This window comes from Bos taurus, chromosome 1, assembly GCF_002263795.3.
Source record: "Bos taurus isolate L1 Dominette 01449 registration number 42190680 breed Hereford chromosome 1, ARS-UCD2.0, whole genome shotgun sequence".
NCBI classification, from domain to species: Eukaryota; Metazoa; Chordata; class Mammalia; order Artiodactyla; family Bovidae; genus Bos; species Bos taurus.
Window position 1 is genome coordinate 122161918 of NC_037328.1, and position 72089 is coordinate 122234006.

The 72089-nt window shown below is 38.9% G+C and overlaps 1 pseudogene; it reads left to right on the forward strand.

Annotated features, from left to right (window-relative positions):
• The first annotated feature begins 4886 nt into the window (after nt 1–4886).
• Nucleotides 4887–20834, forward strand: LOC132346273 (phospholipid scramblase 4-like; annotated as a pseudogene).
• The last annotated feature ends 51255 nt before the right edge of the window (nt 20835–72089 follow it).

The window sequence follows — 72089 nt, forward strand, 5'->3', positions numbered from 1 at the left end:
GTTAGGTCCATGAATCAAGGCAAATTGGAAGTGGTCAAACAAGAGATGGCAAGAGTTAACATTGACATTCCAGCAATCAGCAAACTAAAATGGACTGGCTGGGTAATTTAACTGAGATGACCATTATATCTACTACTGCGGGCAGGAATCCCTTAGAAGAAATGGAGTAGCCATCATGGTCAACAAAAGAGTCCAAAATGCAGTACTTGGATGCCGTCTCAAAAATGATAGAATGATCTCTGTTCATTTCCAAGGCAAACCATTCAATATCACAGTAATCCAAGTCTATGTCCCAACCAGTAACACTGAAGAAGCTGAAGTTGAACGGTTCTATGAAGACCTACAAGACCTTTTAGAACTAACACCCAAAAAAGATGTCCTTTTCATTATAGGGGACTGGAATGCAAAAGTAGGAAGTCAAGAAACACCTGGGGTAACAGGCAAATTTGGTCTTGGAGTGAAGGCAAGGCAAAGACTAATAGAGTTTTGCCAAGAGAACACACTGGTCATAACAAACACCCTCTTCCAGCAACACAAGAGAAGACTCTACACATGGACATCACCAGATGCTCAACACCGAAATCAGATTGATTATATTCTTTGCAGCCAAAGATGGAGAAGCTGTATACAGTCAGCAAAAACAAGACCGGGAGCTGACTGTGGCTCAGATCATGAACTCCTTATTGCCAAATTCAGACTTAAATTGAAGAAAGTAGGGAAAACTAGACCATTCAGGTATTACCTAAATCAAATCCCTTATGATTATACAGTGGAAGTGAGAATTAGATTTAAGGGACTAGATCTGATAGAGTGCTTGATGAACTATGGACGGAGGTTCGTGACATTGTACAGGAGACAGGGATCAAGACCATCCCCATGGGAAAAAAAAATGCAAAAAAGCAAAATGGTTGTCTGGGGAGGCCTTACAAATAGCTGTGAAAAGAAGAGAAGTGAAAAGCAAAGGAGAAAAGGAAAGATATAAGCATCTGAATGCAGAGTTCCAAAGAATAGCAAGAAGAGATAAGAAAGCCTTCCTCATCAATCAATGCAAAGAAATAGAGGAAAACAAGAGAATGGGAAAGACTAGAGATCTCTTTAAGAAAATCAGAGATACCAAGGGAATATTTCATGCAAAGATGGGCTTGATAAAGGACAGAAATGGTATGGCCTTAACAGAAGCAGGAGGTATTAAGAAGAGGTGGCAAGAATACACAGAAAAACTGTACATAAAAGATCTTCATGACCCAGATAATCACGATAGTGTGATCATTGACCTAGAGCCAGACATCCTGGAATGTGAAGTCAAGTGGGCCTTAGAAAGCATCACTACAAACAAAACTAGTGGAGGTGATGGAATTCCAGTTGAGCTCTTTCAAATCCTGAAAGATGATGCTGTGAAAGTGCTGTACTCAATATGCCAGCAAATTTGGAAAACTCGGCAGTGGCCACAGGACTGGAAAAGGTCAGTTTTCATTCCAATCCAAAAGAAAGGCAATGCCAAATAATGCTCAATCTACCACACAATTGCACTCATCTCAAACGCTAGTAAAATAATGCTCAAAATTCTCCACAGCATATGTGAACTGTGAAATTCCAGATGTTCAAGCTCGTTTTGGAAAAGGCAGAGGAACAAGAGATCAAATTGCCAACATCTGTTGGATCATCAAAAAAGCAAGAGAGTTCCATAAAAACATCTATATCTGCTTCATTGACTATGCCAAAGCCTTTTACTGTGTGGATCACAATAAACTGTGGAAAATTCTTAAAGAGATGGGAGTACCAGACCACCTGACCTGCCTCTTGAGAAACCTATATGCAGGTCAGGAAGCAACAGTTCGAACTGGACATGGAACAACAGACTGGTTCCAAATAGGAAAAGGAGCAAGTCAAGGCTGTATGTTGTCACCCTGCTTATTTAACTTGTATGCAGAGTACATCATGAGAAACGCTGGGCTAGAAGAAGCACAAGCTGGAATCAAGATTGCCAGGAGAAATATCAATAACCTCAGATATGTAGATGACACCACCCTTATGGCAGAAAGTGAAGAGGAACTAAAAAGCCTCTTGATGAAAGTGAAAGAGGAGAGTGAAAAAGTTGGCCTAAAGCTCAACATTCGGAAATCTAAGATCATGGCATCTGGTCCCATCACTTCATGGGAAATAGATGGGGAAAGAGTGGAAACAGTGTCAGACTTTATTTTTGGGGGCTCCAAAATCACTGCAGATGGTGACTGCAGCCATGAAATTAAAAGACGCTTACTCCTTGGAAAGAAAGTTATGACCAACCTAGATAGCATATTCAAAAGCAGAGACATTACTTTGCCAACAAAGGTCCACCTAGTCAAGGCTATGGTTTTTCCAGTAGTCATGTATGGATGTGAGAGTCGGACTGTGGAGAAACCTGAGCGCTGAAGAATTGATGCTTTTGAACTGTGGTGTCAGAGAAGACTCTTGAGAGTCCCTTGATCTGCAAGGAGATCCAGTCAGTCCATTCTAAATGAGATCAGTCCTGGGTGTTCTTTGGAAGGAATGATGCTAAAGCTGAAACTCCAGTACTTTGGCCACCTCATGCAAAGAGTTGACTCATTGGAAAAGACTCTGATGCTGGGAGGGATTGGGGGCAGGAGGAGAAGAGGATGACAGAAGATGAGATGGCTGGATGGCATTACCGACTTGATGGACATGAGTTTGAGTGAACTCCGGGAGTTGGTGATGGACAGGGAGGCCTGGATCGCTGCAGGTCTTGGGGTCGCAAAGATTCGGACACGACTGAGTGACTGAACTGAACTGAACTAAATAGATATGGAGAAGGAAACGGTAACCCACTCCAGTATTCTTGCCTGGAGAATCCCATGGACGGAGGAGCCTGGCAGGCTACAGTTCATGGGGTCACAAAGAGTCAGACATGACTGAGCAACTACCAAATAGGTCTAGGTGAAGTAAATATATATGTACTAAGTTCATTTCTCACCTCCATAAAGTATTTTAAATCAGTATTTTAAACTGCATGTCTCTCTGATAGAAATATACACATAATCTTCTGTTCTGACATCATGTTTAAGGTGAAACACTACTATCTTCTCCATCAAATTTGAAAAGAATGTTCACCATCACACATATTGTGAATTTTACAGCCAGGGAAATTAGGTAGAACAAGTTAACATTCTGATTGGAAAAAAGAAGATGCAAAGAACTGCCTTTACACATAATATGGCTTCATTCCTTGCATGTCCAAATATAACAACTGAAAAGCTCTTTGAAAAAGTAAAATTTAGTAAGTAAACTGAATAATCTTTATCTACAGAAAAACTTTGCATTTCATGTATATTAACACCTAGGGGGAAAAAAAACTTTTCGGGTTATGAACAAGCAACACAAAATATATAGGACCTATTTTTAAAAAATATAAAACTATAAGGGAAAATGCATATATACAGATGTATCTATGATAGCACATATTTTTTTTCCTCCTAAAGAAATGTATAAATTAAATACAGTCTTAGAATTTTTTTGGTTTGTTTTTCTAATTCCATTGTTTAGTTCATGTGGAAAAGACAAAACACCTGAGAATAGATTTTCAGAAAGGAAGCTGTAAATATCATTTAAAAGCTATAGTGATTAAAAGACAATAGCATACACCTAGAACCAGATAGGTTAACAAAACTGATGATCTAAAACTTGTTTTTGTTTCAACTTGCTGGTTTGTTTCTACTGATTATCTTTTCTTAGTACAGCAATACCTTGAGTTCATTTCCTTTTGAAATTGATTTTATGCTTTAACATTTGAATACTGTTTCTATTCATTTACAAATATGAACATTACTATCTTCCTGTATTTGACACAGAAAGAGTCATAGGGAATTTATATTGGTCACATCTAAAGAAAGATACTTAAAACCCATGAGGAAAACAAGGTAAAGAAAAATAAGAATAGGAAAGAGCTGATAGTAATGAAAGGCTTACCTTGATACAGGAGGTCTGAAAAGTGGGCCCTGAGTGTTCTAGCAACAGATATAAGGAGAGAAACACATTTATGGGACATTTATTGTCTGAGATAAGTCAACCAGTTCTTTCAGAAACGCTGAACTATTCCTGATACTGAGGGCTTCCCTGATGGCTCAGCTGGTAAATAACCCACCTGCCAATTCAGGAGACACAGAGGGTTGGGAAGACCCCTTGGAGAAGGAAGTGGGAACCCACTCCAGTATTCTTGTCTGGAAAATTCCATGGACAGAGGAGCCCAGCGGGCTACATTCCATGGGGTCGCAAAGAGTTGAATACAACGAGTTCATGTGCCCACACACATTCCTGATACTGAGGCCAGGAGAATGTGTCTCCAGTCACAGTAAAAGGAAAGGGTATAACATGAAATGTGACATCAACACCTATTTTCAGTAATTATAGTGACATCAGTTTTAGGAAAAATAAAATAGAGTCACCAGCAAAGTGAACTAAATCACCTCTAAATGAATCATGTTTGCATACTGCCTTTTAAAGCATTAAGTATTTATGTTGCTTTGTTTTGAACTTACTTTGACACAGCCACTTTCCAAAAAAGATATGGGGGGAAAAATCAGATTCATGTTATGTATGCCAAATTCTTCCTAATGCATTAGAGGATAAAGAATTTTGACTATCTTGGAAGGAATTTGGATATACAAATAAGAGCAACATCAGGTCATATGAACCACCAGCCTGAGAACTCAGTGTGTAAATCACAAGTACGGTATAATTGCTCAGCTTTACTTTTTTCATTTATGTTCAGCCTAAGAATTACTGTGTATATAGATTAATGTCTAATATACAATATATTTTACATGTTTTATAGTAAATATAGTGGTATATATTGTAGTGATTACATACACTGATGATTTAGCATACTAAAAATTTAATATCTTCAGTCATCAAATTATTTTATTTCTCCCTTGTAGTCTACCTCTCTCTAAGGCCTATTACCACAAGCCTTGATCAACCTGTCAGTGAAATGGAAAATAAAGCAGAGCTCCTGGATCTAATGCCTGGTGTTCCTCCTGCCTATAACTGCCATTTAAATTCATCAGATCCAAATTCTGATGCCCCTCCAGAATACAATTCCCATTTTGTACCTGGTAAGTTAAATATTCTCTTAGACAGAAAATGACACTAAGAATTAAGGTTGCTCTTTTAATTAACTGGTTAGTTGCTTAATTCAACAAATAAATATTGCATGCCTGCTGGATTCCAAGTAGTTTACTGGCTGTCAAGTGGAACAGATTCCTGCCTTCAAAGAATTTATAGCCTCCTGGGGTTGGAAGTTGTGAAAACATTGATGGCATTCTCCACATTATTAGGGAAATATGAAGCGAGTATTATAGAGGCCCAGAAGACAGAGTAACTGATTCTTCCAGAGATGAAAGTGAAATGAAAGTGTTAGTCTCTCAGTCATGTCTGACTCTTTCCAATCCATGGACTGTAGCACCCTCAGACTCCTCTGTCCATGGATTTCCCAAACAATAACACTAGAGCAGATCACCATTACCTTTTCTGCAGGAGATCTTCCAAATCTGAGGATCAAACCCAGGTTTCCCACATTGCCAGCAGATTCTTTACCATCTGAGCCACCAGGGAAGCACAGAAGACAGAGTAGCTGATTCTGCCGGGGATGAGGGAAATCCTAACTAAGGAAGTAAAGTTTTGTTGTCATGATAAGGATTTTCTCAACCCCCCAAAAAAGTGGGAAGGGACCAAGCCTGGGAGAAAGAAAAACCTGTTCAGAAGCACAAGGTCATGAAGACCTGGTGGTTTCTTGGGAACATGATAAAGGCTATTTGGGACAAATAGCAAAGTGCAGAGAAATGATGGTGAAAGGGCTGAAGTGCAGATAAGGAGTTTGCATCTTATCCAAGAGACCATGGGGGATCTGCAGATGCTGTTTAACAGGCCATCGAGACTATAAAGTAGATACTCGAGTTTGTTTTTCCATCACCTTCCCAGCTTCTGGCACAGGGTCCATTGCATAACGAGTGCTCAGTGAATATCCTGTGAGCAGCTAGTTGACATCTAATAAGACAGCTCTAAGGATCAGTGTGAAGGAATTACTGGAACAAAAATAAAGTAAGAAAAAAGGGAGAAGTCAACAATAGTCCCAACTGGATGAGACTTAGTAACAGTATCAAGAAGAGGGGCAAAAACTTACAGTTTCAAAAATAACCATCTGTGAGATGATGCAGAGATACTGGGTCTTTCTAGAAATAAGATTCTGTAGCTCAGGCAGCCTTTGCTCCTGTACTGTTTTTGAAATGGCAGGGCTCTTTTCCCCTCTGCCTCATGTTTATGCATGTTGTCTGGATCTGGTCCAGTGTAATCCCCGATTCTTGGGTCAACCCCTTCTAAACCCAGATATTAACAATCCAACATAATACAGTCAGTACCATTTCTCAATATTTAGTGCCTTTCAACATGATTTATCTTAATTTATTTTTTAATGGAGATAAATTCATATATATAAAATTCACCACTTTAAAAGTATGCAAGCCAGTGGTTTTTAGTATGTTCATAAGGTTATACAACCATCACTAGTTTAAATTTAAATCCAGAACATTTTCATTTTATTTATCACCTTCCATTAACAATCACGCCACATTTTATCCTTCTCCTGGAAACCACTGATTTACTTATATCTGTATAGTCTTGCCTAATCTGGATATTTTGTATAGATGGAATCATAACACAGATGGCCTTTTATGCCTACTTTTTTCAGCATATAGTTGTCAGGGTTTATCCATGTTGAAGCATGTGTCTGAACATTATCCCTTTTTATGCTGAATCATATTCTGTTTCATAAACATCTTAATTATCCCTTGATCACTTCATGAACATTTGGACTCTTTCCACTTTTGAGCTACTATAAATAATGTTGCTATGAACATTCAATTTTAATGGCAGGTTATGTATTTCAGGGAAAAAAAATCTAATCATTTCTTAAAGTGTAGTTTAATATATGCTAAGTGTATCAAAACAGTAGGATTTCTTTTAATAAAATAAAAATGATAGATTTCTGGCCACCTATTGAATCAAGATTGCTGGGAGAAATATCAATAACCTCAGATATGCAGATGACACCACCCTTATGGCAGAAAGTGAAGAGGAACTCAAAAGCCTCTTGATGAAAGTGAAAGTGGAGAGTGAAAAAGTTGGCTTAAAGCTCAACATTCAGAAAACAAAGATCATGGCATCTGGTCCCATCACTTCATGGGAAATAGATGGGGAAACAGTGGAAACAGTGTCAGACTTTATTTATCTGGGCTCCAAAATCACTACAGATGGTGACTGCAGCCATTAAATTAAAAGACGCTTACTCCTTGGAATGAAAGTTATGACCAACCTAGATAGCATATTCAAAAGCAGAGACATTACTTTGCCAACAAAGTTCGTCTAGTCAAGGCTATGGTTTTTCCTGTGGTCATGTATGGATGTGAGAGTTGGACTGTGAAGAAGGCTGAGCACCGAAGAATTGATGCTTTTGAACTGTGGTATTGGAGAAGACTCTTGAGAGTCCCTTGGACTGCAAGGAGATCTAACCAGTCCATTCTGAAGGAGATCAGCCCTGGGATTTCTTTGGAAGGAATGATGCTAAAGCTAAAACTCCAGTACTTTGGCCACCTCATGCGAAGAGTTGACTCATTGGAAAAGACTCTGATGCTGGGAGGGATTGGGGGCAGGAGGAGAAGGGGACGACAGAGGATGAGATGGCTGGATGGCACCACTGACTCGATGGATGTGAGTCTGAGTGAACTCCGGGAGTTGGTGAGGGACAGGGAGGCCTGGCGTGCTGCGATTCATGAGGTCGCAAAGAGTCGGACACGGCTGAGCGACTGATCTGATCTGATTGAATCAGGATCTCTAACAAAAATCTTGAAAGACATCCTATCTTGTTGATTTTTATCAACAGCTAAATTGTTTAAATTTATTTTTAATTGGAGGACAATTACTTTACAATGTTGTTTTGGTCTCTGCCATACATCAACATGAATCAGCCATAGGTATACATATGGTCCCTCCCTCTTAAACCTCCCTCCCACCCTGACCCCACTCTACCTCTCTAGGTTGTCACAGAGCACCGGGTTGAGCTCCCTGTGGTATACAGCAACTTTCCACTAGCTAGCTATTTTACATACGGTCATGTATATGTTTCAGTGCTATTCTCTCAATTTGTCCCATCCACTTCTTCCCCTGCTGTGTCCCCAAGTCCATTTGCTACATCTGTGTCTCTATTTTGGCCCTGCAAATAGGTTCATCAGTACTATTTTTAATATGCATTAATATATAATACTTGTTTTTCTCTCTCTGACTTCACTTTGTATAACAGGCCATAGGTTCATTCACCTCACTAGAACTGGCTCAAATTCATTCCTTTTTACGTCTAAGTAATATTCCACTGTATATATATACCCCAACTTCTTTATCCATTCATCTATCAATGGACATCTAGGTTGCTTCCATGTCCTGTCTATTACAAATAGTGCTGCAATGAACATTGGTGTACGGGTGTCTTTTTGAATTATGTCAACAGCTAAATTTGAGAATTACTGTTCTAAAATTGTTTCCCAACCTATACATCCATGAGTAGACTGTGAAATTAAGTTAGTAATTTTCAGTCAATAAATTCTTGACAAAAAAAGGTGAGAATATTCAAAATAAATAAAACCCCACAAATGTCATCAAGGCTTCAGTCAGTTTTATAGGTCAGGTCTCAGCTATAATCTCCTAATTTGGAATTAGTTGTATTTTAGCTAAAATAGATCTGTAATAAAACATGAGAATAAAATATTCAACCTGGTTTCTTCTATTTTGTTTTTAACTACAGTAGTTTTTAAAAACCATCTCTTTTGGCTGGGATTAAGAGGAAAGCACCTTTTGTCTTGTGGATCTGACCATTTATTACATTTTGTTCTGGCTTTTCCTCAAAGGTCAGAGAAAGAGAGTTGTGGTTCTCCCTCTCACAGGGCTTCAGGTAAGGCTCTCCAAAGTTAGGAATAACATAGTTTATTAGATACCCCTTAGTAGTAGACCAAAGCCCAATTACTTACATAAATAAACCAATTAATTAGTTTAAATCTAAGAAAGTAAAATGAAACAAATTTGGAGATAAAAGTACTTAGATCTTATTTTTTTCGAGAACTACAGATACTTCCCAGCAGAATAGATAGTCTTATGTCTAAATGCTGCTAATTCTTCATATTTTAAGCAGTCATTGTGAAATGTTTGTGAAAAGTTACCCATGCTTCTTCATTAAATGTCAGGGGATCCTGCTTACTTACAGGGAGCCTTCCTTTTGCATAGGTGGAGGTGAAGTGCTCCTTGTTACTGCTGACAGGAGTTCAAGCTCCCTATTAGGCCTGCACTGATACCATCCTGGCTGGAGAAGGGAGAGATAAAAGGAGATGATATCCCTGCTGCTTTTAAGAGACATTTAGTAAAAGAAAAACAAAATCTAAAGTCACCCTTTAGTTATACTCTCTTATTAATTCATGATTTTGAGTGCTTGCCTTCTTAAACATCGTGTCTCTTTAAGGAAATCTGGTTTCCTTGATGGTGATTGTTTTTATATTGACAGAGTTAAAATTTAACTGATCCTTGGTTGGAGGAAAGCTTGTGAGAACCAGATGATGAGGGTATAAACAGGTGACTGAGCCACAGACAATGCAGCAGTCTAAATCATCACTTTGACACTAGCACATGACTTCAAATCTCAGTGTTACCACTTACGTGAACTTGAACAATAATGGTAAAGAATATAAAAGTAGAAATTTGCATCATGGTAATTTTATGCCAACCATAGACATAGACAGGGTAACAAATTACTTAATCTCAACCTTAATTTTTGCACTTGTGCACTGGGCATAACTATCTCACAGATATAAGAAGATTAAATGAGTTAATAATCTGGAAATCCTCCCACTACATTTTTGGTACATGCCCCTTCCCTTAGAAAATGGAACTTCTTGTCATTGTTAAGAACTCATCATGTGACTCATGTAATCTCCGTATAAAAATTCATGCTAAGTCTCAAAATATTAGTTTTCACTATATACAATTGTCTCATTTGTTTTTGAATGCAGGCTCGCTGGACCAGCTGTTCTTTCACCTGCATACACCCCAGGAGACTTGCCTGTGGGATACTACAGCCCATAGCAACTCAGGACCCTCCCTTCATACATTCCAACTGGTGGCACCCATCCTATACAGTACCAATATGGCTGGTACCCTTCACCAAGTAAGTCTGCTACAGCAACTTGGATGCCAGAGCCAGTTCCTATGCTGAACTGTCCTCCTGGTCTGGAATACTTAGGTCAGGTACTTCACACAAATCCAAATTGTTTTCTTATGAAATATGATCTGGGAGATCCAACAAGAAGAAATGAAAAGTTGAAGAGGGTGGGTAAAGGTTAGTGATGACAGGTATCTACTTTGTGAGACTTTAAAAGTGGTGGTACTAATTTAAGAAACGTAGAGGATGGGGATTCTTTTAGTGGGAAGAGTGTGGTTTTCATAAACAGAGTAGGTTGAACTGTAAAATACTCAAGGTGGCCTCTTGTAGAGAATTAGAAAAACAGAAGTAGGAATAGAAAAATGCTATGGTAGATGCAAGCTGGGGTGTCATTTACTAGGAGCTAAGAGTGAACATGAAGAAAGGTGATATGAAAGAAACAGACACTTAATGACCAAATCATCAAGTGGCTTAACCCCTTGCTTTCCCTCACCACTCATAATTCATTAGCCACTCCAGCCCCCACAAAAACCTAATACGTTAGTAAAAAAAAAATAAGGTGATTACCAAGCATATATGGGCTTCCCTGGTAACTCAGTTGTAAAGAGTCCACCTGCCAAGGCAGGAGATGGAGGTTCAATCATTGGATAGGGGAGATCCCCTGGAGAAAGAAATGGCAACCCACTCCAGTATTCTTGTCTGGAGAATCCCATGGATGAAGGAGCCTGGGGAGCTACAGTCCATGGGGTCACAAAGAATTGGACGTGACTGAGAGGCTAAACAACAGCAACCAAGCACACATAGCTTCAAGTCAAGTCCATAAGACTTCCCCTCCCACAAAATGGTGATTTCCTCAATCCCTTCTACATAAAAATTGTAGAACCACCCTGAAACCCTGATCAGAAATTTGGGGATAGACAGGTTTGGTGAACAAAATGGTTTACACTCAAAAATTGTACCCTAAGATAAATCTATTGGTGGAAAACCTTCTGTAATCTTGGCCCATTTGGTTTTGGATGCCAGGGGTTTCTAAAGTTCATTGTGAGCAAAAGACTATAATTCAATACTTGTCTCCCAATATAGTCAATAAAATATTCCTTGAGGTTGCCCAGTTCCTTTTGGCAATTCTATATATTGTTAATCTTGTGCATTGCAAACTATTGATACAATGCTATAGAAACAATGTGTGAAATTCAATACAGTTGTATTAGGAAACTGAAATTTAACACAAAAATTTTATTAAATTTTCTCTTTGTAAAACAACTATAAATACACATAAAAGCCATTAAACTGCTAGAGTAACCCCTTTTATAGAATGTTTATAGGTAATACATTTTGGAAAATCATTTTTCTACTCACACACTAATAGAGGAATTTGTCTTTGCAAGCCTAGGGTCTCCTAGACCATTTCCATTTCTTTTAAAATTGTACAGATTCATGTCAGTATATGGCAAAAATCACCACAATATTGTAAAGTAATTAGCCTCCAATTAAAATAAATAAATTTAAAAAAAAGAAAAAATAAAATTATAATGCATAATTTAAAAAATAAAATTGTACAACTTTAAAATTACCCAAGTTCAAAAAAGTTGTTCAACTTATTCTGTTACCTTGACAGATACTATCGATTCACTTTTCCCTTTCAGAAATGGTTTCAGTTAAAAAACAAAACCAGAAATAAACAAAAATAAAACAGGCTTTGGAGCCAGACAATATGGTTTTTAATTCTGACTTTATCTCCTACAAGCTCTGCAACCTTTAACACACTTCTTAACTTGTTGGTGTTTTAATTCCTTCATTTATAAAACAGTACTATCTATCCCTGCCCTACTGAGAATTATGAGAATTATTGACATGTAATATAATTCATGGCACACAGGAAGTACAGAGTAAATGAGAACTATATTGATGCTGTTTAGTTAAAGTTCCTCCTTGGCTGTGAGTGGAAGGCACACACCCAATCGTTGTCCTGTATCTTCCCTAGATCTTTGAGATGTCATGTGGAAGATATGTAGATCCTTTTAGGACCTGTTAGTGGAATTCTGTCTAGTATAGCAGGATTATTTGGTCTCTGAGACTTAAGTTTGCCAGAGACTCCAATAAATCCTCAAATAACTACTCCTAAATAACCGCAGTTTGTTATGGGGTAAATTTCTCCCACAATGAAGGGCTTCATTTCTTTAGGATATTTTGCCCAGCAGTGGACATTTTACCAAGTAGTGAATATGTTTTATCTTTTAATCCTAGATTTAAGATGCTAGAATATTTTAAAGGGATGGTAAACCATTTTAATGGCCACTTTTGAAATATCACAAGACATTTTCAGACTCCCCCTGCCACCTTTTTGTGTTTTCACAGGAGAAATACTACTGAATTAAACATGGATTGTGTTATCTCTGTCTGCATGTAATCACTCACATGACTAAACACTCATTATTTCAATTCATTTCAAAATGTATTCATTAAACTTATTCAACAAATTCATTAACTTAATCAACAAATCTTTAAGAAATATGGCATTTCAGTCAATGTTCTATGTTCACAGATTAGGAATGATGTAAAACTGTATAAAGTATTATCAGTCTGTCCTCAAGGAGATTTCCTCTCTTAGAAGGAATCAAATATAATAGGTAATGGAACTGTCAAATGTCTATCTTGGGAGTAATTCTGAAATAAAGTGAAGATAAAAATTTACCTAATGGTATTCCCAACCTCCCTTTCCTTTGCCCTAATCCTAGTCACATGTCGCCTGCCCTCTCCAAACTTTTCCTAATTAAAGTATGTGCTGCGGAAAGATCTTGGTGTTTAGTAGTGTACGTGAATGGCAGTCACTATGTTATTTTCTCAGAAGTACCCGTGAAATGATATAAAATTGGACATTCCTGAGTAAAGTCCACTGGCTAATTCACTCTCCATATGCCACTGAGAAAATTGGCTTCTCTGTGGCTGGTCCATATTAAATTATCATGAACTTCGTGACAAGTCCAGTCTGTGGGAGACATGTCAGATGTCAGCGAGTGGAGGGGACTAAGGTGGGAGCAGTCCATGTCAACACAGCTTCTTCTCAATTCAGTCACTGTAGCAGGAAGGTGATTTTCTAATATTTTAGATAAATGTTTCGATCTTTTACGGTAGAACTGGAGGAAACTGTTTTCCTATCTGGTCGTCTCTGCTAATAACCATCTGATCAGGTACAAATAGGATAATTTCACTTGATAAAATATATTTTTAATTAATTCTATTCCTATTAAGTGAAGTGAAGTGAAGTCACTCAGTCGTGTCAGACTCTTTGCAACCCCATGGACTGTAGCCTACCAGGCACCTCAGTCCATGGAATTTTCCGTGCAAGAGTACTGGAGTGGATTGCCATTTCCTTCTCCAGGTGATCTTCCCAACACTGGGATAGAACCTGGGTCTCCTGCATTGCAGGCAGATGCTTTACTGTCTGAGCCACCAGGGAAGCCCTGATGCTATTATTAAAGACAATTTAAAAATCAGTTAATATGTTATATGATCAATTTCTTTTCTAATGCTGACTTAATTCTTTTATTTCTCTCCTAATTGCTTTTTATCTCTCCCAACAGTTGGACTACATACATGTTCTTCAGCATTTTGAGCCTCTGGAAAGTAGGTATAATTCAACAATATTCAACAGTATTTGAATAAGATGGAAGTTTGAATCAGCAACATTATCCAGTAATGAGCAGAATTATCCAGTAGCCACTTTCTTTTTTAGATTAATCCATTTTAGTGATTCAAAGAGGAAAGATTTCTTTTAGAAACTAAGAGAATTATCTTTGTATAATTGTATTTATTTATAAATCATCTAATCATCAAATCTTATATATTATCTGGCTCTTCACTTAGTCCTTGTCTCCACTCCTATCATTAACTTGTATAGATAAGGTGGGGGAAAGAGCAGAAAAATGAAATGACTTAGCAAATGACAAGCAGAATCTTGATTTGCTGAATTCCAGTCTAGGGCCCTTGCTTTGGAAATAGAAAAAATGAGAACAGTCAACATGGAGACTGTCCTTCATCACTAAAACATTCCCGACCCTTAAAGCAACAGCTCTACACATTTGTTTGACTATAGCATAAAGTTTTTAACTCTTGGTCCTTTTCCTATTTGCAAGTTGCAATTACAGTAATCATCTTCCACAAGCTGACTAATTCATGAAGCAACATACAATCTCATCAAAATATTTTTAAAAGTCAAATTTTCTGGATATAGGTATTATATAAGACATGATCAGTCTTCTTCAATATGGTTTCAATCTTTACTCTTATGTGAAAAAATTTTTTAATCATTTTACCTTGAGATTAAAATAAATGTTTTAAATTCTAAAACATCTAAATACTTATAAGATTATAAAATATTTTGATGTTTGAATCAGTTGCATTTGTTTCACATGAAATTTTTAAAAAGTTGTTTTTCTTTACATCTGTAACAAATGTTGCACAAATAACTTCTTGAGGACTATTTTCACTACTTCTAATTTAAGATGGCTCTCTCATTTTGTGTTGTAATGATGGCAGGTTTTGAAACTAATTGGAGAAGGAAATGGCAACCCACTCCAGTATTCTTGCCTGGAGTATTCCATGGACAGAGGAACCTACTGGGCTACAGTCCATGGGGTCACAAAGAGCGGACAGGACTGAGTGACTAACACACTTTGAAACTAATTATAGATACAATGCTGAAAACAACCTGGACCAGATGGTTTACATTGTAACTGAAGATGGAGCCGACTTTATGCAGAATGCTACTGAGACACTGAGGCCCTCAGTGCTCAGGGTCACTGACTCTGTGGGCCAAGAAGTCACGGCAATGCAGAGACCTTTCAAATGCACCTGTTTCTGTTGTCCCTCCTCTGGGCAAGAGGTCATAGAAAGAAAGTCTAATCCACTGTTTCTTCCTGATCCAACTCTTCACCACATGGCTGTGCTCTTTCCAAAACCATGGAGATGGGGATTGTCACTGGCTCTCACAAGTCAGTATGGAAGAAGATTTAGGGGAGACGGAAATTTAATTAATCAATTAATTCACCTGAGGAAAATCACCAAGGGATTTTCTTTTTTTTTTTTCCAAGGGATTTTCTTATGAGTTCTTGCTTTTCAGTGATAATTGGTAGGCCAAGAACAAATTAGAATTGTTCAGTCAGTGTCCACAGTTCTATCAATTGTGTGTACTGAATTAGAAATGTACCTGTCATGGAGAACAGTAGTCACACACTTACCTAAAGGTACCTTTGGATCCCTAGATAAGGTGTTGGTAAACATACACTTAGGCTTTTAGTATTAGAAGAGATTTTAGGTAATTTTACACAATCCATCACACCCACGTCTTGCTACAGACAAAGAAACAGTGGTTCAAAAGAGTTAAGTGCCTGATGATGGTGTTATGTTTGGCAGGTGGCAGTGCCAGAACTAGAAAGCAGATATTCTGAATTATGGTTTGGTTGTGCATGTGTTTCTGTCACTTCAGTCATGTCTGACTCTGTGACCCTATGGATGGTAGCCCACCAGGCTCCTCTGTCCATAGCATTTCCCAGGCAAGCATACTGGAATGGGTTACCACGCCCCTCTCCAGGGGATCTCCCCAACCCAGGGATCGAACCCGCATCTCCTTCAATGGTAGGCAGAATCTTTGCCACTAGCGCCACCTGGAAAGCCAACTCTTCTCCAAACTGTTTGTTTGCTACAAGGAAAAGAAAAGCAGTTTTAAAAAGAGGCCAAACAGAATTTTGAATTCCAGATATGTCACCCACTTAAATGTCTACAGTTTATTTAACGTCTTTGGGACCCAGTGTTCTTGTACTTAAAAATAGGCACAATAATATCCACAGGATTTTTTAAAAGACATGTTTATTAGCATTTACTAGATGTTAATTTATTTACATTAATAATTTAGTAAATGCTGATACTTAATGATTATGTGATTCAGTTTTCTATATAATAGAGAAAATAATAGTACCCATCACTTGGATCTTTTTGAGGATTAAATAATAATAAATGTTAACTTCTCTGACAGCACCTGGCACATAGTACACTGGTGGCAGAATGTTATTAATATTTATTTCCAGGTATCATACTTTATCACTACTGCTTTTGTAATAACAGTCTTATATTTGAAATTGAACTTTGTTTCTAATCCTTTATTATTTTGGATATATTAGGAATTTTTCTTCATATTCATGGTTTGCGTTTTCTTCCAAGATTAAAGTAAGCCATGATGTAGTGTGGCTCCATGGTAAACAGTCAATCTACCAATGCAGGAGACACAAGTTTGATCCCTGGGTTAGGAAGATACCTTGGAGAAGGAAATGGCAACCCACTCCAGTATTCTTGCCTGGGAAATCCCATGGACAGAGGAGCCTGAAGGGCTTTAGTCCATGGGGTCATCAAGAGTTGGACACAACTGACTACACACACACACGCATGCTTTAGTAAAGCTAATCAAAATTATAGACTTACTCAATTTATGGAACATTTATCCCGATAGGTTTTTTTTTCTGATTTTTCCACTTAACATTTGTGTTATGTGTGTATGCATGTTTAGTTCTATGAAATTTTATCACCTGTGTGGATTCCTGTATTCACCACAATACAGATACCGAAAAGTTCCATCACCACAAATATCCCCTTTTATAACCACATCCACCATAGAATTAGAAAGGGAGCTGCCTGTTTTATAGCAAGCAGTAGTCAAGCCTCCTCTGTGTCCTGAAGGAAAACATAACCCCATCCTTTAAAGTTTCTTTCTGCAAAGATATCCTTGAAGCATTAGAGTGAAATACCAGAGAACCATGAAGGGCTATCTCTCCCAAAAATAGTCTCCCTAGTCCTTGAATAAGTTAAAAACATATGTAGTGGTGTGTGTGTATGTGTGTGTGTGTGTATAAATATAGCATCTTCACCTCTGTCTCTGCTTCACTGGCAGCTGGAGGTGCAGTGTCCTCCTAGCGTCACCACTGGCTTTGTAGCCGAACACTGGAAACTGTGCAGGGTGGAGTACAGCCTCCAAAATGAGAAGAAAGGAGATATGATGGGAGTGCTTGGGCCATGTTCTACCTATGGCTGTGGTTCATTCTATTTTTGAGGTAACCTAATGTTAAAATCGGAGAAGGCAATGGCACCCCACTCCAGTACTCTTGCCTGGAAACTCCCATGGATGGAGGAGCCTGGTAGGCTGCAGTCCATGGGGTCGCTAGGAGTCGGACACGACTGAGCGACTTCACTTTCACTTTTCACTTTCATGCATTAGAGAAGGAAATGGCAACCCACTGCAGTGTTCTTGCCTGGAGAATCCCAGGGACGGGGAAGCCTGGTGGGCTGCCCTCTCTGGGGTCACACAGAGTCGGACACGACTGAAGCGACTTAGCAGCAGCAGCAGCGATGTTAAAATAATGTATTTAGAATTTCTCTATGTGGGCAAATTAGCCTCTGTCCACTTTCACATATGAGTGAATTGAGGTTTATAATATTACTCAAAAATGAATATAGGACTTTCCTGGTACAGTGGATAGGAATCCACCTTCCAGTGCAGGGACACTGGTTCTACCCCTGGTCCAGGAAGACTCCACATGCTGTAGAGCAACTAAGCCCATGTGCCACAGCTCCAAGCCTGTGCTCTAGGGCCTGCGAGCCACAACTACTGAGCCCACGTGCCACAACTCCTGAAGCCTGCACACCTAGGGCCTGTGCTCCGCAACAAGAGAAGCCACCGTAATGAGAAGCCTGAGCGCTGTGACCAAGAGTAGCCCCTGCTCACCTCAACTAGAGAAAGCCCATGTGCACCAACCAGTGCAACCAAGAAATAAAGATTGCTTTTTTAAAAAGCTTTAAAAAATAAAATAAATACAGTAGTATGGTGAAAGAGTTAATTACCCAGCTGACATCAAAACATTTTCAAAGATTGCTAATGGGTTCCATCATCCTTTCCCAAAATGGGAGGTCTTTTTTTTTATGATTTCAGCAGTTGATAAAGGTAAAATATCAAAAATGTTCTGAGAGATAGCCTGACCTAATCTATTTTTTAATACAAACAGAACTTATAACAGGTCATACTATAGCATTTTTTCAGTAAAAAAAAAAAAATTGCCTTTCAGTGTCTACGAGAAATTTCTTATTATCTAACAGTAAGATTTGACAAAAGAAATTTATAGAAATATTTCCAGGATTTTTTAAAGATTCTTTTCTGAATGCTTGACAAGCCAGCTAAGTTCATCATGTTTATCCAGTAAACTTCTCAAGGTCCCATATTTATTTCACCATATTATCCGGCATTGCTTATCTGATTAAAAAAGGCAAAAGTTACTGTCGCAAAGAGAAAATGTGGCTGAGCTAAAAAGTGGGAAGGATGGAGTATATTATTCCCATGAGCAAGTGACATTAACATATTCACCATATAGTAAGTGCCAGGGTCTCCCTTTTAGAAGCAGAAGTCCTTTGGTGTCCTAGGATACCTTAAAGACAGTGAGTTTAACCTATAAAAGCTTGTGAGTATGTGGATTTTATGAAGTGCACAGTACCATACCTCCTTGCTTTTTCATGTTGCTTGCTAAGCTGGAGGAGAATGAGAGAGTCATTTCCTAGGCAGGTTGATAGGGAGTCTAGGGGTCCCCAAGGAGAGAGGGGTCTGGAATTCTCAAAGAGGAAAAAAGGACAAACTTTTTTTCTTTCTCCACATTCCTTAGGATTATATACCAATAATGTATCCAGCCTAAGGACAGTCTTTGGATTCAACCTTCTGTTATTTTAAAATGTTAATTATGGGTGTATACCTGGTCTTTACAAGGATGTATCTTGCCTGAGGACAGTGTTATCTTAAAATGTAAATTATGGGAGTAGGTGGGAGGAGATCTTTACAACCTCCAGACATTCTTTGGATTATATAACCTCATTGTTCACACTAGCAAGCAGGTACTCTTTCTGCCCTCTTCTGATGCCTATGTCAGAAGCTTTCTCTATGTCCTTTATACTTTAATAAAACTTTACTACACAAAAGCTCTGAGCGATCAAGCCTCGTCTCTGGCCCCGGATTGAATTCTTCTCCTCCGGGGGCCAAGAATCCCGGTGTATTCGCGTGATTCAACAACAACCTTTCAAGAATCCTCCCAATCCCCAGTCCTAATCCTTTGCTATATTGAGAATAATTTAGTAATTAATTCAAATAATACCTCATGACACAAGTTCCCCCTAATGCTTCATTTAAAGTTGAAGAAAGAGCATTGGCCTGATAATTTTAAGATATAGTCCATTCTCTACATTTGCCTCTCTATTCTTGCCCTGCAGATAGGTTCCTCTGTACCATTATTTTAGACTCTCTCTATATATGTGTTAATATATGATATTTGTTTTACCCTTTCTGACTTATTCACTCAGTATGACCAACTCTGGGTTCATTCACACTACTGCAAATGACCCTTTCACTCCTTTTTATGGCAGAGTAATGCTCCACTGTATACATGTACTACATTTTCTTTATCCATTCATCTGTAGATGGACATTTAGTTTGCTTCCATAACTTGGCTGTTGTAAATAGTGCTGCAATGAACATTGGGGTGCATGTATCTTTTTGAATTATGGTTTTCTCATGATATATGCCCAGTAGTGTGATTGCTTGGAGAAGGCGATGGCACCTCACTCCAGTACTCTTGCCTGGAAAATCCCATGGATGGAGGAGCCTGGTGGGCTGCAGTCCATGGGGTCGCACAGAGTCGGATATGACTGAGCGACTTCACTTTCACTCTTCACTTTCATGCATTGGAGAAGGAAATGGCAACCCACTGTAGTATTCTTGCCTGGAGAATCCCAGGGACGGGGGAGCTTGGTGGACTGCCGTCTCTGGGGTTGCACAGAGTCAGACATGACTGAAGTGACTTAGGAGCAGCAGCCATGTGATTGCTGGGTAATATGGTGGTTCTATTTTTAATTTTTAGCTCTTAACTAATTGCATAGTGCATAACCCTTCTTAACTATAATTTCCTCATTTGAAATTACATTAAGTTCTAAATCCTTTTCCTAAACTGTTTTTATGCTCTCTCAATATAAATTGTTTCTAATTAGAAAATTAAAACATGTATTTTAACACTTTTCAATCATCACAAAGTCTCATTCTTGTCTTTCTAGATAAGATTACTTGATGGCATATCTAGCATGGGCAGTATCACTCGGAAGTGGAATGGTATGTTATCAGCAATGAGCGATGCTGACCACTTTGAAATTCACTTCCCATTAGACCTGGATGTGACCATGAAAGCCATGATTTTTAGAGCTTGCTTCCTCATTGTAAGTCTGTCACTTTTGAGTTATCTTGAAAGTGTTATTCTTTCTGATGAGGAATAATAGTACAGAGTGCTGGGAAGGGAATAAATGTGAGAACTAGGATACCTCCTGTCTCTGCCACACTCGGTAGGTACATGACTTGTGACACGATTCAGTTGAAAAGGTCAGTCAGTAAATTTGAGTTATTCATTAACCTACACTGAAGCCAGGAATAGTCTCTAGTACATCTGAAATGTTCAGTGAATGCTGAATGAGTAAAAGTCCTGTTATTTGTAAGACACGGCTGGCTATTTAAGGGGAATCAAAGATAAACAAAATAGTACTATATCCCTCAGCAAATGTAAGTGAGTTAAATATGTAACTAGATATGAAGCTTCCCAAGAGTTTCTAATATAAAATAAATGCAAAGTAATCTTTTCCAGACCGTGTCATGAGACAGGTGTCAATTATTTCTGTTTTTTAGAGATAAAACTAAAATTTTTCAGGGGTTCATAGTAGGCAGATGGGAGTACTGAGGAATCTCTTCCCTCAAGTGGAATTGTAATGAAGGGAGTTGGAAAGAAAGGGAGAGACTTGAAAGGTCCTGGAAAAGAGGGTTGCAGAACGGGCAGAATTTAGCTGATACAAAAGCTTCGTGAGCTCACAAGTTCAAAGTTCCAACAGAAAACTTGATGAGGCAGCCTGCTGTCTTAACTCTGTTTTCCCAGTCCCCTAGAGTAGGCTGGTGGTCAGTGCCACTGGAATATGTGGTGGGGCAGGGAGAGGTCTAGGGCTGCAATGACCGTGGTACATCTACTCTTGAGATCAAAGCTATATTCTGTTTACCCAACCAAGTGTGTATCTTAGAGCATCTATCCATGTAACAGTTTTTGGATTCTAAGAAATAAAAATATATGTACAGTAACATAACACAGTATAAGGCAAATGATTTACATTGGAAACCTATGTATAAATGTAGTTAAAAAAATAAATTCTAAAAATAAGTTTTAGTCACATATAATTAAATAGCTGAATAGTTGCCCGTTACATTTTCCCATGGTTCTTAGTTCTACTGCTGATATCAATAAAGGACCAGTCATGTGAAATCAAACAACTTTGTTATATATAATTTCTAGGTTTACCTTAAAATTAAATGCAGACCAGACTTATATGCATCTGGGTAGATTATGAGGAAAAAAATCCTAATCATGAAATAGGTGGATAATGTAACCAATTACTTGTAATAACAAAGATGCTAACTGTGATGCTAACGATGATAAGGGCAGCTATTCCTTTTTAGTGTTTTTGTATTATATGCATGCTTCTGGTTCTAACTACTTTCTGTGTAGTAACTCATTGAATTCTTACATGTTAGATAAGTTACTATGATGATTCCCATTTTAGAGATGGGAAAACTAGGGTTAGTTATCTTGTGCAAAGCCATCTAGTTGCAAAAGTGTCCAAAAGCCACTATTGAAGATGACTGCAGAGACTATACTTTAAACCACTGTGCCGTGTGCCTCTTTCATCTCTGTGTGATCTCTGGTTTCTTTCTGTGTTAACACAGAGGAAGAGAAACAGGATACATGGTGGAATGCTGCTTCATGTATTTTTGAAATTTTAGGATTATAACTGGGAAGCCCATGAGGCTCTAAGGAGGTCTTGTCTAAGGGTATGTTTTTCCTTCCTTTCGTGTCTCAATGGTGCAACCAACTGAAGACCACTTTTTATGTTATTCTGTCAATTTGGTGCTTCCCAGATCCTGTATATGTTTTAAATGTGAAACCCTAAACAAGTACAAATCTTGATTATGAATTCTCAATGAACAGTTTTCTCCCTACCTCTGGCACAGACTAGTGCAGTCAAGCTTTTTATTAATCCTCATTTGCCAGTATTTTTTCCTGGTTTCTCTTATACTGGATTGTGTCCCTTAGAGGGTTCCCATGTTATAGCTGCTACTGCTAAGTCACTTCAGTCGTGTCCGACTCCATGCGACCCCATCGACGGCAGCCCACCAGGCTTCTCTGTCCCTGGGATTCTCCAGGCAAGAATACTGGAGTGGGTTGCCATTTCCTTCTCGGGAGGGTCTTTAATACAATACATTTATTGCTCAGGCCCACTGTCTTGCCACAATCAGTGAAATAAAATTGGAAATTGGCAACTCTTAGAAGCCAAAGGAAATGCCTGTGTAATACATAGAATTTTCAGATTTTTCCTTACTTTCTGCTGCACAGATTTCTCTAAATTTCCTAGGAGTTTGGCTTTGTATGGAAATAGGTTTTAATTATGCAGTTTAACCTAGAACAAGGGTTTGAACTGCAGGTCCACTTGTATGCAATTTTTTCCAGTAAATATGTAGCACAGTGCCGTGTGATCCACACTTGGTTGAATCCACAGATGCAGAACTGTAAAGGTATATGTGTATTTCTGATTCCCACTGCCCACATTGTTCAGGAGTCAACTGTACTTTAGTTAGCACTTTTAGAGTTTCACATTATCTACTTTGAACATTCCAGAAATGGAAATGACATGGTTTGTTAGTGCCAAGAACATAGGCAGAGTGCTCAGACATCAACATAACAATTAAAATAATTTTCTCCTTGTGAATTAATTGTTTGCAATGACTAAAAAAGATCGTCCTTTTTTTTCTGTTTAAGATAACATATGCAATGTTTTGTCAGATGGCATTCATACAGAATTTCCAATTGTCTGAAAATGTTTGTTTCCACTATTGTTTATTATGTAAAACATCATTCAATTAATATAGGATCAACTTACAGAAAAATTTATCTTGGAAAAATTGATGAAACCATGTTTCTTCTGAAAATTTCAAGAGTATGTTTGCTCAGTTATTTTCACTTAACAGTCATTGAACATTATTTACTCTTTTTTTTTTTTTTTTGCTAAAAACAAGCAAAACAGATTTAGAAAATAAACAAATTTTAGACTCTTGCTCATGCAAGGATAGGCAGATGAGGGATGCCAGTGAGAATAATTAAAATGACAAAATATTTATCTAGTTTTTTAAATTAATTTTAATTGCTGCTCGCAGCTGTTTCTGCCCTCTCCACCACAAAACTGAATAAAACAAGCCTACAAAAGGGGGCAGCACTAGCCCATAGCTTTTACTAAAATATACTCATTTTCTTAGCCAGAATTATGCCAGGTCTAATCAGTACATTTTAATAAATAGAAGCAAAGGGTTTTAGAGTTAGAAGAAACAGGAAGAACTATCTGCTCTACATTCTAATGTACAAGTGAGAAAGCTGGAAAGGCCTAGTTCATGTATCCAAATTAGTACCAGAAATTAGTACTAGAACCAGAACTGTGATTACACATCCCCCTTTTTTGTCCAGTATTCTGGCAATCACACCAGAAATTTAAAACATTTCAAGGTACTTTCATAACAGTGACATTTTAATTATTAATTATTCTAAATTAATTCTAAACTATCTTAAACTCATGCAAACAGGGCCCATTTCAATCATCCAGACTCATCTCACAGCAGTCCTCTAACTATGGTGGAAGAGCCAAATTACTCTGTTGCAGAAATAAACACTTTAAAAGTGTCTATGTCATGGATTACATAGAGGTTTATTTTATTTTAAATGTCGATACACTTGTATCTTTACTTTCATGGCTACCATTCACATCTGAGTTTAATTTTTTTATTAATATAACTGCTTTTAGATTTTTTTGTAAAAGGATATTTAGCATTTGACAGATTCACTTGCACTGAGGTAATTTAATTATTGGTGGCACAATATCAGATGAGCACAGACAGAATCTAATCACTACCTTGATTAGAAGAAGGGAAGTATATTTAATGGGCAGTCAGATACAGTCTGCCCAGATATAATCCAGCCTTCCTGCCAGCCTGACAGAAGACATGCCTGGGGGTGTGAGAAGATTTCATTCAGAGGTCTAGCAGACTCAGTCAGCTATGGAAATTATTCTGGGTACCGCTACAATATTTCCATGAGTTTATTTTTATTTTTTCATCAGTTTTAACATTTGCATTTTTTGTTCTGTTTTCTCTGTTTGTACATTTCTTTCTGTTCTGTTTGTCTTTGTGTATTTCTGTCTACATGTAATCCATGCCGTTTGTTTGTGATATGGCTATAGCACCTGCCTGGAAATGGATATCAGGGCGAGATTGTGCCATTTTCTTCACTGATAGATTTATAGCATTCTAAGAGAGAATGTGTTCATATTTTTTTAATTTTTCAAGAGGCCACTTTATAATCAATTGAGAAAACAGGAGTGAGAAACATGTTATCTTTATCCTGACAAAGCTGTTGAGAGTACATAGCTGTGTTCTTTAGGAATACAATAAGTGCCCTACATGCAAACCTTCATGTTGTGAACTTTCAAAGATGCAAACGTGCATCTGGTTCTTGGAGGGAACCAGAATCTGTGCTCTCAACATCAAGTATGAGTGAAATTGTAGCTTGCCCTCTGCCTCCTGTTGCTAACCATCCTTCAACTCTACCATCTCCCACCTCCTTTCCCTCCTCCAGTTAGTAACTCTTCTTGTCTGTTCACACGATGGCAACCTGTCCCCAACTGTTATACTGACTACTGTACTTTTTGAGGTATTGTACTGTAAGATTAAAATGTTTTCTTTATTTTTGTGTTTTTTTATGTTTTATTTGTGTGAAAAATATTATAAACCTATTATAGTACAGTACTATATAGCTGATTTTGTTGTTTGGTACTTTGGCTAACTTTGACTTAATGAGCAAATTGAACTTATGAATATGCTCTTGGAACTGAACTTGTTTGTATGTAAGGGACTTAGTGCAATAGATCTGTAGAAGGATACAGATTGACATTTACTCTCCTTGTCTCAGACAGAGTCAAAAACCCACAGTCCTCAGAAATGAAGTACCTCACCTACAGTCACAATGCATTGGTCAACCCAAGATAGATACAACCAACTTTAAATGAGTGAAAAAATACAATCTTATTATATACCTGGAAGGAAAGAAAATAGTTTGTAAGAACACTAATGCTAACTCACAGATGTTCTGGTTTGGGGTTTTTTTTTTCCCCCTTTTCTTCAAAAAAGCTTGCAATTCAAAATGTTATATGAAATCACTTAATATATAAATGTGGGCAACTGACTACATTTTTAAAACACATCTGTAAGTTGATGATGCTTGCTGGCTTCTAGTTTTGTATTTCATTTTTATCAACTAACATCTTAGTAGAAGCTAGGATAAATTAGGCAGTTGAGTGAAAGGCCCTACGGATAAGGAAAATGAAAACAGAGGGAAGTTTCTCAATTGGACACAGGCAGAGGTATCAAAGATAGACATTGGCTCACTTCAAAGAAGCTTTCCTGCCCTGAATGTTTAAAATTAAAAAGACTGACAAAATCAAAGTGAGAGTGGAGAACAACTGGAACTCTCATAAATTGGTTTACCATTTTAGAAAATCATTTGGAAGTATCTAATAAAACAGACATATACTTTATGATTTTAATTTTTAAAGGTATATGCTCAAGTAAGTGCAAATGTTTAGCAAAGGTCATGCACAATAAAGTTTCTAGCAGCTATTTTCATAGCACCAAATGAAAAGATCCCAAAATATCCATCCACATATGTGGAATACCACACAGTAATAAAAGGGAGAAACTGAGACGTACAACACAGCGTGGCTGATAGAAAATCTCAGAAGCTATCTATATTAGTCAAGTTTCTCCAGAGAACCAAGAGAATATATATTGATATATGAAATTGGCTCATTTGCTTATGGAGACTAAGAAGTCTCACAATCTGCTGTTGGCAACCTAGAGACACAGGTGAGCTAATGGTATTCTAGTCCAAGTCCAAGGTAGGAAAAAACCGATATCACAGCTCAGACAGAGAGAGAGTAAATTCTCCCTAATGCCACTTTTTGTGGGCATCCAGCTGATCAGATGAGAATCAGCTACACTGTTTTGCAGGGCAATCTGCTTTGCTCAGTCTACTGATTCAACTATTAATGCCATCCAGAAACTCCATCACAGACACACCCAGGAAGCCTAACTACATATTTGGGCAACCCATGGGCCAGTCATGTTGACACATAAAACTAACTATCACGTGTCTACTCGGTGTCAACCTGGCACCCATACATACCTCCTTAAGCCATACTTCACCTTTGAACATAGACAATAAAAGTTAATTCCACCTAACCTGATAGGACTATACTTCTACAACTGGAAACACAACCACCCCTTTCCCAGAAGATAAAGTTCTTGAGTGACATATACCCTTCTGATGACTGGTAACTTAAATACTATGATATAAAATTAATATATAAGTACCATGATAATAAGTCAGTACATCTTATGTGGCATGATAAAGGAATAGGAGAGGAAAACAAAGGCATCTGGTGTACACACAACATATACAAAATAAGGAACACTCTTATTCCCAATTCTGTAACAGATCACATGGTCATAGCTGGCATTTATAATTGCCTTCTTCCTCTACCCATTACCTTTGCCTGCAGACAACACTTCAGATGGTTTGATTTTTTACTTGGTGGACTTACCCAAAACTTCACTCCTAAAGAGCATAGCACACTAGTAGTCCTGTCTGGATTGGATTGTTGTAGTTTTCCATTGACATTAATTCAGGGCATGGTAATATCAAGATATGCCCTAAGAGACTTCCTATATTCCAGAATACTCTTCTTAACCTTCATTGTTGAGTAGAATCCAGTTTCCCCTTGGTAATCGGGATTAGTCACTTCATTCAGGACAGTTACACCCTTGTTTACCTGTTGATTCAAAGGCTCAAAGTGCCAGGGTGGTGATTCTTAACTTTCAGTTTAATGCTGTTCATTGCTTTTCCTCCTAGTGTAAGCCTTCATCATTCTGATACTAAGGCTTCTAGGCCCGCAAAGCATGAGGTCACAGGAAGAGGAAACATAAATTGTGCTAACAGATTCACTATGGGTAACAGTGGTTCTGCTCCCATTTCCTCCCCTTGATTCCTGTATTCATGAATATTGGCTACAGAAGAACAGCACTGTATTTTGGATTCTGAGTCAGAGCAAATACAGCCTCATGGAGAACCTCACCCCAGCTTTGCAAGGCATTGCCACTTGGTGCTGTAGCCAAATCTTCAAAAAGCTGTTTAACCATTATTTCAACCCAGCTGCTTCCAGATGGTGAAGAACATGGTAACCTCAGTGAATTCTATGAACAGAAACCCTTTGCCACACTTCTTTTGCTGTAATGTGTGTTCCTCAGTCAGAAGCAACGTTTTGTGAAATACCATGATGCGGTGAAGAAAAAGAACACAAGTGGTAGTTTTGGCAGAAACCTTGCATGCAAGGAGAGCAAATCCATATCAGTTAGCATCTATTCCAGTAAGAACAAAATGCTGCCCGTCCATGAGCTAAGAGCCCAAAGCAGTCAACCTGCCGTGTGGTAGCTAGCTGATTACCTCATGGAGTGATGCCATACTGAGGACTCAGGGTTGAGCTCTGCTGCTGGCAGAGTGGGTGCTCAGCCTCGGCCGTGTGTGTGTATTAGTCGGTCGGTTGTGTCCGACTCTTTGTCCCCATGGACTTTAGCCAACCAGTCTCTTCAGTCCATGGAATTCTCTAGGCAAGAATACTGGAGTGGGTTGCCATTTCCTTCTCTAGGGGATCTTTCCCGACCCAAGGATTGAACCTGGGTCTCTTACATTGCAGGGTCTCACCATGCTTGGTGAGACGTTCATGGTGCTGAACCTGTGCTGACCTCTCTCCCTGCCACCATGAATCCAAGGGGCAATGATGTGTGGCAGGGGAAAGGGATTGGCTGGTAGAACAGAATGGTTCATCCTATTTGCTTGATTATTAAAACTCTCCTCTGTTGAGGTCACCCTTTGAGGAGCATTCACACAGGACACAGATAACTTCATGTTTTTGCCCAAAGAAGTCTGCCCATATACCTCTTCCTCATATTTCCTTGTCATTGGTTTTCCAACCATGTTCATTCCAAAGCTCTGATCATCCAACCAAATGGTTGTGTAGCCACGGATGAATATTGATGAATCATATAGCCCATGCATCATTATCACACATCTGGCCTTTTATCCTTCCAATCAAAGTGAACAACCAGGTATCTTGCTCAAGGGTCTGCTAACTGGGAAGATTTTCTTGACCACTGTCCTTCAGGGTTGTCCCAGAAAGGGGCTGTAGTGTTGCAGCTGTCCACAGCTAGTGTCTGTGTATCCTGCAGAACCATCTGTAAATCAAGCCTGAGTGTTTTTCTCCTCTGTGAATTGATGGCAGGTGTATTCTGAGAGTGAACGAGAAGTCAGTGTGGCAGGAGTGGGGACCACAGACATTGGGGCTATTTCTTCATGTAATCTGTGTCTTCTGGGCCTACTAAGGCCCAATTACATATATACCACTTCCATTTGATGATATAGTGCTTTAATGCACACCCAGTCTTATGGCTTGCTGGATCAGATAACAGGCAGTTCATGACCAGTAGCTTAGGTCCCATGGTACTTGGTGGCCAATGCTTAAGAATTTTTTCTCTGCTAAGGCCCATAGCTGGCCAAGAGTGATTTCTCAAAAGGAAAATAGTTGTCTGCAGGGGATGTCAGGATTTTGCTCCAAAACCCAGTTGTTACCATTCAGTCACCAAGTCATGGCCGACTCTTTGCAGCCCCATGGACTACAGCTTGACAGGGCTCCTTGTCCCTCACTCTCTCGAAGTTTGCCCAAGTTCATGCCCATTGAATCAGTGATGCCATCCAACTATTTCATCCTCTGTCGTCCCCTTCTCCTCCTGCCTTCAATTTTTCCCAGCATCAGGGTCTTTGCCAGTGAGTCGGCTGTTTGCATCAGGTGGCCAAAGTATTGCAGTTTCAGCTTCAGCCTCAGTCCAAAACCCTAAGAGTCTGCTAAAAACTCCACACAGCATCTCTGTGTGTCATAGACACTTCAAACACCATTGGATCTGCTGGGTAATATGACCAAGCAGCTTGCACAGCAGACCAGATCTATTGCAGAGCTTTCTCTGGTTCTGGCTCAAAACTATCAGCCATTCAGGACACTTGGTAAATGAGCTGCAGTAACACTCGAATGAGAAAATGCTGCCTCCAAACTCCAAAGGCTGCAAGGAGGCACTGTGCCTGTTTTTTGTTTTGTTTTGTTTTTTTGTTTTTTTCAGTTGTAGAAGAGGCCAGATGTACAAAATTATCCTTCATGTTAGAAGGGATATCTCAACATGCCCTACACCACCAAACTGCTAGAAATTTCACTAAGGTGGAAGGCCCCTGAATATTTGCTGGATTTGTTTCCTACTCTCTGTTAAGCAAATATCTTACCAATAAGCCTAGAGTAGTTGCTACTTCTTGCTCACTAGGTCCAGTCAGCATAATGTCACCAATACAACAGAGCAGTGTGGTATTTTGTGGAAGAGAAAGGTGATCAGGATCTCTGTGAAGTAAACTATGACATGGGACTACAGAGTTTACATCCCTGTGAGGTAAGACAGTGAAGGTTTATTATTGGTCTTGCCAGCTGAAAGCAAACAACTTCTGGTGGACCTTGGAGACAGGGATGGAGAAAAAGGTATTTGCCATATCAATAGCTGCATACCAGGTACAAAGGGATGTGTTAATTTGCTCAAAGCAATGAAACCATGTCTGATACAGCAACTGCATTTGGAATCGCCACCTGATCGTCTACAATAATCCACTGTGATTCTCCAAGATACTTGTCTTCTGCACAGGCCAGATAGACAAGTTGCATGGGGATGTGGTGGGAATCACTACGTTTGCATCTTTCAAGTCCTTGATGATGGCATTAATCTCTACTCTATCTCTGGGTGTTACAGTATTGATTTTGGTTTACTATTTTGCTGTGTAAAAGTGGCCCTAGTTGGCTTCTCCTTGGCCTTTTCCACCATAATCCCCTTCACTCCACATGTCAAGGAACCAGTGAGGGCATTCTGTCAACTACTGAGTATTTCTTCCTGTTATGCACTCTAAACTGGGGAAATAACAACAGGATGGGCTGAGGGACTCATTATTTCCTATCCTCAATGCACAGTTACTCTAGTAAAAGGCCATAGGTCCCATAGGGATGGCTTGGGGAAATATTAGTAGTGTAAATTTTTAGTAATGTTTCTGGGTCCTTCCTCCAGGGGACCTGACCTCTCTTTATTCAGGGACTTTTCTATGTATAAACTGACTCGAGTCTGGGAGTTGACTCAGTGTGTGTGACCTTCTGTTTTTATGATTCAGTTTTAACTTTTGTTCTCTTAATCTAGAACTTTTCTGCTGCAAGTTTAAGACATCAGAGAGTGAAGCAAAGTGGGGGAACTGATGATGCAGGCCTCTTTAATGTCCCTCAAATTAAAATACAAACAAGCAAACAGTGCTGACATGATCCTAACATGTGGACTGGCCTGACTAAGACAAAAAGACTCCATTTGCACCCATCTTCAAATAGTATTTACATACCTATGCACTACTTTTAAATAGTAAATGGGTTATTAATAAAAATTAGTACTTAAAACAGTTTATCATAAGCAGCAGTATTTCCTTATGATTAAAATAAGGACTATGGAAATAAATATCCAGTTAGAGTTAACATCCCATTTCTACCCTTCGTTCCTCTGTACTTCACTTTCCCCTTAGATCCATGCTTCAGGCAAATCATATTAACCTCTCTATGCCCTAGTTTTCCCATCTGTAAACTGGGAAAAAATTATACTACCTACCTACATGAGTTGATTTGAGGATTGCGTGCTTAGCAGCTTCAGTTGTGTCCGACACTTTGTTGGACTATAATCCATCAAGTTCCTCTGTCCATGGGATTCTCAAGGCAAGAAAATACTGGGGTGGGTTGCCATGCCTTCCCCCAGAGGATCTTTCTGACCCAGGGATCAAACCCAAGTCTCCTGTGTCTCCTGCATGCAGGTGGATTCTTTACCCACTGAGCCAACTGGGAAGCCCAGTTTGAGGATTAAATGGTTTCTTATATATAAAGTGCTGAGGACAATGCCTTCTTCACAGCCACAGTAAACACTACACAGGTGGTAGCTATTATTTTGTTACTAACTTTTCCTTTTTAAAGGGAAGCTCTGTTGTTAACTTGAAATCTGAGATTTCAATGACACCTGCCATAGCTGTTTTTTTTTTTAAGTATTTAATTGTTATATCTTTTTAAAAATACTTTAAATATTGTTTCTAGTTTGATTTTGGATCAACAGAAATAGAACAAATGTATTCCCTACAACTAACCCTTAAGCTAAGGATTTCTTAGAGATTCTCAAACTAAATTGTACATCAAAATCACTGGAGGGTTTGTTAAAGTAGATTTCTGGGCCTGAGATGGGTTCAGTAGATGAGTTCAGTTCCTCATGCAGTAGGTTTAGGGTAGAGCCTCCCTAATGGCTCAGTGGGTAAAGAATCTACCTGCAATGTAGGAGACACAGGTTCAATCCCTGGGACAGGAAGATCCACTGAAGAAGGAAATGACCACCTAGCACAGTATTTTTGCCTGGGAAATCCCATGGACACAGGAGCCTGGTGGGCAACAGTCCATGGGGTTGCAAAGAGTTGGACACTACTAAGGGACTAAACAGCAACTGAGGTTTTGCATTTCTAAGTATTGCTGGTATAATCCTGTTAGCCTGGGGATGACACTTGAGAGCTATTATCTTAGTGAACAAAATTGAAAATTTGTTAGGGAAATAATTTTGAAAATTTAATAAGTCATTCTCATTCTCTATCTGGGTATGTGTGTATATATATATAGTTGTTGTTTAGTTGCTAAGTTGCATCCAACTCTTGGGATCTCATGGATTGTAGCCCACCAGGCTCCTCTGTCCATGGGATTTCCCAGGCAAGAATACTGGAGTGGATTGCCTCTTCCTGCTCCTGGGGATCTTCCTGACCCAGGAATTGAACCTATGTCTCCTGCATTGCAGGGAGCTTCTTTACCACTGGGAAGCCCAGTTATATTATATTCAAGGTTAATTTCTCTCATGCAATGTTAGACAGTATCCTAATCACAAGATTAACTTATTGATGCTTCCCAATATGATCCCAAGTCCTGAGGAACACCACTTAGCCAACACATGTGGCCAGGATTGGAACTCTGAAGCCCTGGGAGATGGAGCATAACATATATATTCTAATGGTCTTAAATATACAACCTTCCGTGAGCACTTACTCTGTTTGCAGCATGAAGATGAAGCAGCTGCCCCCACACAGACTCCACAAGAGGGAAGGGGCTTTAGAACTATATGTGGGCTCTACCACCAGCTCGCCCATGTCTCGGGGAGCATGAGGGGGGACACTTGGTATTCCAGAGAGAACTCTACTCCTGGGGCCTCTGAACAGACGGGCTGGGACAACAGCTGCTTCTGCATTGCTAAGATATATGAAAGTGTTACTCTGTATCAGTTCAGTTCCGTTGCTCAGTCATGTCCCACTCTTTGCAACCTCATGGACTGCAGCACGCCAGGCCTCCCAAAGCCTGGAAGCCTGCTCACTCACATCCATTAAGTCTGTGATGTTATCCAACCATTTCATCCTCTGTCGTCCCCATTCTCCTCCTGTCTTCAATCTTTCCCAGCATCAGGGTCTTTTCCAATGAGTCTGTTCTTCACATCAGGTGGCCAAAGTATTGGAGTTTCAGCTTCAGTATCAGTCCTTCCAATGAATATTCAGGACTGATTTCCTTTAGGATTGAGTGGTATGATCTCCTTGCAATCCAAGGGGCTCTCAAGAGTCTTCTCCAACACCACAGTTCAAAAGCAGTGATTTTGGAGCCCAAGAAATAAAGTCTGTCAGTGTTTCCATTGTTTCCCCATCTATTTGCCATGAAGTGATGGGACCAGATGCCATGATCTTAGTTTTCAGAATGTTGAGTATTAAGCCAACTTTTTCACTCTCTTCTTTCACTTTCAAGAGGCTTGTTAGTTCTTGTTCGCTTTCTGCCATAAGGTGGTGTCATCTGCATATCTGAGGTTATTGATATTTTTCCTGGCAGTCTTGATTCCAGCTTGTGCTTCAGCATTTCTCATGATGTACTCTGCATATAAGTTAAATAAGCAGGGTGACAATATACAGCCTTGACTTACTCCTTTCCTGATTTGAGCCAGTCTGTTGTTCCATGTCCAGTTCTAACTGTTCCTTCTTGACCTGCATAAAGATTTCTCAGGAGACAGGTCAGGTGGTCTGGTGTTCCCATCTCTTTCAGAATTTTCCTGAGTTTGTTGTGATCCACACAATCAAAGACTTTGGCATAGTCAATGAAGCAGAAGTAGATGTTTTTCTGGAACTCTCTTGTTTTTTCAATGATCCAGTGGATGTTGGCAATTTGATCTCTACTTCCTCTGGCTTTTCTAAATCCAGCTTGAACATCTGGAAGTTCATGGCTCACATACTGTTGAAGCCTGGCTTGAAGAATTTTGAGCATTACTATGCTAGCATGTGAGATGAGTGCAATTGTGCGGGAGTTTGAGCATTCTTTGGCATTACCTTTCTTTGGGATTGCAACGAAAACTGACCTTTTCCAGTCCTGTAGCCACTGCTGAGTTTTCCAAATTTGCTGGCATACTGAGTGCAGTACTTTTACAACATCATCTTTCAGGATTTGAAATAGCTCCACTGGAATTCCATCACCTCCATTAGCTTTGTTCGTAGTGATGCTTCCTAAGGCCCACTTGACTTCACATTCCAGGATGTCTGGCTCTAGGTGAGTGATCACACCATCGTGGTTACCTGGATCATGAAGATTTTTTTGTATAGTTCTGTATATTCTTGCCACATCTTCGTAATATCTTCTGCTTCTGTTAGTCCATAGCATTTCTGTCCTTGATTGTGCCCATCTTTGCATGAAATATTCCCTCTGTATCTCTAATTTTCTTGAAGCGATTTCTAGTCTTTCCCATTCTGTTGTTTTCCTCTATTTCTTTGCACTGATCACTAAGAAAGACTTTCTTATCTCTCCTTGCTATTCTTTGGAATTCTGCATTCAGATCAGCATATCTCCTTTTCTTCTTTGCCTTCAGCTTTTCTTCTTTTCTCAGCTATTTGTAAGGCTTCCTCAGACAACCATTTTGCCTTTTTTGCATTTTTTTTTCCCTTGGGTATGCTCTTGATCACTGCATCTTGTACAATTTCACAAACCTCCATCCATAGTTCTTCAGGCACTCTATCATATCTAATACCTCGAATCTATTATCTTTTACTCTGTATATCATTTACTCTATAGTTGAAAAGATAAAATCTTACCAAATAAAATCATATAAATATAAATACTTAGAAAGTTTAACATTCATGTAACATTTCGAATGCCAAGTACTCCAAAGGAATATGTTTTTTATTTCATAGCCATAGAATTTTTCTTGCTAAACATTCTTTTTTTTTTTTTTAAACAACTAGTTATTCTTCTCTTGTCTAACAAGTAATCCATATGATTACTATCATTTAGGGCAAGATGATTTCTTGGATATTCTTTATGTCACTAACTTCCAGGGAAAGCTCTGCTAAAAAATAAGCAAACAAATCTCTTCTTGCTTCTGTGTATGTGTGTTTGCCATTTACTTTACTGAGATCTAAGTGTAATTGTAAAGTATTTTAAGCTATGTGATATCAAAATTTAGTATCAGTTGTACAATAATAGTAAATACGTGTAATAATTTTTAAAATTTAAGTGTAATAATTTTTAATATTTAAGTGTAAGCCATTTACTTTAAAGAGATCTAAGTGTAATTGTGAAGTATTTTAAGCTATGTGATATCAAATTTTTAGTATCAGTTGCACAATAATAGTAAATAATTTAAAGAAGAAGAAGGCAAATCAAAACAGTAGTGAAGCTTGTTTTTTGTAAATAAGTTTTTCTAAGCTGTGCGTAAAGTAAAAAGCAGGAAAACATGTAGGAGATAAAGTAAAAGCAGGACAGATTCCTTTGTTATTCCCTCTGTTGTAAACTCATATCTGGTGACTGACTCAGTTTCATCATTTGTGGTATTTTTATGATGCACTCTTTAAGAATGTCAGAAGGAAATAGGATTTGAAGAGTAAAACTGGGAGCAATAGAAATACAAAACTGTACCAGTAATTATTTTATTACATTTTTTTATCTTACTGAAAATGTGGCTGTGTGTTATTTAAGCAATCACTTCCTTAAAAGAAGACTGACTCAGCACTCTTTGTTAATTGATACAGTGTCTTAGGATATATAATAATGTAGAGCTTCTAATTTGGTCAAATTGTAGAACAAAACTTGGAATTCTGCCAAATGACCAGGTAATTGGGATACCAGGCTTCGGACACTATGAGTCCACAGGGTCACTGGCTTTAAAAAACAAAACAAAACAAACAAACAGATCTGTGAAGCCAGTTTAACTAATGGGTTGATTCATTTTTACTTCTGTGTTGTTTTTTAACACTGTCCTATCTTACTGTACAGGTCACAGGCCTTCACGTCTGGAACTGATCTAGTTTTTTTCCGTTGAGATAATGAAAAGTTCATGTCCATGCCTCAGAGTTACGTGGGAGTTGATGTTTTGGGGATTATTATCCAAACTGCTCTTCTAATAGCATTTCAGTATCATCCATCCTTAGGGAATTATGAGTAAATGCTAGATAATGAAATTCACTCATTATCAGATATAAAAATATGTAAAAGTATGTGATCTTTGCCTCAGAAATCCAAATATGACCAGAGTTTGATTTCCTAGCTCTATCCTTTTTAGACAAAATCCTTAATGAAGTCTCTGTGAGCCTTGATTAGTAAGGGTAAGAATTCCCTCTTTTTAGATTGTTGTTATAAACATATTTTACTATTATTATTCTATTTATATTATTACTACACCCTTCGTTCTCAACTCTAAGTATTTTTATGGCTTTCAGATGATGCCTAAGTACTCTAAGTGGGAGATAAATTTCTTAGAAAAATAATGAGGAAGTAAAATTTTACTAATTCTAAATATTGGATATACCTAATCTAACATTTTCTACACTCAGGAAATGGATGTTCTCCTACAATACTGGTGTATATTTGAAACACATTTTTGACTTTTAATAGTCAATTCAAATAACAACTATAATTATTAATGTGTATATTTATATTAATAAGCCACACATCCTCCAGATTAGTTTTACAATAATATTTTCCAAATTTTAGTTTTTGTGAAGACTTGTTAAAGACTTATTCTAAGTTGAGAATCCATGATTCAGTTCAAGTTTTACCTCTCAAAATATGTGATGGATTTCCTTCAGAGTACAGTAAGGAGTGTTTGAGAGCATTTATACAACCACAGAATTTATAAATAGAAGGAACTTTAGTATTCAATCAGATCAGATCAGATCAGATCAGTCGCTCAGTCATGTCCGACTCTTTGCGACCCCATGAATCGCAGCATGCCAGGCCTCCCTGTCCATCACCAACTCCCGGAGTTCACCGAGACTCACGTCCATCAAGTCAGTGATGCCATCCAGCCATCTCATCCTCTCTCGTCCCCTTCTCCTCCTGCCCCCAATCCCTCCCAGCATCCGAGTCTTTTCCAATGAGTCAACTCTTCGCATGAGGTGGCCAAAGTACTGGAGTTTCAGCTTTAGCATCATTCCTTCCAAAGAAATCCCAGGGCTGATCTCCTTCAGAATGGACTGGTTGGATCTCCTTGCAGTCCAAGGGACTCTCAAGAGTCTTCTCCAACACCAAGTTCAAAAGCATCAATTCTTCGGCGCTCAGCCTTCTTCACAGTCCAACTCTCACATCCATACATGACCACAGGAAATACCATAGCCTTGACTAGACGGACCTTTGTTGGCAAACTAATGTCTCTGCTTTTGAATATGCTATCTAGGTTGGACATAAGTTTCCTTCCAAGGAGTAAGCGTCTTTTAATTTCATGCCTGCAGTCACCATCTGCAGTGATTTTGGAGCCCCCAAAAATAAAGTCTGACACTGTTTCCACTGTTTCCCCATCTATTTCCCATGAAGTGATGGGACCGGATGCCATGATGTTAGTTTTCTGAATGTTGAGCTTTAAGCCAACTTTTTCACTCTCCTCTTTCACTTTCATCAAGAGGCTCTTTACTTCTTCTCCACTTTCTGCTATAAGGGTGGTGTCATCTGCATATCTGAGGTTATTGATATTTCTCCTGGCAATCTTGATTCCAGCTTGTGCTTCTTCCAGCCCAGCATTTCTCATGATGTATTCTGCATATAAGTTATATAAGCAGGGTGACAATATACAGTTTTGACATATTTGGAACCTTTTCCTATTTGGAACCAGTCTGTTCCATGTCCAGTTCTAACTGTTGCTTCCTGACCTGCATACAAATTTCTCAAGAGGCAGATCAGGTGGTCTGGTATTCCCATCTCTTTCAGAATTTTCCACAGTTTATTGTGATCCATGCAGTCAAAGTCTTGGCATAGTCAATAAGCAGAAATAGATGTTTTTCTGGAACTCTCTTGCTTTTTCCATCATCCAGCAGATGTTGGCAATATGATCTCTGGTTCCTCTGCCTTTTCTAAAACCAGCTTCAACATCTGGAAGTTCACAGTTAACATATTGCTGAAGCCTGGATTGGAGAATTTTAAGCATCACTTTACTAGCATGTGAGATGAGTACAATTGTGCAGTAGTTTGAACTTTCTTTGGCATTGCCTTTCTTTTGGATCAGAATGAAAACTGACCTTTTCCAGTCCTGTGGCCACTGCTGAGTTTTCCAAATTTGCTGGCATGTTGAGTGCAGCACTTTCACAGCATCAGTTTTTATAATCTTATCATACCATTAAAATTACATAATTATATAATTAATTGTACTGACTAATTGCCTTTTAAATGAAATATACTTGATTTACTATATTGTGTTAGTTTCACATGTACAAGAAAGTGATTGAGTTTTATGTATTTACTTATATACATATATTTCAGATTATTTTCCAATATAGATTACAACAAAATATTGGATATTGTGCCTTATCTTCCAGTAAGCCCTTGTTCCTTAGCTATTTTATATATAGTTGTGGCTTCTGTTAATCCCATACTTCTAAATTATTCCTCTCTCCCATCTTCCTTTCATCTTTGGTAAAAATACGTTTGTTTTCTGTGTCTGTGAGTCTGTTTCTGTTTTGTAAGTCAATTCATTTATGTTATTTCTTAGATTTCACATACAAATGATACACAATATGTGTCTCTTTGTCTGACTTACTTCACCCAGTTTGATCATCTCTAGGTCCATCTGTTTTGCGGCAAGTAGCTGCCGTATTTCATTTTTGTCTGTGACCGAGTGTTATTTTATTGTATATGCATACCACATCTTCTTTATCCATTTATCTGTTTAAGGACGCTTACGTTGCTTCCATGTGCTGGTTATTATAAATTGTGTTGCTATGAACACTGGGGTGCATGTGTCTTTTTGAATTAGAGTTTTCATTTTTTCCAGGAATGTGCACAGGAATGGGACTGCTGGACCATATAGTAGCTCTATTTTTAGTTTTTTAAGGAAACTTCATACTGTTCTCCATACTAGCTGCACCAGTTTATATTTCTACCAGCAATATAAGAATATTCCCTTTTCTACACACTTTCTCCAACTTTTATTATTTGTAGACTTTGATGGTAGTCATTCTGACCTGTGTGAGGTGATACCGTATTGTAGTTTTGATTTGCATTTCTCTACTAATTAGTGATGCTGGGCATCTTTTCGTGTGCCTTTTGGCCTACAGGAGGTCTTTTTTGGAGAAATGTCTATTTAGGTCATCCACCCATTTTTTAATTGAGTTGGGCTTTTTGTTGTTATTTAGTTTTATGAGCTGTGTGTATATTTTTCATATCAACCCCTTTGTTACATTTGCAAATATTTTTTCCCATCCCATAGATTGTCTTTTTGTTTTGTATATGGTTTCCTTTGCAGTGCAAAAGCTTTGACGTTTGATTAGGTCCTGTTTGTTTATTTTGCTTTGGGGAGACTGACCTAAGAAAGTATGCTACAATTTATGTCAGACAATGTTTTGACTTTCTGCCTGATGTCTGATTGGGTGATTTCCGTTATTCTATTTTCCTCATCCCTTATGCATTCCTCTGCATTATTTAGTTTGCTCCTCATCGCTTTTAGCTTAGTTTTTATTTTGGCAACTGAGTTGTCTAATTAATGGGTTCCTCTCTATAGATTTTAGTTCCTTGTCACAATGATCTATGTTTCTATTGATAATCTTTCTTAATTCCTTTAGTATTTTTATTTCCTCCTTTTTGAACAGGATCTAGTAGACAGGACAGGTCTGTTTCATTATTTGTTCTTTTAGGAGATTTTTCTAGTTCTTTTAACTGGGAGTAGTTCCTCTTCTTTTTCATTTTACTGGTTTCTCTGCCTGTATGTATTGGGAGAACACTGTGTTCTTGAGGGTTGTTTTTATGTGGGAGAGTTTCTGTGTAAACTGTGTGACTCCAATATTTTTGGTGCCTGGGCTGCTTCTCGTGTGGACGCCTGCCACACTTTTCCTCAGAGTGTGCTGGCCATTATTCCCTTGATAGTGGGTGTGATTGGTACTGTGGTGACCAGAGCCTGCACCGGATGTTGGGTGGGGTTTCCTCTTTGCTTTGTGGCTACGGTAGCCCTGTCAGGGGCAGGCCTGTTCCCCAGTTGTTGGAGTAGAAGCCCTGAAGATTGGGTTCAGTAAAGCTCTATTTCTGTTAAGTGTGTGCTCTGTCGCTAAGGAGGTGAGTTGCCAAACAAGAGAGGCTTGTGTGGTCACAGTGAATCTATGTGTCACCTGTGCTGCTGTCCTCAGTTTTTCCCAGAAACAGCCCAAGGTCACATCCCCTTCTTCACTGTGTTCATCCCAGACCTGTGTTAGTCTGACACAGGAGGCAGGGGTGTCGTGTCTGTAGGAATCAAAATGGTTGTACTGACGACTATTACCTGGCTTGCCTCTCTGGTAAGTCTCTCCTAGGGCATGTCTGGCCCAGATCCAGCTCTAAGCTGTGGTATAATGTAGGTGGGACTGGAGTGCTCTGCTGGGAAAGGAACCACTCCATACTCCTCCCCAGGGGCTGTCCTCCAGGGACATGCAATTCTCTGCTGCCTTCCACCACCTGAAGTGTAGGCTGACTGTCTGCTGCTGTGGAACCTGCCCCTGGATGACCCCTGCTGTGAGAGAACTGATAATCACTCTGCCCAGTCCTCAAGCTCACAAAGCTTGCAGCCTCTGAAGCCACACCCCACCATGGCAAGGGGGAAATGGGGCTTTCATGGCTGACTCACACCTGTGTATATGCTCGTTTGGGGGCATGTACAGCATACCCACAACCCACCCTAAATGCACTAACTGGCAGCCCAGACTACACTCCACACCCTTCAGGCTGTCTCTATGCAGCCTAGATGGAGTCCTTTCCAAGGGTCCATCAGCTGAAGCCCTACTTTCAGTGCCTGGGCACTTCACATACTCGCAGCCCCAGGCACATTTTGGGCTGGAAAGGCAGGGAAGTGGAAGCTAACAGCTGCTGTCTGTCTCTGCCCAGATAGTTAGGCAAGCACATTCCAGGCCCCTTCAGCTCTCTATGTGTCCTAATGAACTTCCCAGCCACTGAAGGGGATTCTCAAGGCAAGGGCACCTTTCCTTTTTCACCTTTCAGGAGCTCCAATCCCATCCCAAAGTCTTTTTCTTTTTTATCCTGCCCAGCTACATGAGGATCTTTCTTGCAGCTTTGGTTGTGTAAGAGGCCTTATACCAGTTCACAGTTGCTTTTGTGTGAGAATTGTTCCACATATAAATATATTTTTGATGTGTTTGTAAAGAGAGGTTAGTTCCAAATCCTTCTACTCCATCATCTTGATCTCTACCCTTAAAACTGTTTCCTACTGAATAATTTCCTGCACATTGAAATTACATCCATTTATGACAGCACTCATCCCAGCTTGAATGTAGGCATTTAGAAGCAATGTATGACTTGCTTCTAAAATAATAAAATATGAAAATGAGATGGGATATCTCTTCCTTGATTCAGTTAGTAGTATGGCAAAGGTTATGAGATGTCACTGTTAACTGATTAGAGAGATATTTTTTTCTCTATTGATGACTTTGAGGAAGTAAGTTACTAAAAAATTTTTTAGTAACCCCAGGCAGAAGTCCAGGTGGCAAGAAACTGCAGATAGCCTTCAGCTGACAGCCAGACAATAAAATAGACATTTCAGTCATACAGCGGCAAAGAAGTGAACTATGTCGACAAACTGAAAGAGCTTGGGATCAGATTCATCCACTCAAGACTCAAGATGATAATTCAGCCTAGAGAGCACCTTAATTGACACCTTGTAAGACCCTGAACAGGCGACCCATGTAAGCTGTGCCCAGACACCTGACAAAAATTTTTAGATAATAAATGTATGTTGTTGTAAGCTACTAAGTTTATGGTAGTTAATTACACAGCAACAGAAAAGTTATACAATCAGCCAGGTCAAATTGAAATAATTTGAGCCTGCTTTACCATTTTCTATAGTGCTGTCTCATTCAAAGTATTTGTTGCTCAGTCATGTCTAACTCTTTGCAACTCCATGGACTGTATTGTGCCAGGCTCCTCTGTCCATATTTTCCAGGCAAGAACACTGGAGTGGGTTACCTTTTCCTCCTCCAAGGGATCTCCCTAACTCAGGGATTGAACCCAGTCTCCCACATTACAGGCAGATTCTTTACTGTCTGAGCCAGCAGGGAAGCCTTCTGTCTCATAAACAATTGCAGTTTGACTTGTGAGTTTTTTTCAATTAATAAAAATATTTTATTTTTCTGAATTTAAGGTTTCTGTAGCATGACCAGTTTTTTTTAATTTTAGATTTGTTAAACTTAATTTCTTTAATATATGTAAAGCAATACTCACTTTCATACCTAAATACTATTGTTTTGTTTTGTTTTTTCTTTAAAGAAGAAACCCTATCTACTTTGGCCCTTCAAAACCTAGATTCACCCTGAGCACTGATCATACTCTCTGGCTCTTGGACAGTCTTGCACACCGACTGCAAGCTCCGTGAGCTGTCAGGGATAGGCTAACTCCTCTCCTTGGCTGACCAAGAGTCCTGCCTACATCAGCAGGCAAAATTGGCTGAACCAACAAAGGGACAGATTGGAAGCCTTACAGGCTTTAAATAATCAGAGGAACTGCTCTTCTCCCTGCCAGAGCTGAGACTGAACTCATTTTCCTAGAGATACTGTGTAGTAGGGGACATTAGCTGGGGGAATCCCACCACAATTTCCTAGTCCACAAGGTTCCCTTTTCCCCCACAGGGTACATGACTCTTCTCCACAGCCCAGAAATACCATTCTGCTGGCAGCACTGGCAGATGGCATCATGCCAGTCTAGGAGATGTTCTTTGTCCCACACACTGGAGAATCCCTTCCCTAGAGGTGCAAAGTCACTAAGCCTGGGGAAGCTCCTTCAGCTCCCTCAAATTGCATTAGCTGAGACCAGTGGCAGCCTCATGTCACAAGCTAAGAGAAGCAGAAGACAGCTTTGAAAATTAGTTATCGGAACCACAGACCATAGAATTAGGCCAAAGATAAATAGAGGACTGCAAGCTAAGACAAAATTTTAAAAGGACAGGGGGCATCCTTAAAATATAGTCCAAATGCCTGGGATACAATTTAAAAGATCACCCATTATACAGAGGATTGAAAATTAACTTGAATTAGAATCAAAAATTAACTGATACCAATACAAAGATGAGTCAGGTATTGGGGTGATCTGACAAAGATCTTAAAACAATCATTATAAAGATGATTTCACAAGCGATTAGAAATTATCTGAGACAGATGAAAAATGAAAAATTTCATCATAGAAAAATAAGTTACTTAAAGGAACAAAACAGAAATTATAGACCTGAAAAATACAGTAACAATTTTTTAAAACTTTCTAGACTTGCTAGACAGCCTCCCTGGAGTAGGAAATGGCAACCTCCTCCAGTATTCTTGCCTGGAGAATCCTGATAGCTTACAGTGAATGGTGAACAGTGCCTCCAGATTCATGGTCTCCGAAGGAGAAGATTTAACTCCAGGACCAAAGACAAGGTCTCAGTCACTCAGAGCTTTGTGTGCAAAATTTTATTTAAAGTGACAGGACAGAGAAAGCTTCTGACATAGACATCAGAAGGGGATAGAAAGGGTACCTGCCTCACTAGTTTAAGCGGGGGCCTTATATACTTCTCAACTAGCTGCTTAGAATAAATAAAAAGAATACCTCAAGGTTGTTAAGAGTTCCACCAGACCCTTTCCCAAGGCATACATCCTGAGATAATTTTGGCATAAGATTAGTCACGGAGAATGTGTTCTGGGCAACCTCTCTGGGCGAGATCTACTGTTGCTGTGTAGTTCAGGGGTACAAGTCTTCAGAAACAGGTTCCCAGGCAAGATTTGTTACAATTATAATCATTAATATAGAACCTAAGAAAAGTATTTCCTTGAGTAAGACCTTGTGCTGTGTGATCATTCCTTTCAGACCTAAAGAAAGGCCAGTTCTTGGGCAAGATACATTGTTGCACAGGGCTTAAGGAAAGCATGAGGGAGAATGTTCACCTCCTCCCTAAAGGGCCTTGGACTGCCTGCCTAAGCTTTAACTCTTTCAGTCCCATGGACAGAGACGCCTTGGAGGGCTACAGTCCATGGGGTCCCAAAGAGTCAGACGTGACTGAAGCAACTTAGCACAGCACAGCACAGACAGGCCCAGTAACAGAGTGGAGATGACAGAGGATAGAATCAGTGAACTCTATATAATTGATCTAACCTGAACAAAAAAAGAAACTAGACTGAAAAAAAAGAAAATAAACAAAGCTACAAAGACAATAATAACAAATAATCTGACCTTTGTGTCATCAGAGTAGATAGAGAGGGGCTGAAAGAGTTTTCAAAAACTAATGGCTGAAAACTTCCCAAGTTTGATGAAGGATATAAATTCACACGTGCAAAAAACTGACAGGTGGAAAATTACAAGAAATCTACATATTAAATAAATAAAACTATAATTAATGACTGAGTTCAGCAAGGTCACATGATATAGATCAAGACATATAAATCAATAGCAATGAGCACGTAGAAAATCAAAATTAGAAATGTAATATCATTTATTGTTAACATCAAAAAAAAAAAAGAAAGACTTAGGTAATCTTTAACAGGCCTTAGTTCTAAGTAGAATAATTTCTCCTACTTTATTCATAACCCTAACAAACATGTACAGGATCTATATGCTGAGTTACAAAATTCTGCTGAAAGAAATCAAAGATGTAAACAAATGGAAAGATTCACTGTTTTCATCATGTATTGGAAGATTAAACATAAAAAACAATTCTCTCCAAATTGGTTTATAGGTTTAATGTAATTTCTATTGAGTTAAAGAAAAAAGAAAAAGAAAAATTTGTGCAAATATAGATAAGCTTATTCTAAAGTTCATATTGCAAAAAAATTAATAAACAGAAACTTTCAACTAAATAGGATTAGGAGATTAGAAGAAGAGGCTCTCATTCCCTGTGACAACAGCAAGTCTTACTGGAGGGAAATTCTCCTCCTTCTTTCTGGAGGAAGAAGGACTCATCCAATGAAAAGCCATAGACTCTTTATTTACTGAGGCTTCCCAGGTGGCGCAGTGGTAAAGAATCCGCCTGCCAATTCAGGAGACACAGGAGATGCTGGTTCAATCCCTGGGTCAGGAAGGTCCCCTGGAAAAGGAAATAGCAACCCTTTTTAGTATTCCTGCCTGGAAAATCCCATGGACAGAGGAGCCTGGCAGGCTACAGTCCACAGGGCTGCAAAGAGTCAGAAATGACTGAGTGACTGAACACATTGTGTTTACTACAGCCCTCCCAACTTCCCTTTCCCTCTGAAAAGCATTCTCCTTCCCTTGCCATGCAGACACTGGCCATAGACGCAGACCCAAACTACAATTCTCTGCTAATCTCAAATAAACTCATCTTTGCTGGAGAAATATCTGTTGAACTGTTTATTTCAGGTCTACAAAATATAAACATACAACTAGCCCTAGAACAGCTAAAATAATCATGAAAAAGAACAAAGAGGTAGGACTCCTCATACTGAACATTAAGGCCTGAAGAGAGCTACAGTAATGAGGGCCACATGCTACTGGTGGAGGTCTAGTCCCGTAGATCAGTGGAATAGAATACAGAGTCCAAAAGTAGATTCACACAGATTTGTTGAACTGATATTTTACAAATGTGGAAAAATAATTCATTGGAGAAAGAAATTTTTCAATAAATGGTGCTGGAGCAGTTGGAAATCCACAGGCAAAAATATAAACCTCAACCTTAATCTCATACTTCACATAAAAAAATTTACTCAAAATGCATCAGATATTGAAATATAAAACTTAAAACTATTAAAATTGTATTAAAGAATAGGAGAAAAGTCTTCAGATCTAGGACTAGGCAAATAACTCTTACACTTGGCAATAATAATCCAATCCATGGAAGGAAAAATTGATAAAATGGACTTCATCAAAACTAAACATTTTTGCTCTGCAAAAGACCCTGTGAAAAGACAGACTGGGAGAAAAAATGTGCTGATTAGAAACCCCCAAATAGACAACTATCTAGAATATATAAAGAATTCCCCAAACTTAATAGTGAAAGAGAAACTGTTGTCCTACAATTTTACATCAAGTTAAAATATGCTTAAAAATAAACATGGCAGTAGGCTATTTTAAGGTAAAAGAAAGTGAAATTTTTCCCTTAATTCTCTTATACTTATGAATGATCAAGAAAAGATTATAGCCCTAATTGGATTTATAACATATAAAGATATACTACATGTGCCAAATAGAGCACAGAGATGGGAACAGACTAAATAGACCCAAAAGTGTTCAATGTTTGTACATTAATATGAAATAGTATAATGCTAACTCTATTAGAATGAAAAGTTAAGGACATGAACCGTAAACCAGAAAAACCACTAAAAATTATGTAAATAATTAGAGCTAAACATCCATTAGATTAATTAAAAGCCAGACATTTGCAGTATGGATTAAGGGGAAAAAAATGCTACATACAGGCATTGCACTTTAAAATAAAGGTATAGAAATACTTGAATTAATGGATGGAAAAATATATGAAGGAAACACCATAACAAAGCTGAAATGGCAATATCAGTATTGGGTATGATAGTCTTCAAGAAAAAATATGGTTGAACGCAAATAAGGACACCATAATAATATAATAACCACTTTATTTTGAATAAAGATAAATATAAATATACTTCATGTCACACTCAAGCAAAGGTAATGCTCAAAATTCTCCAAGCCAGGCTTCAACAGTATGTGAACTGTGAAATTCCAGATGTTCAAGCTGGATTTAGAAAAGGCAGAGGAACCAGAGATCAAATTGCCAACACCTGTTGGATCATCAAAAAAGCAAGAGAGTTCAGAAAAACATCTGTTTCTGCTTCACTGACTACACTAAAGCCTTTGACTATGCAGATCACAACAAACTGTGGAAAATTCTTAAAGAGATGGGAATACCAGACCACCTGACATGCCTCCTGAGAAATCTGTATGCAGGTCAAGAAGCAACAGTTAGAACTGGACATGGAACAGCAGACTGATTCCAAGTTGGGAAAGGAGTATAACAAGGCTGTATATTGTCACCTTGCTTATTTAACTTACATGCAGAGTACATTATGCAAAATGCTGGGCTGGATGAACACAAGCTGGAATCAAGATTGCAGGGAAAAATATCAATAAAATAACCTCAGATATGCAAATGACAGTACCCTTATGGCAGAAAGTGAAGAGGAACTAAAGAGCCTCTTGATGAGGATGAAAGAGGAGAGTGAAAAAACTGGCTTAATACTCAACATTCAAAAAACTAAGATCATGGCATCAGTCCCATCACTTTATGGCAAATAGTTGGGATAACAGTGGAAACAGTGAGAAACTTTATTCTTTTGGTGATTTTGACCAAAATCACTGCAGATGGTGACTGCAACCATGAAATTAAAAGATACTTGCTCCTTGGAAGAAAAACTATGACCAACTTGGATGGCATAATGAAAAGCAGAGACATTACTTTACTGACAAAGGTCCATCTAGTTAAAGTTATGGTTTTTCCAGTAGTCATGTATGGATGTAAGATTTGAATCATAAAAAAAACACTGAGTGCCAAAGAATTGAGGCTTTTGAACTGTGGTATTGGAGAAGACTCTTGAGAGTTCCTTGGACTGCAAGGAGATCCAACCACTCAATCCTAAAAGAAATCAGTCCTGAATATTCATTGGATGGACTGATTCTGAAGCTGAAACTCCAATATTTTGGCCACCTGATGTGAAGAACTGACTCATAGAAAAGACCCTGATGCTGGGAAAGATTGAAGGCAGGAGGAGAAGGGGACAACAGAGGATGAGATGGTTGGATGGCATCACCAACTCGATGTATATGAGTTTGAATAAGCTCTGGGAGTTGGTGATGGACATTGAGGCCTGGCTTGCTGCAGTCCATGGAGTCACAATGGGGTAGACACGACTGAGTGACTGAACTGAAATGATAAATATACAAAAGCTGTAACAATCTTCAATACTCCAAAACACATAGCTTCAAAATTTACGAAGTAAAAGAAGAGCTTGACAGAATTCCCTAGTGGCACAAGGAAGAATCCACCTGCCAATGCAAGGACATAGTTTTAATGTCTGGTCTGGGAAAATTTCACATGCTGTGGAGCAACTGGTCCTGTGTGCCACAACTACTGAGCCCACGCTCTCGAGCCCACAAGCCATAACTACTGAAGCCCGCACACTTAGAGCCTGTGCTCTGCAAAAAGAGAAATCACCACAACGTGAAGCCCTTGCACTGCAAGAGAAAGCCTGTGCAAAGCAATGAACCCAGTGCAGCCAAACAAACAAACAAAAATTTTTAAGAAATAAATAATTTTAAAAAGAAATGGGAAATTCCCCAATAATAACTGAAAGTTACAAAACCTCTCTCTCAGCAGTTGATAGAACAATGAGAATAATACATACATACAAAGGAGCTTCCCAGGTCGTGCAGTGGTAACGAATCCATCTGCCAATACAGGAGACACAAGAGAGGTGCGTTCAATCCCTAGGTTGGGAAGATCCTCTGGAATAGGAAATGGCAACCTACTTCAGTGTTCTTATCTGGAAAATTCTGTGGACAGAGGAGACTGGATTACAGTCCGTGGGGTCACAAAGATTTGAACACAAAGAGTCAGACATGACTGAGCACACACGCATGCACAGACATACATAATGAAGACTTAAAAGATGAATAACACTATTAAACAACTTAGCCTAATTGTTATTCATATTTAACCACACAGGAGAGCTACAGAATACATGTTCTTTCCAATTTTACTTGGTACAAGATAAACAATATACCATAAAACAATCCTCAATAAATTTGGAAGAACTGATATCATATAGAGTTACCCTCTGAGCATCATATGATTAAATCATAATGAAATATTTTTAAACTGACATATATGTGAAAATTAAACAATACATTTTGAATAATGTATAGAAGAAATATTGGTCAAAAGGAAAATAGTGAATGACAATAAAAACACAATATATCAAAATTTGTGTGATGCATTAGTTCTTATAGGAAGTTTTATACCTTAAATTATTTATAGTAGAAAATTACTTAAAGTGAAGCATTTAAGATTTCATCTAAGGAAGTTCGGAGAAGGCAATGGCAACCCACTCCAGTACTCTTGCCTGGAAAATCCCATGGATGGAGGGGCCTGATAGGCTGCAGTCCATGAGGTCGCTAAGAGTCAGACACAACTAAGCAACTTCACTTTCACTTTTCACTTTCATGCATTGGAGAAGGAAATGGCAACCCACTGCAGTGTTCTTGCCTGGAGAATCCCAGGGACGGGGGAGCTGGTGGGCTGCCATCTATGCGGTCGCACAGAGTCGGACACGACTGAAGCGACTTAGCAGCAGCAGCAGCAGCAGCAAGGAAGTTAAAAAAATTACTCAAATCTACATAAAGAAAAATATCAATATAAGACCAGAACTTGGTGAAGTATAAATGTCAATGGAAAACATCATAAATTAATAAACCTAGTTAAATTTACCAAAAAGAAAAGGAAAGGAAAAATAAATTATGATGATCAGGGATGGCAATAAGTAAGAAAAGTTGACAAATATCTTGGAAATACTACTTATCAAAACTGATACAAGCTACAGCAGAAGATATGTATAGTCCTGTATCTAATACAAAAATTGAATTTGTTATCAAAATCGTTTCCACAAACAAATTTCTGCGTTCCCTGATGAATTCTATAAAACATATGAGAAAGAAATAACACATATATTTCAGAAACTATGAGAGAATATAGGGGGAAGACAGTCTTTACAACTGGTTTTATGAAGCCAACATAACTCTTAAAATGAAATCTGACAAAAATATTACCAAAAAATAACACTCTATACCAGAATTTCTCATAAAACACAAAAGATTTTTAACAAGATATTGGCAAAGTTGATCCAGCAATATGTATGATTTGAGTGACTGAGTGAAAGTCACTTAGTTGTGTCCAACCCTTTGTGACCCCATGGACTATAGAGTCCATGGAATTCTCCAGGTCAGAATACTGGAGTTGGTAGCTGTTCCCTTCTCCAGAGGATCTTCCCAATCCAGGGATCAAACCCAGGTCTCACTCATTGCAGATGGATTCTTTACCAGCTGAGCTACTAGAATAATAAATCTTGATAAAGTGAGTTTACCTTAAGTATGCAAGACTGGTTTAAAATGCATAAGTCATCAATGTAATTCACTGTATTAACAGAATAAAAGAAACCCAATATAATAATTTCAAATAGATTCAGTTCAGTCACTCAGTCACGTCTGACTCTTTTCGACTCCATGGACTGCAGTGCACCAGGCTTCCCTATCACCAAATCCCAGAGCCTACTCAAACTCATGTCCATCGAGTCAGTGATGCCATCCAAAATCTCATCCTCTGTCCTCCCCTTCTCTTCCTGACATCAATCTTTCCCAGCATCAGGGCTTTTCCAATGAGTCAGTCCTTCGCATCAGGTGGCCAAAATATTGGGGTTTCAGCTTCAGTATCAGTCCTTCCAATGAACATTCAGGACTGATTTCCTTTAGGATTCACTGGTTGGATCTCCTTGCAGTCCAAGGGACTCTAAAGAGTCTTCTCCAACACCACAGTTCAGAAGTATCAATGCTTTGGCACTCAGCTTTCTTTATAGTCCAACTCTCACATCCATGCATGACTACTGGTAAAACCATAGCTTTGAATAGATGAAGATTTGTGGGCAAAGTAATGTCTCTGCTTTTTATTATGCTGTCTAGGTTGGTCATAACTTTTCTTCCAAGGAGCAAGCATCTTTTAATTTCATGGCTGAAGTCACCATCTGCAGTGATTTTGGAGCCCAGAAAAATAAAGTCTGTCACTGTTTCCATTGTTTCCCATCTATTTCCCATGAGGTGATGGGACCAGACGCCATGATCTTAGTTTTCTGAATGTTGAGTATTAAGCCAGCTTTTTCACTCTCCTCTATCACTTTTATCAAGAAGCTTTTTAGTTCCTTTTCACTTTCTGCCATAAGTATGGTGTCATCTGCATATCTGAGGTTATTGATATTTCTCCCAGCAATCTTGATTTAAGTATGTGCTTCATCCAGCCCGGCATTTTGCATGATGTACTCTGCATATAAGTTATATAAGCATGGTGACAATATACAGCCTTGACTTACTCCATGCCTGATTTAGAACTAGTCTGTTGTTCCATGTACTGTTCTAACTGTTGCTTATTGCATATAGATTTCTCAGGAGTCAGGTCAGGTGGTCTGGTATTCCCATCTCTTGAAGAATTTTCCACAGTTTGGTCTGATCCACACAGTCAAAGGCTTTGGCATAGTCAATAAAGCAGAAATAGATGTTTTTCTGGAACTCTTATGCTTTTCTGATGACCCAGTGGATGTTGGAAATTTGATATCCGGTTCCTCTGCCTTTTCTAAATCCAACTTGAACATCCGGAATTTAATGATTCGCATACTGTTGAAGCCTGGCTTGGAGAATTTTGAGCATTACTTTGCTAGTGTGTGAGATGTGTGCAATTGTGCTGTAGTTTGAGCATTCTTTGGCATTGCCTTTCTTTGGGATTGGAATGAAAACTGACCTTTTCCAGTCCTGTGGCCACTGCTGAGTTTTCCAAATTTGCTGGCATACTGAGTGCAACACTTTCACAGCATAATCTTTCAGGATTTGAATTAGCTCAACTGGAATTCCATCACCTCCACTAGCTTTGCTTGTAGTCATGCTTCCTAAGGCCCACTTGACTTCACATTCCAGAATGTCTGTCTTTAGGTGAGTTATCACACCATCATGATTGTCTGGGTCATGAAGATCTTTTTGTATAGTTCTTCTGTGTATTCTTGCCACCTCTTCTTAATATCTTCAGCTTCTGTTAGGTCCATAGTATTTCTGTCCTTTATGGTGCCCATCTTTGCATGAAATGTTCCCTTGGTATCTCTAATTTTCTTGAAGAGATCTCTAGTCTTTTCCATTGTGTCGTTTTCCTCTATTTCTTTGCATTGATCACTGAGGAAGTCTTTCTTATCTCTACTTGTTATTCTTCAGAACTCTGCATTCAAATGGGTATATCTTTCCTTTTCTCCTTGCCTTTTGCTTGTCTTCTCTTCTCAGCTATGTAAGGCCTCCTCAGACAACCATTTTGCCTTTTTTGCATTTCTTTTTCTTGAGGATGGTCTTGATCCCTGCCTCCTGTACAATGTCACAAACCTCCATCCATAGTTCTTCAGACACTTTGTCTATCAGATCTAATCCCTTGAATCTATTTGTCACTTCCACGGTATAATCGTAAATGATATGATTTAAGTCATACCTGAATGGTCTAGTGGTTTTCCCTACTTTCTTCAATTTAAGTCTGAAATTGGCAATAGGAGTTCATGGTCTGAGCCACAGTCAACTCCCGGTCTTGTTTTTGCTGACTGTATAGAGGTTCTCCATCTTTGTTGCTAAGAATATAATCAATCTGATTTTAGTATTGACCATCCGGTGATGTCCATGTGTAGAGTCTTCTCTTGTGTTGTTGGAAGAGGGTGTTTACAAACAAGCATTTGACAAAAGTCATCAATCATCTGTGATAACTCTCAATATACAAGGGATAGTAAGAACTTTCTTAGCCTGATAAAGGGCATATGAAAAAGCTATTTAATGCTAGATTATTGAGTGCTTTGCCCCTAGGAGCTGAAAAAACAAAGGCAAGATGTCCAATCATACCATTTCTATTGAATCTTGTATTGGAGCTATAAGCTCTTTGCTGTAAAGAAATGATAATACTTAAAAGGCCTAAAGTTCAAAAATAAACAAAACTTAACAAAATTGTTAAGGCATCAGTTCACTCCGCATTGATTTATAGATTTAGGGCAGTCCCAAACACAATCCCAGCAGACACTTCTATAGAAATTGATTCTAATATTTATATGGAAGCACAAATGACCTACAATATCCAAAGCAACCTTGGAAAAGAACAAGATTGGAGGATGTACATTAGCTAATCTCCCCAGGGATGGGGGAGCCTGGTGGCTGCTGTCTATGGGGTCACACAGAGTCGGACATGACTGAAGTGACTTAGCAGCAGCAGCAGCAGACTTACTAGGAAGCTACAGTGATAAATGTGGTACTAGTCTACAACTGATAAACAGATTAAAGAGGAGAAAGTCCAGAAATACAATCACATGTTGATGGTAAGTCAAGTTTTGACAAAGGTGCTCCTGAAGTCCAAAAGGGATCCAAAGAGATAGGAATATCTTCAATATCTGAAACAGATATCCAATATCCAAAAGGCATAGGAATGTTTTCAGTAAATGATCCAGAGAAAGTGGATAGCCATATGGAAATAATTAACTTCAAACACTATCTAGTACCATACACAAAACTTAACTCAAGCTATATCATGAACTAAAACATGTTAACTGAATCTATAAAACTCTAAAAATAATAAGCATGGTGTAATACCCTTGTAATGTGGATTTAGCAAAAGTTTTATGGACAAAACTAAGAAAGCAATAACCATAGAAGAAAAAAATATATCAGACTTTGTGTAAAGTAAAATTTCAGCCATCAAAAGATATTTTAAAAATTAACAGGTAATCCAGAGACAGGGAAGAAACTTTTACAAACATGTATCTGATGAAAGACTGCTATATACAATAGTTTTAAAAACTCTTATAACTCAGCAATTAACAGACAAAAGAAAATTATTAAATATGAGCAAAATATTTCAACAGCCATTTGACAAAAGGAGAGATACTAATGACCAACAAGCACATGAAAACTGCTCAGTATTGCTTGTTAGGAAAATGTCTATTAAAATTGCACAAAGATATCTACACACCTGATCAGAATAATTCAAATGAAAAAGAATGACCTAACTAAATTTGGGGGTGAATATTAAGCACTTGTAACTCTTGTGCATTTTTATTTGGTGTGTAATACTGTACAACCACACTGGAAAAATTCTGGCAATCTTTTATGAAACTAAGCACATATTTGTATTTTGACACAGTATTTCAATCCTGTGTTTATCCAAGAGAAGTGAAACACATATTCACAAAAACATTTGTATAAAAATATTTTTAGCAGCTTTATTTATAATAGCCAAAGCCTGGAAATAGCTCATGATTCCATCAGTGACAATGGCTGAGGAAGGTGGGATCCAGATGGTGGAATTGAATGACACTGAGCTCATCTTCCCTCACAAACACATCAAAGCTACAACTACATAGAGAACAACTCTCAGAAATTGACCTGAAGACTAGCAGAACATCTGTTCTACAACTAAGCTATAAAGAAAGATCCACACAGAGTCTGATAGGAAGAAAACAGAAGTGATCTAGTCTGGAATCACATTGTTAGCTGGGAACCCAGGAGAGAGGGAGATATCACAGCCTTGGGGATGCTCTCATGGTAGTGAGGTGTTCAATTCCTATTCACATAATAGGAATGCCAGCCTTGCAGTCTGACAGCCTCCTTAAGCTAGTTTGAAAATCAGTGAGGTTTACCAGAGGGCTGTAAGAAATTGAGACTCTGCTCTTCAAGAGTGCATACACAGACTTTGCTTAATCCCATTCACAACATGGAGACAGCCAAATGAAAACTGCCCAATGATCTGGCTTGCTTGCCAATACTCCCGACAGCATGTCATGCAGCTCTCACTGGGCTCCTGCTCCAGTCCCTCTTGCTCTGGTGCTGCTCCCAATTAAGACAGAGGCAGCCATTGCAAATGAGAGTGTGCACACTAAAAAGGGAACAGAGCTGAGTTGGGCCCTGGCCCTGCCTTTGACCAGGGCAGAGGCAACCATTGCAGGTATGTGCATTTGTGCACACACTTAGGAGGGCATAAAACCAGCTCCAGGGAGAATAACATTTCTGGCACACACATCCATATTTACACTTGGGAGAGAATGAAACCAACTCAGTGGTGTAGCCCCAACCAAGTCTAAAACCAAGGCATACACACTGGTGGGAAATGTGAAACCAGCACAGAAGTGCAGCCCCCAAGTCCTTGGGCCTTGGCCACAATGCCAACCAAGATGGAGACTGCCATCATCCCCACGCCCCCATCAACTCCCTCACAGCTCCTGGTCCACCACTTCAGGTCCACTCCTACCCCTAACAACATGGTGACTGCTGTTGAGCATAGGGGAAGCCTGGTTCACACCTGGCTCTAGCTCTAGATGCTCCCACTCAAGCCCTACAACTCACCAATGCATTGACAGTCACTGTACCCCTTTAGAAGACACAGCCTCTGCTCATTTCAGATTCAGCTCTCCCACCAGAGCCAATGGGCTCACAGAAACTGCATAGGGATGCTCCCTCACATGCCTTTAATACTGTGATAAGTAACTGTTTCATCAAATCTACAAAGACAGAGAAAGTTAAAATGAAAACACAGATATGTTTAAAAAAAAAAAAAACAAGGAAAAAAATCTCTAAAAATAAAAACCCTAATGAAACAGGGACAAATAATCTTTTTGATAAAGAGTTCAGAGCAATAGTAATAAGAATGCTAAATTAACTTAGGAAAAGAATAGATGACTACAGTGAGAATTTCACAAAGAACAATATGAAATATGAAAAACCAATCAGAGTTTAAAAAAATACTTATAATAACAGAAATGAAATGTCTATTGGAAAGAATTAGTGGATTAGGTAATACATAAGAACTCATAAGCAGGACTTCCTTGTAGGCCAGTGGTTAAGACTCCATGCTTCCACTATTAAGGTGCACAGGTCTGATCCCTGGTCAGGGAACTAAGATCCCACATGCTGTGGTATGGCCAAAAAATGTCTAAAATGAACTCATAAGCAATCCGAAAGACAGAATAAGGGAAACTACCCAATCAGAATGGCAAAAAGGAAAACAAATTTTAAAACATGAGGATAGTTTAGTGCACAAAAAATAGAAAGGATCAATGAAACTAAGAGCTGTTTTTTAAAAAGATAAATAAAATTGATAAGCCTTTAGCTACACTAATTTAAAAAATAAGACAACAGGCCCAAATAAACAAAATAAATGAAAGACAAGAAATCACAATTGATATAACAGAAATAAAAACAGTAATAAGAAAATAATATATCAACAAATTGGACAACCTAGAAGAAATTGATATATTTCTAGATACATACAATCTTCCAAGACTGAATCAAGAAGAATTAGAATTAAACAAAGTATTAGAATTATAGGGTATTAGAATTATAATTGAATCAGCATTCATAAAATGCCCCAAAAGCAAAAACTTAGGATCAGACCACTTCAAAGGGGAATTCTACCAAACATACAGAAAAGTAAATACTTATCCTTCTCAAACTATTCCAAAAACTGAAGAGGAGGGAACACTCAAAAACTCATTATATGAGGTCACCATTACCCTGATAGCAAAGCCAGACAAAGACACTACGAAAAAAGAAAATTACTGGCTAATATCCTTAATAAATACAGTTGTAAAATCTTCAACAAAATATTAGCAAACAGAATTCAACTATATTTAAAAAGTATCATATACCATAATCAAGTGGAATTTATTCCAGGGAAGTAAGAATGGTTCAGTATTCACAAATCAATCAATGTGATATACCACATTGACAAAAGCTGGATAAAAGACACACGATCATCTCAGTAGATCCAGAAAAAGCATTTGACAAAATTCAACATCCATTCATAGTAGAAATTAATCAAAGTGGACATAAAGGGAGCATATCTCGACATAACAAAGGCCATTTATGACAAACCCACTACTAACACTATACTGGTGAAAACTGAAAGCTTTTCTTCTAAAATCAGGAGCAAAAAAAAAAAAAAAAAAAGAGCAAAAAAATAAATAAATAAAATAAAATCAGGAGCAAACAAGGATGCCTACTCTTACCATTTCTATTTAAAATGTTATTGTAAGTCTACTCACAACAATAAGAAAAAGAAATAAAAGTCATCCAGGTTGGGAGTGGGAAGTAAACTTTCACTATTTTCAAATGCTGCTGCTGCTGCTGCTAAGTCTCTTCAGTTGTGTCCAACTCTGTGTGACCCCATAGATGGCAGCCCACCAGGCTCCTCCATCCACAGGATTCTCCAGGCAAGAATATTGGAGTGGGTTGCCATTGCCTTCTCCAATTTTCAGATGACATAACATTATATATTAAAAACCCTAAAGCCTACACACACACACACACACACACAACTATTAGGACTAATAAGTGAATTCAGTAAAGTTGCAGGATATAAGACATATACAGAAGTCTGTCACTTTCCTTTACATTAATAATGAACTACCAAAAAGAGAAAGCAAAAAACAATCCCATTTAAAATCCCATCAAGGAACTTCCCTGGTGGTGCAGTGGATAAGATTCTACCTGCCAGTGCAGGGGACAGGGATTCAATCCCTGGTCCAGGAAGATTTCACATTGTCTCAGAGCAACTAAGCCCATGTGCCACAACTACTGAGCCTGAGCTTTGGAGCCTGTGAGTCACAACTATCAAGCCCATGTGCTACTGGACTACTGTAGCCTGTGTGCATGTTCTAGGGCCTGTGAGCTGCAATTACTGAGCCTGTGTGCCATAACTACTAAAGCCCGAGCACCTAGAGCATATGCTCTATAACAAGAGAAGCCACCACAATGAGAAGCCTGGGCACCAAAACAAAGAGTAGCCTTCACTTGTGGCAGCTAGAGAAAGCCTGTGGAAAAAGCAACAAAGACCTAGTGCAGCCAAAATAAATAAATATTGCATCAGAGAGAATAAAATATCTAGGAATAAACTTAACTAAGGAGGTGAAAGACTTATCCTCTAAAAACTATTAAACACTGATGAAGCAAGCTGAAGATGTTAAAAAGAAATGGAAACATGTTCCATTTGGATTGGAAGACTTAATATTATGAAAATGGCCATACTTCCCAAAGCAATCTACAGATTTAATGCAACCCCTATCAAAATACCCATGACATTATTCACAGAGCTAGAAAAAAATAATCCTAAAATTTTTATGTGATCACAACTCTGAATAGCCAAAGCAATCTCTAGAGGGGAAAAAAAAAAAAAGCCAGAGATAAAAAGCTTCCTGACATTTAGCTCAGATCAGTTGCTCAGTCGTGTCCAACTCTTTGTGACCCCACGGACTGCAGCATGCCAGTCATACCTGTCCGTCACCAACTACCAGAGCTTGTGCAAACTCATGTCCATCAAGTCCGTGATGCCATCCAACCATCTTATCCTCTGTCATCCCCTTCTCCTCTTGCCTTCAATCTTTCCCAGCATCAGGGTCTTTTCCAATGCATCAGGTGGCCAAAGTATTGGAGTTTCAGCTTCAGTATCAGTCCTTCCAATGAACATTAAGGACTAATTTCTTTTAGGATTGACTGGTTTGATCTCCTTGCAGTCCAAGGGATGCTCAAGAGTCTTCTCCAACACCACAGTTCAAAAGCATCAATTCTTCGGTTCTCAGCTTTCTTTAGAGTCCAACTCTCACATCCATACATGACTACTGGAAAAACCATAGTTTTGACTAGACAGACATTTGTTGGCAATGTAATGTCTCTGCTTTTTAATATGCTGTCTAGATTTGTCATAGTTTTCTTCCAAGGAGCAAGCATCTTTTAAATTCTAGCTGCAGTAACCATCTGCAGTGATTTTGGAGCCCCAGAAAATAGTCTCTCACTGTTTCCATTGTTTCCCATCTATTTGTCATGAAGTGAAGGGACCAGATGCCATGATCTTAGATTTCTGAATGTTGAGTATTAAGCCAACTTTTTCATGCTCTTCTTCCACTTTCATCAAAAGGCTTTTCAGTTCTTATCTGAGGTTATTGATATTTCTCCTGGCATTCTTGATTCCAGCTTGTGCTTCACCGGCCTGGAATTTTGCGTGATACTCTGCATGTAAGTTAAATAAGCAAGGTGACAATATACAGCCTTGACGTACTCCTTTCCGTATTTGGAATCAGTTTATTGTTCCATGTCCAGTTCTAACTGTTGCTTCCTGACCTGCATATAGGTTTCTCAAGAGGCAGGTCAGGTGGTCTGGTATTCCTACCTCTTTCAGAATTTTCCACAGTTTATTGTGATCCACACAGTCAAAAGCTTTGGCATAGTCAATAAAGCAGAAATAGATGTTTTTCTGGAACTCTCTTGCTTTTTCCATGATCCAGCGGATGTTGGCAATTTGATCTCTGGTTCCTCTGCCTTTTTAAAACCAGCTTGAACATCTGGAAGTTCACAGTTCATGTATTGCTGAAGCCTGGCTTGGAGAATTTTGAGCATTATTTTACTAGCGTGTGAGATCAGTGCAATTGTGCAGTAGTTTGAGAATTCTTTGGCATTGCCTTTCTTTGGGATTGGAATGAATCCCAAGTCCTGTGGCCACTGCTGAGTTTTCCAAATTTGCTGACATAGGGTTTTAAATAGCTCAACTGGAATTCCATCACCTCCACTAGCTTTGTTTTTAGTGATGCTTCCTAAGGCCCACTTGACTTCACATTCCAAGATGTCTGGCTCTAGGTGAGTGATCATCCCATCATGGTTATCTGGGTCATAAATATCTTTTTCATACAGTTCTTCTGTGTATTCTTGCCACCTCTTCTTAATACCTTCTGCTTCTGTAGGTCCATAACATTTCTGTCCTTTATTGTGCCCATCTTTGCACGAAATCTTCCCTTGGTATCTCTAATTTTCCTGAAGATAGCTCTAGTCTTTCCCATTCTATTGTTTTCCTCTATTTCTTTGCATTAATCACTGAGGAAGGCTTTCTTATCTCTCCTTGTTATTCTTCAGAACTCTGCATTCAAATGGGTATATTTTTCCTTTTCTCCTTTACCTTTAGATTCTCTTCTTTTCTCAGCTGTTTGTAAGGCCTTCTCAGACAACCATTTTGCCTTTTTGGATTTCTTTTTCTCGAGGATGGTCTTGAGAATGTTGTATCCCATCAAAAAACGATACTCCACATCCAAAGGCAAAGGAGAACCCCTGGCAAGACAGTAGGAGGGACAAAATCACGTTTAGAATCAAATCTCATACCCACCAGAGATACTTGGAGGGCTCAAACAAAACCTTGAGTGCACCAGGAGTCCCCACAGAGACTGAGCCAGACCTGCCTTTGAGTGTTTGAGTGTCTCCTATGGAGGTACAGCAGTGGCCTGCCACAGGGGCAGGGGCTCTGGATGCAGCAGACCTGGGTGTGGTATAAGCCCTCTTGGAGGAGGTCACCATTATCCCCACCATAGAGCCACCAGAACTTACACAGGACTGGTGAAACAGACTCTTGGAGGGCACAAACAAAACCTTGTGTGCACCAGGACCCAGGAGGAAGGAGCAGTGACCCCACAAGAGACTGACCCAGACTTGCCTGTGAGTCCAGGAGTTTCCAGTGGAGGCATGTGTCGGCAGTGGCCTGCTGCAGGGTTGGGGGTACTGAGTGTGGCAGGCATCCATGGGACCTTTTGAAGGAGGTTGCCATTATCTTCATTACCTCCACCATAGTTTGGTCTCAGGTCAAACAACAGGAGGAAACACAGCCCTGCCCATCAACAGAAAATTGGATTAAAAATTTACTGAGCATGGCCCCACCCATCAGAACAAGATCCAGTTTCCAGCACAGTCAGTGTCTCCCATCAGGAAGCTTCCATAAGCCTCTTATCCTTATCCCTCAGAGGACAGACAGAATGAAAACCACAATCACAGAAAACTAATCAAACTGATCACATGAACCATAGCCTAACTCAATGAAACTATGAGCCATGCTATGTAGAGCCACCCAAGACAGATGGGTCATGGTGCAGAGTTCTCACAAAATGTGGTCCACTGGAGAAGGGAATGGCAAACCACGTCAGTATTCTTGCCTTGAGAACCCCATGCACAGTATGAACAGTATCCTGACTTCTAACTATGCTGAAAAGTGAAAGTAATTAAAACAGCATGTTTCTGGCAGAAAAGCAGACATATGAATAAACAGAAAAGAACACAGAGCACAGAAATAAACCTAAGCTCATATGGCCAGTTAATATATGACAAAGGAGGCAAAAATATTCAATGATGAAAAGACAGTCTCTTCGATAAGCAGTGTTAGAACGACTGGACAGTTACATGTAAAAAAATGAAATTAGAAAATTTTCTTACAATATATACAAACATAAACTCAAAATGGATTAAAGACATAAGTGTGAGATCAAAAATCATAAAACTCAAAGAAGAAAACATAGGCAGTACTCTATGACAGAAAGTATAGCTGCGCTTTTTTTTTTTTTTTTTTTGATCTATATCCTCAGGCAAGGAAATAAAAAGCAAAAATTAACAAATGGGACCCAATCTAATTTAAAAGCTTTTGTACATCAAAAGAAACCATCAACAAAATGAAAAGACAACCTGCTGGATGGGAGGAAATATTTGCAAATGATATGTTTGATAGGGGGTTAATATTCAAAATCTATAAAAAGCTCATACCACACAATATCAAAAGCAAACAAACAATCTGATTGAAACTGAACAGAAGGACCTAACAGACATTTTTCCAAAAATACAGATAGCAAACAGGTACATTAAAAGCTTATCAGCATCATTAATCATCAGAGGAATGTAAGTCAAAACCACAGTGAGAAATCACCTCACACCTGTCAGTGGCTATCATCAAAATTCTACAAATAATATGTATTGGCAAGGATGTGGAGAAAAGGTAGCCTTGTGCCTTACTGGTGGGAATGTAAATTGGTAAAGTCATTATGAAAAACAGTATCGAGATTCCTGAAAAAATTAAAAATATAACTACCATATCATCCACCAATCTCATTCTTGGATATTAGCATTATTTACAATGGCCAAGATATGGAAGCAATCTAAGTGTCCATCAATAGAGAAATGGATAAAGAAGATGTAGTGTGTGTGTGTGTGTATATATATATATATATATATATATATATAAAATATTACTCAGTCATGAAAGGAATGAAGTTTTGCTATTTGCAACAACATAGATACATCTGGAAGGTTTTATGCTTAGTGAAGTAAGTCAGACAGAGAAAGACAAATACTGTATTTAACTTGTACATTGAACCTAAAAAAATTAATGAAAATAACAAAACGGAAACTCACAGTTACAGAGAACAAACTGTTTAATCAAGGAAAGAATTCCTAGAAGATTTTATTTCTCTTATGATTTCTAATTTTTTTATTTTTTACTGGAGTATTGTTGTGTTAGTTTTAGGTGCAAAGCAAAGTGATTCAGTTGTACATATATGTGTATTAATATCTATCCTTTTTTTCAAATTCTTTTCCCATTTGGTTATTACAGAGTATTGAGTAGGGTTCCCTGTGCTATACAGTAGGTCCTTGTTGGTTGTTTTAAATATAGCAGTGTACACATGTCAATCCCAAACTCCCAGTCTGTCCCTCCCAGTCACCCTTTCCTCCCAACCCCAGTACTCATAAGTTCCTTCCCTAAGTCTGTGAGTCTGTTTCTGTTTTGTAAACTGTTCATTTGTATCATTTATTTTTGTAGATTTCTCATGTAAGTGCTATGATAGTAATGAAGCACTTATGCGTTCATTTTGGGGATTCATTAAGTTTTGAGTTTAGGGAAGTTACACATAACTCACCTGAAAAGTGTATAATTGTGATTGACACATATAACAGTTCAAGTCACTGAATATAGACCAACTTTAGCAATTCATTTTATTTCATTTTACCAAATTTCATCAAAATTTTCCTAAATACTGATGCTCTAAAGATAAGGCAATATTCCACTACTTAAGTAGCCTAGTAGAGGAGAACCACATTTAAACCTTTACAACCAGGTGATAAGGGCAATTAAAGAGGTTTATATAGGGTACCATAGGAACACACTCGGAGAAGGCAATGGCACCCCACTCCAGTACTCTTGCCTGGAAAATCCCATGGACTGAGGAGCCTGGTAGGCTCCAGTCCATGGGGTCACTAAGAGTTGGGCACGACTGAGCGACTTCACTTTTACTTTTCACTTTCATGCATTGGAGAAGGAAATGGCAACCCACTCCAGTGTTCTTGCCTGGAGAATCCCAGGGACAGAGGAGCCTGGTGGGCTGCTATCTATGGGGTCACACAGAGTCGGACATGACTAAAGCGACTTAGCAGCAGCAGCAGCAGCAGCAGGAACACACTGAGAGATAAGTGTGTAGGAGACAAAGTCTTGTTGTTGTTCAGTCACTCAGTCATGTCCAACTATGCAACTCCATGGACTGAAACATGCCAGTCATCCCTGCCCTTAATTTCCTGGAGCTTGCTCAAACTCATGTCCATTGAGTTGGTGATGTCATCCAACATTCTCATCCTCTGTTGTCCCCTTCTTCTCCAGCCTTCTATCTTTCCCAGCATCAGGGTCTTTTCTAATGAATCAGGTCTATGCATCAGGTGGCCACAGTATTGAAGTTTCAGCTTCAGTTATCAGTCCTTCCAATGAATATTCAGGACTGATTTCCTTTAGGATTGAGTGGTTTGATCTCCTTGCAGTCCAAGGGACTCTCAAGAGTCTTCTCCAACACCACAGTTCAAAAGCATCAATTCTTCGGTGCTCAGCCTTCTTTATGGTCCAATTCTCACATCCGTACATGACTACTAAAAACCATAGCTTTGACTAGATAGACTTTTGTCAGCAAAGTAATGTCTCTGCTTTTTTAATGCACTGTCTAGGTTTGTCATAACTTTTCTTCTAAGGAGCAAGTGTCTTTTAATTTCACGGCTGCAGTCACCATCTGCAGTGATTTTCAAGTCTATAGACAGTTTTATAATTTCTTCCTCTCTCTCCCTTTCCCTCAGCTACTGTATTTTAAAAATAACTGCTGAGAAGAGTCAAATATTCCTTCAAGAAGCTAGAGGAAGCCACGTTTGTCCCAAGTCCTGTGGTTTGCCAAGAGGGTTGCTCAAGGCAAAAGAAGGGCATTGTAGGTAACTGTAGAGAGAATCATCAAGGTATCTTCCTCTGGAGGACTTCAGAAGCATCAGCACGGTTAGCCAGCACTTTATCAACAAGTGAGCACATTTAGAGTAAATGAGTACTGTTCTCATAAGAGAGGAAACTGATATCTGAAAGGTGAAGCTGTTTTCCCAATAATGTAAAGAAATGGCTCAGTTTCAAAGATGTTCAGAAACAGTTTCGCTAAATAGTCCAGGCCTTTTCACACTCATTACAAACATGAAGACGGCGTAAACAGCTGTCCAGATTTTTTCTAGAAGCAGGACCAGCAACATAATGCTGAACCCTGGACAAACTAAAAATGCTGACCCCCTTGCTAAAAAATGAAAAATTTTAAGAGGGCATTGAACTACATGTGGTGTTCCATGCAACTGACTGAGGCCCTTGAGGCCAGCCCTGGCAGCGGGCAGTATCACTTTACATATTGAAGCAAGCAAGCTAAATAGTTTCCATTTCTGTCCAGTACTAGAAATCACTGGTTTACAAGGTAGCAAATGCAGATCTGAGTCCTACACTCTGTCACACATCACCTATTGGATTGGGGGCAAGTTATATTTGGTTTCCTTTCTGAAATGTAGTCATGCAAATTAAACTTCCATGGCAAGTTCCAGCATCACATGTGAATTGCACACATAGATTTCAGTCCAGTGAATGTACAAATAACTGAGTGCATTATAAATACTATGAGAATCTGTGACTTTAAAATCTTGCTATTAGTGTTAGAACAAGAACTATATTAATTAAACAATCTTTTGTTTTTCTCCCCTGCAACTTTTGGGGTTCTTCATCCCAATTATGAGCTACCAATCATAAGTACAGATTATTTTAAAATCAGAAAAGCTTATTAAAAGCAAAGTTATATGTTTAGAATTAAGAACATAATACCAGGACTTTTCTGGTGGCACAATGGATAGGAATCCACCTGCCAATGCAGGAGACAGGGTTCTGATCCCTGGTCCAGAAAGATTCCATGTGCTGTGGAGCCACAAAGCACCACAACTACTGAACTTATACTCTAGGGCCTGCAAGTCACAACTACTGAGCCCACGTGCTGCAACTACTGAAGCCTGCATGCCTAGAGCCTGTGCTCTGCAACAAGAAGAGACACCACAATGAGAAGCCTACATACTGCAACAAAGAGTAGCCCCCATGCACTGCAATTAGAGAAAGCCCAGGCAAAACAATGATGACCCACCGCAGCCAAAGCTAAAAAATATAAATATATATATATGCTATAAAAAAGAGGACTAGACAGTTAAGATGTAAAAAAGAACATAATATCATGTGTACTATATATTCCATTCAATACATATAGTATTCTTCATTGTACTCTGTTCCCATTACTTTTTAGTATTTGTAAGTAGATTAATTTACATAGTGTTTAACAATTCTAAAAATCTGTTTACTTACATTTTACCTTTTACTCATGTACTGAAAAACAGGAGTGCCAGTTCTTGACTGTGGACCTCTCTCTGTGGGCAACCTGGCAACTTCCTTCATGGTCTGCGCGTGCTAAAGAGCTGGCTTTTTTTTTTTTTTTTTAATTTATTTATTTTAATTGGAGGCTAATTACTTTACAATATTGTATTGGTTCTGCCACACATCAACATGAACCACCACGGGCGTACACATCTTCCCCATCCTGAAGCCCCCTCCCACCTCCTTCCCCGTTCCATCCCTCCAGGTCATCCCAGTGCATCCGCCCCAAGGATCCTGTATCAAACCTGGACTGGTGATTCGTTTCTTATATGATATTATACATGTTTCCATGACATTCCCCCAAATCATCCCACCCTCTCCCTCTCCCACAGAGTCCAAGATTGTTCTATACATCTGTGTCTCTTTTGCTGTCTTGCATATAGGGTTATCGTTACCATCTTTCTAAATTCCATATATATGCGTTAGTATACTGTATTGGTGTTTTTATTTCTGGCTTACTTCACTCCATACAATGGGCTCCAGTTTCATCCACCTCATTAGAACTGATTCAAATGTATTCTTTTTAATGGCTGAGTAATACTCCATTGTGTACATGTACCAAAGCTTTCTTATCCATTCATCTGGTGATGGACACCTAGGTTGCTTCTATGTCCTGGCTATTATAAACAGTGCTGCGATGAACATTGGGGTACATGTGTCTCTTTCAATTCTGGTTTCCTTGGTGTGTATACCCAGCAGAGGGATTGCTGGATCATAAGGCAGTTCTATTTCCAGTTTTTTAAGGAATCTCCACACTGTTCTCCATAGTGGCTGTACTAGTTGCATTCCCACCAACAATGTAAGAGGGTTCCCTTTTCTTCACACCCTCTCCAGCATTTATTGTTTGTAGACTTTTGGATAGCAAACATTCTGACTGGCGTGAAATGGTACCTCATTGTGGTTTTGATTTGCATCTCTGATATGAGTGATGTTGAGCATCTTTCCATGTATTTATTAGCCATCTGTATGTCTTCTTTGGAGAAATGTCTGTTTAGTTCTTTGGCCCATTTTTTGATTGTATCATTTATTTTTCTGGAATTGAGCTGCAGGAGTGGACAACTTGGAAGAGATGGACAAATTCTTAGAAAAGTACAACTGTCCAAAACTGAACCAGGAAGAAACAGAAAATCTTAACAGACCCATCACAAGCACGAAAAATTGAAACTGCAATCAGAAATTTTCCAGCAAACAAAAGCTCAGGTCCAGATGGCTTCACAGCTGAACTCTACCAAAAATTTAGAGAAGAGCTAACACCTATCCTACTCAAGCTCTTCCAGAAAATTGCAGAGGAAGGTAAACTTCCAAACTCATTCTATGAGGCCACCATCACCCTAATACCAAAACCAGACAAAGATGCCACAAAAAAAGAAAACTACAGGCCAATATCACTGATGAACATAGATACAAAAATCCTTAACAAAATTCTAGCAAACAGAATCCAACAACACATTAAAATGATCATACACCATGACCAAGTGGGCTTTATCCCAGGGATGCAAGGATTCTTCAATATCTGCAAATCAATCAATGTAATACACCACATTAACAAATTGAAAAACAAAAGTCATATGATTATCTCAATAGATGCAGAGAAAGCCTTTGATAAAATTCAACATCCATTTATGATAAAAACTCTCCAGAAAGCAGGAATAGAAGGAACATACCTCAACATAATAAAAGCTATATATGACAAACCCACAGCAAACATTATCCTCAAGGATGAAAAATTGAAAGCATTTCTTCTAAAGTCAGGAACAAGACAAGGGTGCCCACTTTCACCATTACTATTCAATATAGTTTTGGAAGTTTGGGCCACAGCAATCAGAGCAGAAAAAGAAATAAAAGGAACCCAAATTGGAAAAGAAGAAGTAAAACTCTCACTGTTTGCAGATGACATGATCCTCTACATAGAAAACCCTAAAGACTCCACCAGAAAATTACTAGAACTAATCCATGATTATAGTAAAGTTGCAGGATATAAAATCAACACACAGAAATCCCTTGCATTCCTATACACTAATAATGAGAAAACTGAAAGAGAAATTAAGGAAACAATTCCATTCACCATTGCAATGGAAAGAATAAAATACTTAGGAATATATCTACCTAAAGAAACTAAAGACCTATATATAGAAAACTATAAAACATTGGTGAAAGAAATCAAAGAGGACACTAATAGATGGAGAAATACACCATGTTTATGGATCAGAAGAATCAATATAGTGAAAATGAGTATACTACCCAAAGCAATCTATAGATTCAATGCAACCCCTATCAAGCTACCAATGGTATTTTTCACAGAGTTAGAACAAATAATTTCACAATTTGTATGGACATACAAAAAGCCTCGAATGGCCAAAGCAACCTTGAGAAAGAAGAATGGAACTGGAGGAATCAACCTGCCTGACTTCAGGCTCTACTACAAAGCCACAATCATCAAGACAGGATGGTACGGGAAAAAGACAGAAATATAGATCAATGGAACAAAATAGAAAGCCCAGAGATAAATCCACGCACCTATGGACATTTTATCTTTGACAAAGGAGGCAAGAATATACAATGGAGAAAAGACAATCTCTTTAACAAGTGGTGCTGGGAAAACTGGTCAACGACTTGTAAAAGAATGAAACTAGACCACTTCTAACACCATACACAAAAATAAACTCAAAATGGATTAAAGATCTAAACGTAAGACCAGAAACTATAAAACTCTTAGAGGAGAACATAGGCAAAACATTCTCTGACATAAATCACAGCAGGATCCTCTATGACCCACCTCCCAGAATATTGGAAATAAAAACAAAAATAAACAAATGGGACCTAATTAAACTTAAAAGCTTTTGCTCAAGAAAGGAAAATATAAGCCAGGTGAAAAGACAGCCTTCAGAATGGGAGAAAATAATGGCAAATTAAGCAACTGACAAAGAATTAATCTCAAAAATATACAAGCAATTCCTGCAGCTCAATTCCAGACAGCTAGCTTTTTCCAGTACATCATTAAAAACCTGGCACCAAAGTTCAAAGTATCTATTTCCCAGAGGCAGATCACTGTTATGCACTCTCCATTAAAAAGAGAAAACAGCAGGAGGCAAAGCACCTCTGCCAGCACCCAGCCCTCTGTCCCAAAAACATCTCTCCAGGAAATTGTAAATGCAGGGACTCATGGTTCTGCTGGCACCCCACTCCAGTACTCTTGCCTGGAAAACCCAATGGACGGAGGAGCCTGGTAGGCTGTAGTCCATGGGGTCGCTAAGAGTCGGACACGACTGAGCACCTTCACTTTCATTTTTCACTTTCATGCATTGGAGGAGGAAATGGCAACACACTTCAGTGTTCTTGCCTGGAGAATCCCAGGGACGGTGGGGTCTGGTGGACTGCCATCTATGGGGTCGCACAGAGTCGGACACAACTGAAGCGACTTAGCAGCAGCAGCAGCATGGTCCTGCTGACACCGGCCTGTGAGTTCCTGCCTGCATTATGTGATGCTTGTTGCTGTGTGCCCTAAACCTTTGGAAGATAACTTTTAAGTTATCATGGTACAAATAGGGGCAGGACAAATATTCATCTATTTTACCAGTGAGAAACGAAAAGTCATATGGATAAAGTGAAATGTTCAAGGTCACATTTAAAATAATTTTATTTATTTATTTTATTTTGGCTGTGCTGGGTCTACATTACTGTGCAGGCTTTTTCTGGTTGAGAGAGTGGGGGCTACTCTCTCATTGTGGTGTGTGGGCTTCTAATTGTGGTGGCTCTCTTGCTGTGGAGCAAGAGAAGTTCTAGGGAACAACAACTTCAGTAATTGTTGCACACGGGCTCAGTAGTTGTGGCTCCTGGGCCCTGTAGCACAGGCTCAGTAGTTGTGGTGCACAGGCTTAGTTGCTCTGCAGCATGTGGGGTCTTCCCAGATCCGGGATCAAATCTGTGTCTTCTGCTTTGGCAGGTGGAATCTTTTACCACTGAGTCATCAGGGAAGCCCAAAGTTATATATTTTAATTGATGGGGCACTTGACCTTCCTTTTCCAGGATAAATCATCAGTGATGTAGGCTTCTTAATATTTATAGCTAATGTATCACTTACTCTATGCTGGATCCTCTCACAAGCACTTTATATTTATTGACACATTTAATCCTACAACAAACCTCTAGGGCAGGGGCCAATATTACCCCATTTGTACAGAGGGAGAAATGGAGGCAATGGTGTTTTCCTCAAGGTCTCACTGATAGTAAGTTGCAAAGCTGGAGTTCAAATCTAGACAGTCTGGCTCCAGACTCCACCCTTTGATCCTCCAGCTATACTTAAACATACCTGCTGGCTCTGTAGCTCTTTCCCAGTGTTGAAGCTGTCCAACAATAGCTCTTTCTGAGCCTCATAACCAGCTTATTCTGAGGAAAAGGAAAAGAAAGATCTCCCTGTCAAAGGTTAGCTCTGTGTTCAGGGTGGCCCCAGAAGGACAAGGCAGGATTTGTGGACCACATCCCTGGTTAGGGCAGAGTGTAAGGGCAAAGGCAGCAGACATGTAGAGGGCTGTTGGGATAAGTTGTTGTTGTTTAGTCACTGAGCCATGTCCAACTCCTTTGCGACCCCACAGACTTTAGCCTGCCAGGCTCCTCTGTCCATGAGATTTTCCAGGCAAGAATACTGAAGTGTGTTGCCATTTCCTTCTCCAGGGGATCTGCCCAACTCAGGGATTAAACCCAAGACTCCTGAATTGGCAGGCAGGTTCTTTACCGCTGAGCCACCAGGGAAGCTGTGGGATGAGTCAGTAGTCCTCAACATATCAAACTCATTAAACACTTGATGACACCTATTTTGTCATGTCCCCCATTAGGCATTCAAAGTCATGTAGGACACCAACAAATACTCTTTGTGCAGAGCTGCCCTGTGCAATGTAGGAAGTCCAATCTCTCTGGTCCCTGTCCGTTCAGTGCCAGTAATGTTCTTATCAAAGTGACAGCCATAAGTGCCGCTTTTCATGCTCCCCATTCCCAATATGAGCACTGAGATGGTTCATTCTGTGCTGAGCATCACCAGTACACAAAGCCTTCAGGTATGATCCAGACACAGGAGCCACAGGCAACTCATCTGCACTTCCCTGGAGTATACCTCATATCTTTATGCACCTGGCCTAGAAGCAATTCCCAATTCCTGGGGGCATGCCCTAAGTTTCTCCTAAACAAGATGTCTATGTTTCCTTCGCTGCTTGGTTTCACAAGACATCAATTCAATATATCAAGAGATTCTGGGCTCATCCATGTTGTTATAGCTTCATTGAAGGCTGAGTCCTAAGAAACATAAATTGGAAGCAAAATGTTTTCATGACCCTCTTACAGGAAATAGTTAACTGCCTGGAGTGTTGAGATGGGCTATAACTGTGCATAGATTTTTAAAGAACAGCTAAGGCAGAAGCACCCCAAGAGGTAACCAAAATAAGAGAGCTGGTGAGTAATTCTACACCAAAGTTCTTGAAGACTGTCAGAAATTAGAGACAAAATATAAATGCCAAATCTCCAGGATAGAAGCAAACACTAAATGAAAAAAAGGATCAAAAGTCAGGAAACAGATGGAGATGGAATTTAAGAGTTAGCAGGCCAGGAACATAAGAGTAGAGATGATCTGGGATGACAGCCAGACTGTTGTATGTTTTGGGTTCATTATTATTGCTTGGTGGTGATGTTGCACAATCTCTGAATATACAAAACACTGATGAGTACATTTTGAAAGGGTAAATTGCTGGGGACCAGCCCCAGCTGATCCAGGGTATTGGAAGGAGAGACGGCCTAGGCGACTATTTATATGCTAATGAGAGATATAAAGAATGATAGAATGAGGATAGCTCAGTAGGAAAATTCAGTGGAGAAAAGAGGCTGAGTAGCTTGGTTTACGCGGGAGACCAATAAAACTTCAAGACAAGAAGTTTGCACCACTTACGTAGGCCGCAGGCGCCCTCTCGAATAGCGGAAGGTGCCTCACCCTAGACACCTTCTCGAGTGGGTCTTAGAAGCCCAGGCATAATTAGTAAGCGTGGTGGGTTCCGCGCTCCAGATGGAGACTCAGCTGGAAGTTAAAGGGAAGAATGACATGGGGAGACCAAGCGTTGGTGAACAAGGCCCATAGCTTTATTTTTAACAGGGGCTTTTATACCCTAAGTTGCACATAGAGGATAATAGGGGATGCAAAGTCAGCAGTCTTTGATTCTTATCAAAAACCAGGGTTTCTTTCCTGCAAATTTATCGTATACAAATGGTTTAGGTGATTTACGTCATCTTCTGGCCAGAAGGCCTACTAACATTTTATGACTCTTGACAAGGACTTATCAACAAAGACTTATTTTCTCTAAGAGTAATTATTTTAAGGTTTGGCGCCATCTTCCAAAGATAAAATTGCATTCCTTTAGGGCGGATGTGTAATGGGTTTACAACAAAGGAAAGAATTTATTACCTTAAGGGTCTAAAGTTACTAACACCAAGGCCACTACTTATTTTTTTCTATATACCAACTATTAATTAATACATATTCAAGGATACAATTTAGGGGATGTGAAAACTTGGCAACAAACATTGGTTCATCCATGAAATCCTTTACTAGTTTATTCTGACAGTTTCTAACTCTCTGAGAGGCTCTAAGCTATTTGAATA